Raw genomic sequence first — 50954 nt, 5'->3', positions numbered from 1 at the left:
ATCGAAAAGAGAAGGGGGTTGATAACATTGATTGGCTGCAGGAGTCAACCAATAGGATGTTCAGTGGATCGGACTTCAACATGTTTTGTTGCCAATTGCCCTTGAACTTGAATGTGATCATAAAAGTAAACAGGTGAAAGTTCTGTGGATACCTAAAGGATGATCTCTGCAGGGGTTCCTCTAAATTAAATAAATATAAACACAGCTTGCTGATTATAATTAGCCCAAGTGCTAATTATAATCATATCCACATTCATTACAGATGGAATGGGTGCACTCACAACACTGTAATCCAACCAATGATCATTTCAAACATGTTTTTCTCACTGGTCCGACTTGCAGCATCCTCCTGCCCAGTTCAGCTCCTAAGTGAAAGCCTGAGATAACCATAAAACATGAAGCTCCTCCAAAAAGGCCTCATCCCTCTGTCCCATCTGCTAAGTCTTTTGTAAACACTATCAAACAAAACAGAGGCCTACTGAGCACAAGGCTGTTGGTCCATCCTCCCCCAGTGCTATAGGATCTGTTCTGTGTTTTTGTATTTGAAAAGAGTCATGCATAAATACATTACTTTCCTTTTAGAAGTAAAATGTTATGAATAAAAAAAAAAAAATTACATTGCTTGTACTGTGTACTAACTTACAAACAACCCAGAAGTAACAGAATAAACTACAGAAAAAAATGTAAGGCCTTGCTTTTAATAAATACATACTATACTTGTACCTGTAAGTGAGTACTAGTTACTCGTGCTACATAATTATGGTCTGGAAAGGTCCAGTGCCCATTCGCTTCAACAGAGTGAGAAAAAGAAAAAAAAGAATCAGTCCTGTGATGGAACTGGCCGACCAGACCGCATAAAGATCATGTTTCACTCTTCCAAGTATTAGATTACACCAAAACAGCATCAAAGGGAAACTACTTATTACGTGTGTAACATAAACCATGACAACCGCAGCCCCAGACAGGCCGTGTCGTGTTTCATTTTTACACATTCAGCAGTACAGGAAAAACACCGCTTTTTATTTATTGAAATGTTATAATCAAATCGACAACTCAATCCCTTATTTTCAGGCATTGTACTGAAAATGGCTGCTGTGCTGTTGATACACAAAGCAGAAATGGTCAAAGCCTAATGCTAATTGTGCCATTAAGTGATTGAGGGTGCACCCTGTCAGAAAGAAGGAGCAACAGTGTTTGTTTCTTCTTTTAAGCGAAGGTACATTATCATTATGCATTATTTGAGTAATCTTCCACAGCTGCAGCAAGCACAGAAAAAGGGAAGTTCTGACAAATGCTTTTCATGCTGGGTAAGCTGCAATCTTTATCATCAAAATTTAAGTAAGACGCGCTATGGAAGGTCAAAACCAACACCAGGACAGTTGGCTTCCAACATGAAATCTATACACTTAGCTGGGTGTACCTGCTAACCTAAGTTATTAGGTATACCCAGCTCACAGATGCATTACAGCAGCCCTCCAATAGATCTACTTCAAATATATGTTGATTCAATTTCAAGCTAATTTGGCTGTTCCAGTCTATTGAGCTATTACTCTACTAATTATCTTTCTTTCTTCTTGAATCCTTAATTTTGAATCGCTGGATCTCTCTCTTAATTGAAGAGTTTGGTCAAGACCTTTATGGAAAGAGTCTTGAGATAGCGTGCTATGAATTGGTGCTATATAAATAAAGATTGACTGATTTATATAGCACTTTTCAAAACAACACTTCCAAAGTAACTACAGGCTCCAAAATGACCATGAGAGTAATTAAACACATCTCTAAAACAGTTTAACCAAGAACTGATCAGTCAAGAAAATTAGGTTCAATGAAGAGTTGTTATATTACACTGCACTGGTTTTAGCTAGTTAAAAATGTTCTAGGTTAGAAAATAGGGATGTGATAGACTAAACTTGAGTGTCAATGATTCAAAGACTGTATCCATTCATATAAAACGCCTGAAAACAGTTTTTGTATTAACCCACTTGAAAACTACTGAGGCTGTAGTTAACAGTGTTTTAAATGCGCCCCGCAGGCAGGTGGTTTGTCTGATGAGGTGGCAGCAGTGCTCACGAGCCTGGAAACATTTCTGTAACAGTTGACGAACTACCTTAAAAAAAACTAACATAATATATAAGCTAGATGCACGTCGCACATTTTTGGAGCATAAACTGCTTTTTTCAGGGATTAAACCTGACATATCATTAGAAATGTCACCAGCAGACACGGGCGCTCTGGTGCTACATGAGCGGAAATTGCGGAAATAAACAAACACAAACCAAAAACGGCATTTTAAATGCACCTGAATGTACTGTAATACTTGCCATCAGCAGAGGTACATTCACATAAACAGAGGAGCGGAATAGTAGACAGGAAAATAAATGAATGGAGACTGAGCTCAGTTAGCCGTTTTCCACTCAGTTAACCCTTAGCTAGCTTTGGTGTTATCGTTGGCTTTCACCGTTAGCTAACAGCAAACGGCGAAACGGCAACAGAGAAAGAGTCACTCATAACACTTTTAAGTCTTTAATGGAGAGTGGCCACGTTCATTTGTAAGGTAAAGAATAATTTTCCAATCCTGGGGGCATGTCTCTGCGACAGTTGAATGAACCCATCGTAGCTAAAATATGTTAGCCAGCTCACAGGCTAGCTAACGTTAGCCGACGATACAATCAGAAATATCACAGCGGCGAGCAAATGGGGAGAAATCACCCCGTCGCTAACTATTTACCTCTCGGTTACTTCAGCGCTGATGCTGCCGGTGAAGGAGGCTGTGGTGTCCTCAGTGAGTCCCCATGTTTTTGCCCGTGAAACTCCTCAAAAGCCTCCTGACGTGTCCGTGCCTGGACCACCGTGGCTGACTGGTGCGGCTGGAAACAGGCAGCTGGAGTTGATGGGACGGGGAGCCGCTCAGTGTCAATGGGGGCGGCGCAGTCACACAGCTGCTGTCATAGTTTGGTCCAGAATTAACATTGTTCTGGTTCACAATAAGCTTTTTTATTTAGTAGGACTTTGCCCTGAGCCGCTCAGGATGTTTATTGACATATATCATATAAGGATCATAAATGTGGGTGAGAGGTGAGATGCTTGTAACATAAAGTCATTCTGATGTTTGGGACTCTTATCTTCTCTTTCACGACCCGTTGTTGGGCCCAGGACCCCAGTTTGACAACTTATAATGAATGGCACCAGCAATGAAAGCAGGCAGGAAATCAGATGGCACCATTAGAGCTGCTGATTTCTAACAGACCATCATTGATCCTCCTTGTGCTTCTTGCTAATGAAATTATTTAACTTTACTCAATGAATTAAGTGAGTAACTCTCTCGAGCAAGTGCACTTTTATTGCAAAGAGTGCCTTGAAGGGAAAACAGGCTCATGTTTGACTTGTTACTACATACACAGCCTCAGACCAAATGCTGCAGGGCAGTGTATCCTGATGGTCTCCTTCCATTGTACCTGAAATACTGCATTCCCCTCATTACCAATACATTTCTCTGACAGCATCTAACGTTCGTGTGACTAGTTCTTCAGGAACACCTCCAAAAATATACCTGTTATGCCTGTACTAATTTGCATAAGGCATTCTAGGTTGTGAGAGACACCATGAATGAACCAGTTTTAACAATCGTGTGTTTACCTGCTCATCCTCTCTGACAAACTGTTGACATGAATGACACTTGCAGTTTGCAACCAGTACATCAAAGTTACACAACATACACGTCTACAGCACAATTTACAACATAATAGCTGCTTACAAATACACGCCAATAGCTATATATAGTGGAGCATGTGATATGTCCACTATTGTTTCTCAAAGCAAATAGTTGGTAGGAAGTTTATTTTATTATTACTTTATTTTATACATAAACCTCAGGCATGACTTGGTGTAAGAGGTCAAAGATTTTCTGAATGAAATACTGTAATATTATAAGAGAACAGTGTTTTGCTTTTGCTGGCCTTCATGCTGTTTTAAAAACAAAGACTAATGACAGGTCAAGCATGTCCAGTGATTATACATGACATTTTCTGCACATAGTGGCCCAGAGGAGACAAAAGACATGTCAAGCAACTACAAGCACACAATTATCACATTCTCTGTATCACATTCAGCGTTTGCTTCTTCGACAAGCAATGCCCAAAGCTCTTTAGCCCAGCACATGAAAGAGGCAGGAGGAAGCAGCTGTATTCATCATTTATTTAAACTGCTTTGGTGCACCGGCATGTGCCGGGGTAAAACGCTTTGGAGATAGCCCAGTCGATCATCTTTTCTGCTTTGTTTCATTTCACTGCACCATCCCTTAGCTTTTCTGCCCCTCCTTGGACTCGTCATCCTCGGGGTTGTAGACGCTGACGGTGAACTCGCCAGCCTCTGTGCCGTACTTGTTCTTGACCAAGAGGGCGTATTTGCCAGAGTCGGCCGTGGTGACGCTGGCGATTGTGATGCTGGCAAACTTGCCGTGCTCGAACTTGAGTTTGTAGCGGTCGTCACACACCAGCTCCTTTTCGTTCTTCACCCAGCTTACCTCAGGTACGGGCTCGCCCCACACGTTGCCAGTCAGGTTAAGGGACTGGAGAGAAAAAGAGGATTGCAGGGGTTGGATGTATGTGCGACCACACACACACACACACACACAACAGGAATCCACAGAGTTCAAAGGAAAGAGATGCTCCGTGGAATGAGACAATAAAAAAAGAACGACAAAGAGTTAAGAGACACTGAATATCTGATTTATTTACCTTGCCCTCTTGGATTGCAACCACATCTGGCAAGCCTCCGACAACACGAGCGCGGTCTAAATAAGAAAAACAAGAGTGTGCCAAGAAGGAAAAGTCAACCACCAGCCAGTCCGTCAACTTGCAGAGCATTTGCCTGTTGACATTATATTTACCCACACTGATTTTAAAACTGCTAAGTGAATCATCCTTCATGAAACATATTATAATCTCTTTAACTCTACATGAATGATATTTTAAATATATTTTGGGTTTCTTAAATCCCACAGTACAGAAATACAGCCATTTCATCTCCTGGAATGAATGAGATCTTGATATTATGATGACCCATAGACTTACACATCTTCAATTCCACTGAACCCAAGTTTAAAAATGTATTACAACCGAATAGCCTCTATGTCCAGGAAAATGTCACATCATTTCACAGAGCTATGTCTCAAGGAAGAAGCCTAAGAATAAATAACCACTTACTTCTCTCTGCGATTGCTGCCGCCCTACAGAAGGAAGTAGACATACATTGTCAGAGGCATCTTAAAATTGTATCACAGGCAGTACTGTTGCAACCTTTTTTTCCCCCCCTATGCTATACAATGCCAGGAAATGTATTTTGAGTGCTTCTAACCGGGCACACGAAGTACTTCAAGTCTATTTTAAGTTTGTGATGACTGTTACTATTTGTTCGCTTAAACATCCTCTTCAGACAGATATACAGATTTACACACCAGAGCCAGATGAGTTTGTTTACTTACTTGAGCCTTTGGAATTCTTCAAATGCCTCTTCCCATGCTAAACCAGGACAAAAGCAACTTATTATAATCCATAGTTACATAAGCACAAAAATAGCCAAAGTTAATGGGACCTTTTTTTTAAAGATCTGAAGCATCTTCCTTGTGTCACTTTAAAGGTTTCACTCACCCTGGCCAGACAGATCAAAGACTCTCTTTACACCGTCTTTGCCATCAAAGATGTCCATGGTGTATTTGCCCTTGTCCTTCTCAGTGGGCTCATTGATCTTAAGCCAAAGCTGCTCTCCTGTGACTCCAGACTTAACTCTCTCTGAGGCGGCAATCTTAGCATCTCTAATGGAGGAATGGGCAACACGGAGATTAATTAATGCCAGACTGCTTGCTGAAAGCATGCACCGATATCATCAAGTTCACTGTAAAGCAAGATTCACATAGGAAAGCAGTGGTTTCAGCTTCCCCTTAAAATATGCACAATCATCTACATATTATTACCAGAAGGAGAGATCTGATACAAGTGACCTCAGAGAGTTTGTCCCCATCTGAGGATTGTTTTCATATGATTCATGGATTTTACAGGGGAACAGAGTGACAGTTACACTCAAAATAGTCTAATTTAACGCTGTCTTACTGCACCACATTAGTCATCAGAAACAATTAAGTGGAAAAATTAGCTGTGAATGAAAAGATTCACCCACGCGTTAAATATTGTTTGACCAATTGCTCTTGAACACATAAAAGCACCCTGAAGTCTACTGACATACTGTGCAAGCTTTAAAGGTCTAACAAAAAGCCAAACAATCATCATCATTGGGACATTATGAAAATCTGAACTTTAAAGCTGATATAATTTGGTAACATATGCAGATATCTACTAGTTTTGGTATTGCTCCATCCATTTTGATCCAATTTATGAGGAAAACTACAAGTTGGTATGTCAATAGAGGTGACTTCCAAGCATCACACTACCCCAAAACACTACCCACTAATTAGAGATTTAAGAGAGACTTAATAACCTATGCTACTTTTGATAGAAAGCTAAAAATGGAGAAAGAACAATGCCAACATGATATTTCGTAAATTTTCATACTGCTCTGTCCCTCTGTGTCTACAGTATGTAGGGTGTTTGAAATCTGCATGCCACATGAGCAAAGGGTGGCTACTTTGAAGAAACTAGAATATAAGACATGTTTTCAGTTATTTCACACTTTTTTGTTAAGTACATAATTCCACATGTGTTCATTCATAGTTTTGATGCCTTCAGTGAGAATCTACAATGTAAATAGTCATGAAAATAAAGAAAACGCATTGAATGAGAAGGTGTGTCCAAACTTTTGGCCTGTACTGTATGTGTGTGTGTCAGTGATTTTCGTATGTCCTTCATACTTGCTTGTAAGAATGTTTTAGTCCACTGTGATATTTAGTCTTGTCTGTCGTTGCACAGTTATGACTTTGATTTGTGCTTTGAATGGGTCTGTTTTGTAATTATTTTCACCAAGTTTTGTTTTCATTGATGCTGTGTTCCTCTACTACGTGCGTGTGTTGTTGTTTTGTGTGTTTTTTGAATGTCTTGTTGTTTTATTTCTATGAATAACATCAACCTACCCCAGGAGTGCAGATGAAAATGAGCTTTTTGGCTAAACCTCACACATTTACATCATGCTGATAATTCATTTGTGTTGTCCCTCATAAATAAACGAATAAAGGTAAGCCAAGCAAAGCGAACATTATTTTCCATGAGCTAGATAGTGGCATGTGCCATTATCCATCACATGGACAAATTCATGATACAAGGTAACTTTTGCTTTTAGCAATCAGTTTAAAATGGTTGTGTTCATATTGGTTTTTGTTAATGTATTTCATGACAAGTACACACATGTATACCAGGCAGGAGATTAGAAAATGTTTAAGTGAATATGAGTGATTTTACATACTTGTGAAGCCAACCGACACGCACTTCTTCATGGTGATATGTGACCGTGGAGTAGAGGATGATGCCATGTTCAGTACTGGTAACTTGGATGTTAGAGGCGGAGTTGGCTGGAGGGAAAACAATGAGAGGAAGGTGTTAACATGCGTCCCATAGAAACCATATGGATTATTGGTATATTCTACTGCATAAATCATTCAGTCTAATAATTCACATAGTGGAAAAATACTGTAAATGAGCACATTCTGCTTCTCCCTTCGGTCAGCTTAAGTGTGTGGTCCATGTGTGGAGCTTCGTTACTGCTCGCTAAGTGTGAAGTTGAATGACTCACCAATAACTCTGAACAGCTCGTTCATTACAGCTTGGTACCCTGGGAAAATAAGATGAGAACAACAATTCATGCCATATTCACTGACATCACTTTTTTGTAAGACTAACAGCCCAGATTCCCACTTTATTTTTCACTCACTAATTTAATGAAATAGACTTTACCTGCGTCCGTCAGTTTGAAGATACTCTTATCTTTGCCTCTCTCGTCCCTCAGGAAGACCTCGTAAATACCTGCATCCATCTTTGAGATCTAGAGTTTAAAATAATAAAAGCAACTTTAATATCCTTGAGACAGCAAGGAATTCCCTTCTACCTCAAAAATAGGGGTACATAGTGTAATTCTTGGGACAGATAGACAGTAGAACAGCGAGACAGAGACCAACTAAACCCGAAAAGGCAAGCTTTTCTCGTGCCCAGGATGCTGCAGGCGTTAAAAGGAAAACATGAAAAGGGTAAGACGAGGATGACACATGGAGAAATTATAGGCGTCAACTTATGCCAGCAAAGATTATGTCCAGACTTTGGGTCTTGGCGGCGCGGGAACGTCCTCTGCAGGTTGCTTTTTTCCTTCTTTGTCTTTCTGTTTCTCTTGCTTAATAACGCACTGTGAATTAGACAGATGAGCCAGTTAATGCAAATGCGATAGACAGGAGTGGCGCTGAACAGGTCGCCCCTCCTGAGCTCATGCAATGACACCAACCCTCTCCTCATGAGTTGTCTTTATGAGGTTTCAATGTATAGGTATCCTGAAACATCAATATAACTTCACTGGCACCAACAATAATTGACAGACCAGATTCAAATCCTTCAAGTATGACGGCTTTTAAGATTTAAAATGTTTGAGTAAGGTGCACAGAGGAGTTAAATTGAATAGTGTTAGAAATGAAGAGTATGAATTAATCACACAGATAAACCATATACTGTATCTACAATATATGGTTATAAATGTTGAAAGGCACAACCTATAAGTCTGTGATAACAAAATTTACATTATTACAATAAGAATAAAACCTAAATGGTCCAAAATACAGTTGTACCCAATACGTCATTTCTTATTCCCAAGTAAGACATGCTGACGTGCGGACTCCAGCAGCACTCCAACAGGACATGGGAATGTGAATATTTTTAAAAGTGTTTCATCATTTATGCTTCTGTGTGTCAGAGAGGGATTGGTTGGCAGCGTAGCATCTAGTCTACGTCTACAATGGAAGCATAGCTGCATCAGAAGCTTCGCTTTTAACTCATAACCTCACGACTCCTTGCAAAGTATGGCCTAATGGGCTGACCTTTCCGATATTAAAGGTCAACTCGCCGTCCTTTCTCTCAATTTTCTTAGCTTCCTCGTCATCCTCTGCAATCTCGATGCTGTCCTTAGACCAGGTGATCTCAGTCTCTGGTTTAACATTTCCTATCTGTGAAGAGAAAGATAGCAAACGGGAAAAAGTTGTGTGACGTAAATTGCAACCATTTGTCATGCTCCATATTTTAAAACAACGTCAACAGCAGTACAAATATTAACAGTTACTTTTCTTACCTTGCATTTCAACAGCACATCACATTCTTGAGTAACAGCGAAGTCAAGGTACTCAACAAAGTGAGGACCTGTCAACAGTCAATGAAAATAATTCTTGAAACATATTGGTAGTACATATTAAGTGTTAAGCTTACGAAATGGAAAAGTAGGATTCCTTACCTTGTTTCCTGACCCATTCTGCCCTCTCAAATTCTGATTTCTTTTGAAGCTCCCTGAATTCTGAACAAAGAAAATGCATATATTACATACCCCATTCTAAATCCTCTTGTTGAAATTTTTTGCATTGCTAAAAGTCAGGCAGGCAGTGCATCAGAGAGTCAGCTGCAGCAACAATGATGAAGACGTGACAGTTAAGAAAAGGTTGTCCTCTGCTGCCCCTGAATGGACATAAACATTAACTGCAGCAAATGCCGTCCACCCAGCAGATCGAGGCTTGTCAGTGTGTGCCATTTATAGTGCTCTATAGGTGGGGATGCCTATTCCGTGTCCACATTTAACATTAATGCACTGAATGTACAACATCAGTGAAGAAGTTTTAAAAAAGCATCTGAGGTCTTACCATCTCCAATGAGCACCAGACTGGTTGTACCCTTAGCTTTGCCATCCACCAGGTTAAAGGTGAATGTTCCCTCATCAGTGACCTCCAGAGAGTCCATGAACATTTCAATGATGCCGGTGGACTTGTCGAAATTCATTGTGTATTTCTGGAAGCAAAAGATGAAGAGAAACCCCGATCAACCAGTTGTAAGGCTACGTTCAGTTTTTGGAAGATGATCCGAAATAAAAAACACAAACGCAACAAGAGACCTGTAAGGTTTTTTAGCATCATTCCTACCTTTCCCTGAGTCACAATGGCATCATTAAAGACGTACTCCACATCGCAGGCAGTAGTGCATTTCTCCACCTGAGTCCAGAATCGCACGCGACCCTTCTCAAGCAACTCCATGGCCATTTCACTCTTAAAGGGAATAACTGCAGAAAAAGGTGATAATGATGAATAGTGTAATTGCCAAACTATGTCTAAAGCAGTACGTAGTGATAAATAAGTGGAAAGAAATCATGGTATTAGGAGTATTTGTGATGTGGTGTGATATTCACCAGGGAACTTGTGTTCATGGCTGATGTCCAGAAGGCGCTTGAGACCTGTCAAGTAACAACGACAGCAGCAGCAAAGTGGGTGAATGTCTTGACCTCTGTAAAATGCGTAAGCATCAACTCTTCTACTACTACAATACTGTTACTGTCTTCTTCTTATTTGACAGTTTTTTAGAAAACCACACTATCAATGATGTCAAGGGCGACCTTGAATGTTACAAGAACCTTGACTGACATCCAGCACTGAATAATTTGAGACAACCTTCAAGACAAACACTCACACACACACCCCAGAGATTAACAGAAGTCAATCTGCTGCAGCTGTGGAAACAGGATAACAGACGGGAGTACACACAGTCCTTCAGGCTCTCCTCACACCTTTGGCACCGACGTCACCCAAACAAATAACAAGTGAATTGCGTTTCAGGCACAGAGGAGCTGAGATGCCAAGACAGTGGGCTGACTCACCCTCCTCAGTGAGTGTATAGCTGGAGGAGATCCCGTCAGTGTTGGTGACCACACAGGAGAAGGTGCCCAGGTCCTCCAGGGAGGGACTGTTGAAGATAGCTCTGGACCTGGAGATGATGAGGACACATGGGGACAACAACATATGAGGAAAGAGGAAGAATTTTGACTTTTTTTTTTGTTTTATTGCAGTGGAGACACTTGCCTTGAACGAGTAAATTTTTACCCCATGGGCTGTATGAGAAGTTGGCCACATCAAGGATACTTACTTGCCCTTTTCAGTGATGATAGTCAGGCGAGAGGTGTCTGTGATAGCCTGGTAATTCTTGGACCAAACAAACTCAGAGCCCTCATTCATCTCAGAGCACTCAAAGATCATAGAGATCACACCATCATCATCGACATCCACATAAATCTCTTTGGTGCCTGAGGGAGGGACGGCAAATGGTTACAGTTTGTGTGCATCACAAATATTACATATATCAGCTCTTCAACTCAAGATTGCAGTCATTACAGTAGCAAATAAAAGAATATTAGAAACTGCAGTCAGTTATGAGTCTATATAAAAACTGAAGTCATGTATCAGTACTAAGAAATAGCTGTTTTCCCTACTTTTCTAGACTTTCCAGACCTGCGTAGGAACACTATGCGTGTGTGAGTTACATAACAATCACACTCACCAGGGCGAGTCTGGGCCAGGATTGGACCTAAGATTGCTGAGGGCTTTCCAACTCCAGCAAGATTTTGAGCACGTACACGGAAGACGTAGGATGTACCAGCCTTCAGCCCAGTCACCTGAATCAGCACGTGAGTAGTCGAAAAGGAGAGACAGTTAAAAAGAACACTTCCATCATTATTTCACATGCATCAGATCTACAGATTACAGATTAACTACTTTTCAAGAAGACCCAATAAAAAGAGTGTTTTCATCTTGCCCCACCTTCACGTATTTCATCTTGTTGACCTTCTCATGAATACCCTTCCAGCCTCCCTCTCCAGCAGCGGCCTCCTTGATATCCAAGTAGTAGCCATTGACAGGAGTGCGGCCATTAAATGCAGGTGGCTCCCACAGTACCACGGCGGAAGTGTCACGAACCTCCAGCACGTGAAGACCAACAGGAGCACCTTGGAGGATAAATGAGATGAGTACGAATAATGTGGGGATCATTTTAGATTCTGCAAAGTGTAACTGACCAAAACAACAAATGCAACTCTAATGCATTTTAACATTTTCAATATATTTATTGAAATAGATTGCAGATTATATTAACATTTAAGTATATTACATATAAACACAAATACATTTTGACATTTTTGCTCAGTCTCTGTGATTCTTGTATTGCTGCAGCTAACACTTATTTTCATTATTGATTTTTGTCAATCAATGGTTTGGTATAAAATGTAAGTAAAAATAAAAAAGCCAGAGGTAATGTCAAAATGTCTTGTTTTGTCCAAAGCCCAAAGATATTCAGTTTATTTACATATAAGACAGGAGAAATAATCACCTTAATAACTGAAAAGCTAGAACCAGACAATGTTTGGCATTTATTTTTGGTTAGAAAATAGCTTAAATGATTAATTGATCATCAATAGTTGCCAATCGACTCTCTGTGGATTGGCTAGTAATCATCTAATAGTTTCATTTTGTTTTTCATACCTGGCACAGTAATTGTCCATTCTTTGCACTCCAGAGCTGCACTGGGCAAAGAGGCTTTACTCACACCTGCCATGTTCATAGCGCGCACCTGGAACTGGTAGAGCACGTTCTCCTTCAGGTTCTCAGCCTGGAAGAGACGGATCCAGATGATGAGAAATGATTAAAACACTCGTTACGGCTTTCAAATGTGAAATTAAATAACTCCGAGTGAAAGTTCACTTGTAATAATTACAAAATGGACAAACTCATTTGAACTTTATCATTTGCAAATAACATGACCTAAATGTAAGACTGTCTGAATGAAACTGGATATTGTGACTTGTAATAATTCATTCATTCATGAGAAGGCCAAAACTATTTCATTGAAAAATGAGTCCATGCGTGTTTGAAGTAAAAGAACTCACCTTATAGGAGGTGGTAGTCAATGCCTTGAGGTTCGTTTCGTGCCATTTCCCAACAACGTCTCCCTTCACTGTCCTGTAATCCACAAAATATCCCCTGACATCTCCTCCTCCATTTTCAGCAGGCTCACCCCAGGCCAGCACCATGTAGTCCCTGACAGCCTCCACCAGGGTCACACCAGTGGGCTTTGAAGGGACGGCTGTGAAGAAAGCAAATTAAGTGGTCAACAAGTGAAAAATTTGTTTAAAAAGATCATTTAAAGACATTCAGAACCTATTTCTTTCCATGAAAAATTCAGTGGTTACATTATCTCATACAGATGGCCTGGCATTAGTCAAATATTGCATAGATTTTAGTTGTCATTAGTGTTGAGCTGTCACAGTGATTACAAGTGCTACAGCTGAACATGCTACATGCTTTGGGCACACGAGCAACACACTTTTTAAAAAGGTCATTGTAATGGATAAAGTACTTACACTCGAGGCCAGAATCAGGGTAACTTTCACGCTACGAAAACCTCCGAAAGCCAGACGAGACTCTCATTAGGTTCATGCTCTTTAGAAAACAACAGTTTCAGCCTTTACCTTGGCCATGCACCAAGAGATGCCCCTGAAGAGTTATCAAATAGCAAAAGAGAACTCGAGCAAAGACACATTTATACAGACAAAAAAATCAATATCTACACACAGTAAAAGCATCATAAAACATGATCTGACTTGTTATTTGTCGGACATAATTGAAAGAAAGGAAAGGAAACAGCACAATGATAAAATCCAGTGTTAGTGATGAGCATGTCAGGCAAGCACATGCAAACACACCGACCAACAGAGGAAAATCTTAGAGGATACATATAAAGTAAGTGGGAATCATGATTAAAGATTTTTTGGATTTTTTTTAGGAAAAGGAAAACAAATGATGAAAAGTTACCAAGGTTCATGAACAAAGATGAGTTAAGATGCTCAGAGGCAAAAAGTGCTGCAGGTCATGAGTTTGAATGTGTCGAATTGCCTTAATTTAAAGCAGGTCTTTCTCTGCAATCATTCCCCGGATAATTGAATAAAAAATATAAAAAAATAAATAATAAATAAAAAATCGCTGAGAGGATGGAGCAGAGGGAGAGAGTATGGCTTGAATTGCTACAGGCAAAGTGGATAATGAGATGAGTGGTGAGGACACTCACAGATGGCAGCCTGCACAATCACAGCATCAGAATTGGAGGAGCTCTGGCTGTATCCAGCAGCGTTGACTGCCTTGACTCTGAACACGCAGTTTTCCCCGGTGGTCAGGCCGTGGCACACAAATCTGGAAACAATACAATGGTGAAAGGAGTCTTATATTATCAACACGCAGTGGGAAGAGTTAGTAAGAGCTTTAAGATTTGCAATTTTAACCCAAAAAGTCAAAAATATCAAAAGACAACCAAAAGACTGGACCTGGACAAAGCCCAGAGACTTTGCAGCCAGGACTTTGTACATTTTTAAAGATGAAATAACACATTTTTCCTCTTATAAATTAATAAGCACTGCTAAGTATAATGCACTTTAGGTGCTAGCTACAGCCTTCCTTGGTCTCGTATGAACAGTGGGTACGCTAGTTTAGCTAGTGCTAAACGACTAGGATGATAGGTGATGATATATATTTTAATGACTGGGGCAGCAATGAGAAACATCTGAAAAGATTCTGATTTGCTGAAAAAACCACAACTGCACACTGTAATTTATACTTAACTTTTCAATCTTTTGCAAATGGACAATACTTGTACAGTTTAGTCTAGTGCTGACTCTGCCATCAGGGCACCCAGCTGTGCTTCAGAATTTTGGGGTTAAGTGTCTTCGTCATGTGGTCCGGCGGAGCAGGAGCAACTGACCCACTGATCCTCTGATTATTGGTTGACCCGCTCCACCACTAAGCCACAGCTGTCGACTTGCTACTTGCTGCAAACTTGTGACTCATGAACCAAGAATTATCTTTAAGTGTACTTACCTCGTCTGCTTGACTGGTTTGTTGTTGCAGGGCATCCAGACATCGGTGCCCACCACGCTGCATTCAACGTAGTAGCCGACCAGGTGTTTGACATCCTTAGAGGCCCCCCAGGCAACCACCACTGAGGTGTTGGTGTTCCTGGTGGCCACTGGACTGCCTGGAGCTGAGGGCAGGTCTGGTGAGAAAGAGAGGAAGAAAGAAAGAGAGGAAGTATTATTGTGATTGAAGAGGGAATAATAGGTTGGGTTCAAACAACATAATGCAGGAAGGACCAGCAGTTTCAAAACTAACTAATGAAAGAATAAAGCTGGACAATAAACTCATTATGACAATATGATTTAAGTCATATTGTCCAGGCCTATGCAGGAATGTCCTGATAAACTGTCTAACCCAGTCTCACCCAGTTTATCTCCAACTGTGATCTCCTCTGTGGTTGCAGAGGGCTCACTCACACCAGCGGAGTTGCAGCAACGCACACGGAAGTTGTAGGATTTACCCTCGGCCAGGTCAAACAGGGCAAAGCGTGGAGACTTGACTGGCATACCAGTGTTCACCCTCTGCCAGGTGTCTGACCCTGAAATACACTGTGGTCGACGGACAGAAAGGAAAGGTAAGAGGGTGCTCAGGCCTCCATGTGATCTGCACATATCAGTAATAATAGAATACTGTAAAACAATAACCTACAAGGCTAGATACCAATGTGCTGATGTAATGTCTTTTATTTAATACATTTTTTATCTGATAAGCTAGTTTCTAAAACAATGTCACATCAAAGCAACTTACTACAACTTAGAGACAGCAACTAATGATTATTTTCATGATCAATTATTATTTCTCAATTAATTGATTAATTATTTCATTCATAAAATAAAGGATGAAGGTCAGTCCCAAAATCTTAAAGCCCAAATTTAATTAATAGATTATTTTCTGTCGATCAACTAGTCGAAACTAATCATCGACATGTTTCGGTTCTACAAGAGGCAGTCTCTCCTCACCTTCTCGATGTAATACATGACGCCTTCGTGACCCCTCTGGATTGGAGGCTTCCAAGCGAGCACCACATAGCTTTTGGTTGCCTCGGTAACCACAACATCAGTGGGATCTCCAGGGACAACGCCCACTGAGGAGGCAACAGGAAGCTCACATTATCTGGAGCAAAACCACTTTAACCAGGTGACTTTCACTCAAAGTCATTTGGGCTTGAAAATTTCAACACTGATACCAAACAAAACAATTTTTCAGTACCTCAGTTTGAGGAACATAATCATGTTTATGTAAGAAAATATGCCAAATTTCACAAATAAACAGTGTTTATTGTTCTCTGAGCAGAAGCAGCCACACAAGAACGTTGCCTGAATAAAACACAGATGAAAATTTGACATTTGATACCAGCTTTGGATGCTGTTTACACATGATACTAAAGACATATTATGGACAGCACACAAAAGGTTTGACAGCCTTAAATGCCAGTATAAAATGTTATGTCACCATTAACTCCTGACAAATAAGAGAGTTTGAAGTTGTCATACCGGTGGCATCCTCCTCTGTGAATTTGATCATCCCAGTCCACGGAGCAGAGGGGCCAGCTGTTGGGAAAATAGAAATACATTTGAAAAGTGCAGTTGTTGGCTTTGGTACGGTGTGTCAGGACGGCTCGGATGCGTCTCTCACCTCGGAGGCGGGCCCTATCGGAGGGATCCATGGCAACTACGACCTCGGAGACGCGGGATGCACGGCTGACTCCTGCCTTGTTCAAGGCGCGCACCCTGAAGACGTAAGAGCGCCCCTCCACCAGTCCTGTGACAGGGAAGCGGGCGTACTTCACTGGACTGTCATTACACTGAGCCCAGTGGTGAGCGCCTACCTCACACCTGCCAAGAAAACACATATTTGTGGACCATACTTTGTAATATCTCCCAATTGTATTCTATATTGGTTCTATTCTATACTTCCTCTACTCTAGATGTACATATTCTTTTATATCTCTTCCTGTCTGCTGTGACGTTGTAAATTTCCCCGTCGTGGGACTAATAAATGAATATCTTATCTAATCTTATTCATTCAATTTGTGAACACCAAAAGCAACACGGTAATTTAATTATCAAGATAAATCTTTCTACCGCAATAGCACCATCCTCTATGCTGTATTTATTTATCATGCACAGTAACTGAGTTAGTGATTGACAGCTACAGTGCACAGGTAGGAATATTTGCAGGTGTTGTAGTTATGTGGAGGGTAACATTTATCAGTGAAGATGGGAATCTGGCATAGTGCCACGTGCCTGCAGAGTATGTAAGATTGTATCATAGCCAAAGTAATCAGAAGAAACTGAAAAAAAGAGCTGACCAACCTGTCGATGTAGTATCCCATGATGGGGCTGCTGCCCTCCACCGCTGGCGGCTTCCAGGTTACCACCACATAGTCCTTGTTGGCATCATGACAGCGCACATCCAGGGGGGCCACGGGAACCCCCTCCACCTCCACTTCAGCATCTGGCATAGAAAGATGCACACGCACGCGCGCACGCACACACACACACACACACACACACACACACACACACACACACACACACACACACACACACACACACACACACACACACACACACACACACACACACACACACACACACACACACACACACACACACACACTTGTGAGTAGTGCTGTTTCTAAATCAGGCTGATCTCCATTACATTCTCAGTTTCCATCTTCTGACCTACTTACGCCTTACAGTACAGCATGTGTTGCAGCACTGTAGCTATGATAGATCGCTTTATATCTTGGTAACATGAAAGGAGATTCCAACGATTCCCTCTTATACATAAACCTGCTGTTTTTTTTTTTTTACATCAGATCACACTCTCTGTGTGACTTTTCTGACATGCAGACAGATATAGAAGCCACATTCCACAGAGGAAACCAAACACCTCTTGAGACAGCGTTGTGCCACTTAAAGACACAGCAGAATTAAATGGTTCCCTGCCACGTCTGTGTGTGTGTTGATCTGTAATATGTTGCTTTACTTTGCACTACTTACTTTACTTAAGGGTGAGTGGCTTCGAAGATTAATTACATTTTCAATGTAATACCAAACGAGAAAGCTATATTTCAAGAGTCCCTGTTTTTGTGATGAAATCAAAACCTTCATTTGAAATATCCATCAAGCACCTTACCTCTGACAAACACATAGGCAGAGTAGGTGTCAAAGCCAGATTTGGTGTTGACGCGCAGGGTGTACATGCCCTCATCTTCCTTGTTGAGGTGAACAAGGGTGAGTGTGGCACGTTCCCCAGACCAGTGGCTGTGTACCCACTTCGATGGCTTCAAGGGGACAGCTTATGGGAAACAAAGTCAAAAACAAAAGACGTGAGTACATACATATAGTGGATTAAATATAAAAGGTAACGTACAGTAGTTATGAAGTTTTATTTTTCTACTTACAGTTTCTGTACCACACGACTTCAGGCTGGTATTTCTTCACAGTGGGATAAACAATGACAGTGCAGCCCAGACTCATTGTCTCGCCTTCACTGCCAAAGGCCACTTCAAATTTGTCAATGATGGTTGTTTCAAAGGTAACGCCATGCTCGGAGCAGAAACCATCTGAGAAAAAAAAAAAAAAACATGAATGAAAACACTGAATTAAAACAGTAATTGGCCCTTTGAAGACTTGCTGGACTGCTGGATTGTGTCTGCTGGATGTGTTTACACGTTCATTTGGAGTGTTTCTGGCCATCTGATAAATTTAAGTTCAACTTTCACTCTTTTGGTCTCCACTAACTCCTGAGTAAAAATATCTTTAGCTAAAGGTGAACTGTGTTCACCTGATCATAGCTAACGTTGTAGCTACGAGCAAGTACACAGTTATTTTTTCCATTTCTAATATCAAGATTTTAAGCTTTAATGTCTATTTGTGTTATCTGAGAACTACGGTGAAATAGGAATTTAAATATACAAATCAAGTTGTCTGGCTTTATTTAAAAATCAAATGAAATTATTATTCTAAGTGACTCACGTGGTTTAGGGTAAAGCGGGCCTGCTTCCTCACCCTCCTGGAACCCTGCAGAGAAATATATAATTCAGTAACCTTGTTGTGTCAACAACAAGGAACTTCACACACTTGACAGTAATAAAATACGATGCACTGTGGGCACAAAAATCATTTTCCATTCGAGCCTAAGCTTCAGGACTTTCCTGCAGCCAAACATGTTCTACAAAAGCCAGGTCCTGACAGCTAGACACAACTGCGTCCCGTTTACAGCGGGGCCAATTTAAACCTCAGCTTTAAACTTTGACCTCTTACTGAGGGAGACAGGAGCCGCTGCAGTGCAGGATGCAAACAGTCTAATCTGTGAGGAAAAAACAGTTACCTACTCTTAACAACAACAGTAGCCACAGAAGAAGCTTCCCCTTTCACGTTGAGGGCAGAGGCGTGATACTGAGCGGTGTCCATGAAATCACAGCTGAAAATAAAACGTGCAGTCATGATGAATCACCGGCATTTGCATTTAGCACTATGCAGAATATTTTCAACATCAAAATATTCACTTTGGGGTGATGTGTACTTTGGGTCCATCTATGATCATTCTGAGGCCATGCAGTGTGAGCTCAGTGATTACCTACTTCTTGATCTCCAGGGAGTGCATGTTGTAATTGCTCTCGGCTGTGTACTTCTCGGGATGGGCCTTGGCATCAATGAGCACATTGTTTTTGTACCTTAGACAGCAGAGAGACAGCTGGTTTATTTTTAACCGTCGTCTTCAAAGTCTATGATTGCAGAGGAGTGTGTGTGTGTGTGTGTGTGTGTGTGTGTGTGTGTGTGTGCGTTCATGTTGCGTCTGTGGAAAACAGATTTGCTAATAACAAGCGCTTTGGATGCAAACTTCTCTATGACACACACGACCGACTGCGTGTCATCAGCCTCTTTTTCTTATCACTCAGGAAAGGTGGAGACCAGTGAATTTGGAGTGTGTCTTACCAGGCAATCCTGGGTTTAGGCCATCCAGCCACAGTGCAGTGCAGCTTGAGAGTCTTGCCCTCCCAGATGGTCTGTCCACGGGGCTTGACGATGAACTCTGGGCGATGTGTCAGGCTGTCTGGGTTCATTTTCTTACGGAACTCTGCCCACTCTTCCATCTATAGGAAGATTGTTTATACAAACTTGTGTGAGAGTTTCAATAATTTGAAAATGGACATTATCCTGTTATTGCAGATACAAAAAGGGATGAAGGGGATTTACCGTCTTGCTCAGCTCCATGCGTTCTGCAGATTCCCTGATATGTTTTGTTCTGGTTTTCTTCTCCACTTTAACCTGCATGGCCTCCCTGGACTCCCTGACAAACAGGTTCCTCATGGCCACATAGTTAATCCCCTCCTCCGTAACCTCCTCCTCCCGGGCCTCCATCAGGCCGCGAACAACATCATGACTGGTACACAACAAACCATCAGCATATGAGAGCAGTTTAGATTAACAATGAAACAGGAGAACATCTCATTTAGTGTCGTTAACTGTCTTCATCCATGTTGTAGATTTTGTGGTATTGACTCATCTGAATTCAGGAATATCAGTGAGCTGTGCTTTGCAGTGCTCTCACTCACTTGGCTCTAAATACGGGAATGACATAGCCGATTACTTCTTTGTCTGTGTCCATCGCCAGGTAGGTGCGTTTGGCTCTCTTGGGTAACGGGCTCAGTTTAACCACCTCCTGCCCCTTCTCTGTCTTCACAGAGGTCTTCAGGCTGAGAGGTAAGAGACAACAGTCACAAGCCTGCACTACAAGCACCAATATACATCATGTGGTAATCAAAAGCAGTTTATGGTGTACTTCATTCTACATAAAAGCCATTTTGTACCTTCATGGACCTTTTTTTAATTCCTGTTTAACTAACATTTGCTACAAACTACAGTTCCCAGCTGTTTTTTGTCCTTAAATATGACCATATATTTGTGACCCATTTTCAAAGATTTTTGCCATACACAGAAAAGGAAAGGAAGTATTGAGAGACTAACATATATATATATTTTTTTTAGCTTTGGTCATTTTGTTTTGTTGATATTTCTTGTCACTGGCAAAATACTGCCAGTGTGAATATACCCACCTGTTACTAATGGTAAAACTTTTTTACCTACAATATGAACCACATTTGTTTGTGAGCACAAGAAAAATTAGATAAAACATAGAAGGAATGAAACCTAAAAATGATGCCACCCGGCCTTTCTGCATTTATAAAACTTTAAATAAGTGTGCAAGTTACATAAAGACACATTCAGAATATTATACAGCGCAGTTCCTCAGAAACAGAAGATGTATTTCTGTCCGTCCTCTAGGATACTGACCCATATTACACTCTGACTCATTTGCCTCTCAGGCCTCCCTATTGTCAGCTGAGTTTATAAATGGAGCCAGAACTGGTGGATATGCAGCAAAGGTGGAAAGGTTTGTTTTAAGGTCCCGCTTCCACCCATAATACTCTGCCAAGTCTGCCCTAGCCTATCCATTTGGCCTAAAGGAGTAGCGGCATAAGATGGCTTTGATAAACTCTGTTACACACTGGTGAGGTGGGATCAAGTCGATGCAACAGAGAGACACACAGGTGGCGAGAGTCTCGAAAGATTTCTGCAAAGTAAATAACTTTTTTTCCACCGCTGACTCCCCAGGTGTACTGAAAGGAAGTCTCTGGTTCAGTGCATAAGTCAAAGGTGTAAAAAGTTTTACTGCTGATGAAAAACGTTTCATACCCCACAGCCTGAGAAGCAGTACTGCACATGTCAATCCTGAATAAGAAAACAGGAAACTCTTTTATGCAATCAATAATTTCTAACAGAAACAAGGCCTAGGGCTTGTTATAAACTTTAAGAAGAATAGCACTGAAAGAACTTAACTAGTAAATGTGGGTATTGACCTGAGAGTTATTAACTATTAAAGGCAGCCGGTGTAGAACCGTTTACAATTTCATGACTTCCATACAGTGTCTTTACAGTTGGCCTAATGGCACAGTCCCATGTCAGAAATAGCTTTGCTGTCCACGAATAAATCTGGCAGCCCTTCTCTACAGCTGAGATTCCTTCCCTGACCCCGCTTACATAGTCAGCATGAATCCAGCATGTGCACCAAGCCCTGCGGCTTGAAGGACAAAGAGCCTCTGAACATATTACATGTTGACACGTGTCAATGACACAGTGGAACATACAAACTGTTCACAAACTTGTTTTGATAGACAGTAGTTCACACAGAGGTGAAATTAAATGAAAATCTGACTAAAGATGAAGTAAGTGTTGCCAGCGCACCCCTGTATTATTAGAAATAACAGGTTTAATGCCTCTGTGATTTCTGATTACTTATCTTTGGGTTATTCCTGCAGCAGAACAGTGGTTTGAAGTTACAGCTGGAAATGATAAAGAACTCTTCATCTGTCTATAATAAATCTTATCATTATTGATTTATCAGCCAGTTATCGTCTCAATGAATCAATCAACTATTTAGTCTGTAATATATCATTAAAATTGAAAAATGCACAATGCAATTTTGCAAGTTGGCATCTTCTACTTTCTCAAATCAACAGTCCAAAAGCCAAGGATACTTAAATTGACATTGTTGAAAAACAGTCAGCAAATTGATGAATTCGTCATCAAAATTGTGCTTGTTAACACTGCGGATCAACTTTCTATTAATGACTAATTGTTTCAGCTCCATCGTCTATTATTGTAATTGTCTTCGTGTCATTGTATTCACTGGGATTTTTATAGTTGTATTTTAATATGCTGAGAGCTGGGGAGGCTATTCATAGGAAAAGAGAATATAGAATATAAACATAGTGGGCTCTTTCTGTCCTATACATAAGAACAACTGTATTGCTACATAGATGTTGCAACTGCACAGAGCTGGAGACTTAATTAAGTCTCCAGACTTAATTAATAGAAATGAGGACTTTGAGTCCGACTTACTTAATACTGACTTAAAACTTGATCACCTGAACTGAGGTGAAAACTGAAAGCAAAACTCTCAAGTTAAGTTTTGACCTGGTAAAATCCTGGAACAAATAATAAAAAATAACAAATATCACACAGAATATCAAATTATTAGGCCTTTGTCTCGATATGACTTGCTTACACGCTGGTGCTGGTCAGCATTCAGAGACCAGAGAGACTTACATGCTGACTTGTCGTTTGCATATAAACTTAAAAACGTATATAACAGTATGCGTTCTTATAAAAATACCAAATCTGTTATCATTAAAAGATGAACATCTGCGGGCAGATGAAGACCAGGAAACACACTCTGAGCTGCGTGTCTTTCCTCTCCTGCTGCTGAACACACCAGTCAGACCCAAAGTGCAGCGTTGAATATTTGAAAGAGGTCTGCTTGAATGCGTTCATCGCTTCCGAGGCTACAGAAGTGACAGGTTACATTAAAAGAAGCTCGTTTTTATTGCATAATAATTTGGACCTACCGACGGCTGCTGGCCTTGTAAGTGGAGAACAACTGCTGGCTAACAGACGACTTGGAGCTCAGGTAACAGCTGCTCTCATAGTGATGCTGCTGCTGTTCCTGCTGTTGAAGACGATGATGATGCTGCTGCTTCTGCGTCACTTGTAATGATGCTGACATCCTGAGGGCCACTCCGCCAACTTATAATATCAGACTTTCCTTTACTTTACCAGCTCTGTAAATCAATCTCATTGTTATTTTCACAGGCTGATTTCTGAGTTGGGGGTTAGTTTAGAGCAGGAGGTGGTGATGGCGATTAGGCATTAGGGATGGTGGTTTAGGGTGACCAGTAAATGTTAAAGTTGTTAAAATGGCATTATGATTTTTGTTTTGTGTGAGCAGTTAAAGCGTTAAGATCTAATTCTACTGTGTTACATGAAGAAGCAGCAGGTATTAAATAAATAGTGGTATTTCTTTACACCCTTCGTCTTGGTTATGTGTCTCCAAAAAAAATAAAAGCATTTAAATAACAATTTAAAAAGTGATGAACTGGGAAATAAAATGAGTGATGTAATCCAGTCACTGGTGGTAAAGTGTGATTGATTAAAATTGCGATTGAGAGTAGCTTAAGTTTTACGCAGGCTTTGGTCAATAAGGGTATTAATATACACGTAAGAAAAATAAAAGTAATAGATGTTACACTCTGTTATGTACATCTTTGTAATATTGATTATTTTGTTCTGTTGAAGCCTAAAGATATTCAGTTGTCAGCAGGAGCACAAGAATTTGTTTTATTTGCTTTAAAAAAAAATTACTTAACCGAATCGTTTCTAAAGATTGTTGCAGATTAATTCTCTGTCTGATCAATCAATGAATTATTTCTGCTGTGGTAGGTACTGCTCAGGTTAAACAGCCTGACAACATGAGCTCACCATCACGTAACCACAGATCAGTACAGTAATCATGCCGTACACTCTGCAGTTAATAAAAAGACCTCTGATGTTTTTTTATTATAATTTAATGTATTCATTTATGGCCTTGAGCTGCATCTTGGACAGGCAGTGTACTGTTTGCCTTTCTTTGTAAAGAGTGACAAACTGTAAACTGCACTGTAAGCCAAGAGGGGACAGAGTGCATACAGAGAAGATCATAAAAACGTGTTTTGAGGTAAAGCAAATGTTAAATGAATAGATTAGCTCCTCTTCTAGGATGAACGTTCACTTCAATGCAACATGCAGTCTAATCTAAATGGACACAATAGCAAAAGATTCACAAAGTTAATGTGAGTTCAAATATAACTATATAGGTCTACATAAAAATATCTGAATTAAGACACAATTAAACCAACAAATGAAAAAAGTGGTTAAAAGGAGGCCTTGGGCCTTATTGAGTCAGGATTTCAAAGGTAGAGCAAATGACATTAGCTTGAATAAGTTTCCCAGTATCTGAGACAGACTTATTAATAAAGAAAAATATATCACTCACCACAACTGTGAATTCACCCAATCCACAACAGTTGAAAATAAGAGACAGGGTGTGCTATTCCAAAAGTTGCTAAAAGCAAGTCAGATCCAGGCAAAGCAGCAGGGTGAGGGGCAGTGGACAGGACGGCAGTCCACAGAACAAAAATAATGCTGCCACTCGGCAGAATGCGCAAGACACCGTCAGGACCTTTTAAGGCTGGGTCAGCTTTAAATTTAGACCATGAGACCATGAGGAGGGCCAGGCCAGGCTGGCTGAGGAGCCTGTGCTGGGCCTGGCCCTCCACTGTGGGCCACACTTAAGGGGGGGGGGGGGGGGTTCTGGTGTGTAATCCACAGTGCAGTAAATGAGAAGAAGCGCTGCAGTAACATTACTTCAGTGGCTGCTACCTGTTGAATGGGATGGCTGGAAGTGTTCACACGATTTGACCTCAAACAAACTCCCACTAGAGCCTCTAATTCCCCGCCTGAGCCACAACCCGACCAAAATACTGGATCTTAGCAAAAGCGTGCTCTCTAATATATGACCCCAGATACATTTATATTCCTCTTATGGCTTCCCAACTCACTTTTTTGCGATGAATATGTTTAATTCTGTTGTGCAAAGTCATGTCCAAGTTGGTCAAAGCCAGGCATCAAAATAAACATTGTTGTAACGCTTTAGACGATTCACACAGGATCGCTAGTCGTTGCTGCCACCTGGTGGTGGAGAATATAAACTACGGCATTTGTCATTTGGATATAATATGAAGACATTGGCACAATGAGAGCTGTTCTCATGTATTTAGGAGTCACCACTCATCATTATTGAACTAACTCGTGTGGTTCAAAGTAAAAAATACAAATAAATAAACAGATAAACACAACAAACAAACAGGAAGTGACGCAGTCAGCCATGGTGGAACGTTCCAGGCTGTTGGCTCCTCCCCACTCGGCTCTGATTGGTCCGTCTGGGAAAGAGGAAATAAAACATTGATGGTTCCTCCTCATCAGCCTGTGGATGCTCCGGTTGCTCTTTGCACACACATTTGGCAAAAACGCTTATTTTCTCTAAGGTGGGTGATTTAATTTGCTGCGTCGTGTTTTGCCTTTGAGTCTTGTTCACATTACGGATGCTTGAAGGTCATGTTTTATTGTGAACTTATCGCTAAAGCCAGCCTGGTCAGTCAGTTATTCAGGTCAACACTGGGCTAGCTAAGTAATATTAGCTAATAAATTAAATGTTTAGTTAATCCAACCTGGGATATCATAGGTACTTTGGGTAGGGAAACATATGTTACAATCCAAACGTAAGAAATTATTTTGTCACATCAATATATTTTTAATTGCCATCTGTGTTTGTTTCATTTAATGTAGTCAGCTAATGTAGGGCAGGCTAATGCTAAAACCATTTGTTGTGCAAACCTTAAGACAGTTGGACAGTATGCTAAACAGTAAACTAGGCTTAATTTAATCTAATTGCGTTTTGCTTCGCTTTCCAAGTTAGATTTACTCCTTGCAGTCATGTATTCGGTCAGTAATTGATAACAGAGACAATAAAGCAAGAAACTATATAGAAAAAAACAGGCAATTACTCACACGTCACAGTTGAAAACAAGACAGCACAGTCATTCAGACTTCAAGTTGAACAGGAGCTCGTGCCAGAGAGACATCGACTTATGGTCAAGCTTGCAAAAGTGCAGGTTTATTCATAGTAAGATGGATCAGGAAACCTTTTCAAGGTGAACCCCCATACATGAAGTCCAAAATAGCTGGACAAGACTTAACACCAACATAATCATACCCTGAATTAATGAATCTATATTTGAAGAATGGGACCACAGTAATAAAGATGAATTTGATGATGGTGATCAAGATTTTCAAGCTCCATTTGACAGCCTTTGTGTCGTCTGTGTTCCAGGAGGGGGGGACCTACCGACCGCCAACATGTCGAGCAAAAGGGCCAAGGGAAAGAACACCAAGAAGCGTCCTCAGCGTGCCACCTCCAATGTGTTTGCCATGTTTGATCAATCTCAAATTCAGGAGTTCAAGGAGGCCTTTAACATGATCGACCAAAACAGAGACGGATTTATTGACAAAGAAGATCTTCATGACATGCTGGCCTCATTAGGTAAACTTAACAAGAACTTGGTGGTATAATATTAAGTAAATGTAGTTTATTCAAGTAACAAATGCTCCTTTTGAGTCATAATTTAGTAAAGCTCAGCGATGACGGTATTAAAGCTCAGTAGAAAAACAATATTAGCATGAGTGTCTCAAATCCTCCGTACTCTGACCATTTCCCAGGTAAGAACCCCACAGATGAGTACCTGGAGGTGATGATGAACGAAGCGCCAGGCCCAATCAACTTCACCATGTTTCTGACCATGTTTGGAGAGAAGCTGAACGGCACAGATCCCGAGGATGTGATCCGTAACGCTTTTGCCTGCTTTGATGAGGAGGGCACAGGTGAGTTGAAGAGTGTGTGCATGTGTGTGTGTGTGTGTGCGCGTGCCTCATGATGACATTTCTCAATATCTCTGGATCCAATGCTGTCAGGTCATGTTTTTATTAAAATAATTTTTTATCAGACCTGTTGAATCCTCATAGGCAAACAAATTAGAGGGATTTATTAAAACTGTAGCTGTTTTTCATTAATGCTTAATCTGACAATTTGTTTAATTACCCAATTAATTGTTCTGTCTGACAAATGAATGTCTTAATTTTGGGCGGATGGTGTGGGTAATTTGTCCTCAAGTGTTTAAAGGAATATTTGTATTACAGTTGTATTCTGACATTTGATATAGACATTCATTACAAAATGGTGAAATATGCCCATCACAAGATGTCAAAGAAGTAAATTACATTTTTATGCTAATTACTATCATACATCACACAGAAGATTGGCTAGTTCTTACATTTGAAAAACTAGCGACATGAATTCATAAAATTTGATGAGTAGAAGGAGTTAAAAGTGTCCTCTCTCACAGGTATGATCCAGGAGGAGTACCTGCGGGAGCTGCTCACCACGATGGGTGACAGGTTTACAGATGAAGAGGTGGACGAGCTCTTCCGAGAGGCACCCATTGACAAGAAAGGCAATTTCAACTATGTAGCATTCACACGCATACTAAAGCACGGCGCTAAGGACAAAGATGATTAGTGACAGAAGCAGACGAGGTTTAGTCTGTTTATTGTGTGTAACTTTAATGGGTCCCCACTTAGAAAAGCTATATCCTGTTATTTGGCTCATGACAAGCTTCACTGCGATATAGCTCACTGAAGGTCATTTGTTTAAGCTGCTTGTTGGACCCCCCCTCCGCCCCCAATGCTCATTTGCACATCTGTGAAAACACCACTAAAGGGTCTGTATTATCTAGTAAAGCTGTATGAAAAGACCTTCATGGATAAAGCTGGAAATAAACTGAAACACGTGGTCTGTTACTGTAACTGGTTTGGTTTTATTCAATCATTTGTGTTTTGTAGGAAATTAAAGTTAAATTGTGTTCTGACATGAATTACAAATGCTCTGTTTATTTTTCAAAAAGGTTTTATTTTAAAACAAATCATTGTGTAATGTGTCTCAGTCTTGGTGAAGGTGTAAAGCAATACTAATCCTACAGTTTACACTAACTTTAATGATATGATTGCACAGGATCGGACAAAAGGTGCTAGCTTAATGCTGACTCCCAGTGTAGAATAATTAATAAGACACTATATGGCCAAATGTATGTGGACAGCATTGTGCAAATCTCTGGCTATTTTTAGCACCGTGGGTTAGGGTTGCAACAAATACTTTCCCAATTTTGAGTACCTATAAAACGTCAGACAAAACTGAGAGATTCACTTCTCTGATGCTATCCAATTTATTTATGTCTGACCAACAGTCTAAAATCCCCAAATATTCAGTTTACTATCATAATGAAAAACAGGAAGTGCTTACAAGTACACGAGAACAAACTCTTAAATAGTTACCAAAATAGTTGTTGGTGAGTTTTCCTTAAATCAACTGTTTTCAGATTTAGTTTGGGGCTCCTTTAGTTTTTATACCATGCAGTGATATATTAGACATTGTGACCTTCAGGGTGAATTGAAAGACCAATTAAAGCCAGTGCTAATCACCCAAAATCAATGCCCGACATCACTGATGATCCCTGCTGCCACGTTGTAAAATCCAGTGAAAAGCCTTCCCAGAAGAGTGGATGCTGTTCTTCCAGCAATTGAATGTTGGTGTCCACATACTTTTGGCCATGTGTGTACAAACAGCCTTATAGAACAATCCAAGGTTCACAACAAGAAAAACAAAACACGTTTTCTCTATGCTATTGTATGGGTCGTGACACTGGTGATGAACTGGTGAATCTTACAGTTTTCTGACATCATCATGACTGATAATGACAGACATTTGGTCGTGGCTGTTCTACACAGTGCTAGATTGGAGGGGATTTACATAATTAGCCACAACTCAAAGCACCTCTGATCCTTTCACAGAGTGACTGTGGTTACAGTCTCTCTTCATATCTTCATATCTGTCTTAAGCCTGGAGAACATATCCCAGATGTACTCGGCGTCAATAGCCAGCCTCTGTCTGGAGTGGAACAGGATTCTCTGTGATGAGGACTCTTTCACACACATCACACCAATAATAAATAGACACTGAGCTGCTCCACTCTTAAAGTTTTCTGTACACTTTGCAGTTGCTCACAGAGCAATGTATAGCAGACAATATGGGTGCTCTACTCCGCCAGGGCAAGATTTTTCGACTGGATCTTTGATAGGTGGTCCGATATACAAGCCTCAATCTTGTCACACTGGGCCAGGAAATCCTATTGACAAAATAATCACACTTACTATTACTAGTCAGTATTCTTGGTGATTTAAAAAACAACAACATTTTCCTGACACTGAAAAAGGGTTTACCTGAATTGTCTTTACAAGTCCCTTTTTCTTCATTCTGCAGTCACTGAAATTATCTGGAACGGTCTGTTGAAAGAAGTGGTTTGTTATATGTGACCCATGGCATGCACAAGAAATAAACACCTGAGCCATAATAGATTACCATAGCATCGATCTGCTCAAGGATCTTCATGAACTGTTCAGCTGCTATTTTCACTCTATGGTCCAGTTTACCCAACGCCTCCGCCTGGAGGTCTTTGGCCAGGAAGCCCTGTAGGAAAAATGGGTGATAATCCAAGATGTTAACAGAAACTGCAGCACAAATATATTGGAGAAAAGAGGTGACCAAATCAAGAAAAATTTGTTTATTCATTTTGTATATTAAAGACCATATTTGATTGCTTACATTCTTGAGTCCGGTCAACTCGCCGTCTACCTTCTCCAGCTTTTTAGCCGTCTGCTCCACAGATTTCTCAATGTCTTTCAGTTTCTTCAGTTCAGTTTCCTCCTCAGGGCTGTTCTGTTTGTAGATTATTGTCAGTGTTTGATTACATACACTACTCACAAAAAGTGACTTTCAGGTGAAATATATGGAAAATGTAAAAAGTGAATGCTACAGTGATATTATATCATGAAAGTAGGGCATTTAAGTAGAAGCATGCAATGGTAATTTTATTCATCTTAAACAATATATTGAAAGAAAATCTAACAACAGTGGTGGGTATACCACAACAAAAAATTTTCAGTCTCAATAAATTGGGATGTGGCCAAAGGACGTCCACTCCTCTCCTTTCTGTGACTCTTCCAGTCTCTCTGTATCACTGTTACAACCTCCTGATGACACTCTGTGACCCTCTAAGCTCAGTGAACACCTCCGTCTGAGGACTTCCTGTTTGAAGTCTCCAGTGTCGAGGTGCTGCTGATCAATTGTTTTACTTGTCGTCTTGGTCTCATGATGTCAGAATGTGAACAGCAGGATGAGGAGGACTGTTTAAATACCAATTCTAACTGAAGCAGGAAATGTATTGGTCGATTCATGGATCAAACCTGTAGTGAATGTTGCTGTTAAGCTTCTTGTTAGAGAACAGCAACTTGTGCAAAAAGTACTGAAACACTGAACAGTTAGACATGTGCATTCAGAAGTTTAGAGAAGGTCACATTAAGTTCACCTGGAAAGTTTAGAATGCATTTTAGGTTCATCCTGAAATTTCACCTGAAAGCCGAATAACTTTTTGTGAGTAGTGTATATAGTCACACATCAGAGACATCAACCATGTAAGGGCCTTACCCGCTTTCCAATCATCATGAGTTTACAGCCTTCTTTTACTCCATAGCTGGACAGACTCTCCTCTACGTCTTTCAGCGATTTTCCTAGAATGCCCAGATGAATAAGGAAATATTAGAGCTGGATATCTACGTAACATTCAAGCTCACCTGGCTGTGAAAGAAAAGAGAGAACTGCAGTTTACCTTTAAAGATGAGTTTCTGAGAGGTTTGTGGGACTCCAGTGGCTTGAGTGAGAGCATCCGCCAGGTCTTTGACAGTGGGGCCTTTGTCATCATCCTGACCAGTTAATGTAATGTTGTGTTTTGTAGATCCTGGAGAGAGAGAACTAAGTTATAGCTGGAGCTCTGAAAATGTTATGTGTGGAATGTAAGCACTTCCCTGTTAATCTACTTTGTCAACGGTGGGAGTTGATTTTTCTGAAACAATGTAGATCACTAAACATGACCACTCAGATATAACATTACATATATTGTTAATGGTGTATTCACTGTATCTATATCATACTTCCAACTGTTTATTCTGTGTATCACTTATTTCCATTAGCATCACTTGCATTATTTGTTTTAAATCTATGCACTGGCTAATGTTATTGATGCACATGGACATACTGTATTCATTACACACTGTTCAACTGTCAGTACTGGTCATACTGCATATAACTTATTTATCTAGATATTACCACTTTACACATATTCTGGACTCTCCTGCTTTCTCTGCACTTTGCTTGAATACTAAACTGCATTTCGTTGTCTTGCTACTCTAACTAATAGTCTCTAAATAACTATTTTTAACTAAGTATGGTTGCACTGAATTACAATTTAATAAAACTCACTATAAAGATTTCTAAAGTTATAACAGCAAAGCAGTTAGCTCCGGATGATATCTGAATTTCCACGAAAAACAGTTTATAAATTAAATATGAACGCGGTATATTCATTCGAAAGAAATATTTCATTCAGTATTTTGAAGCGTATCAAAGGGCATAAAGTATATGCAAAGGAACTCAATTAAATCTACTAAAGTGAGTTCCTCGTTTGGTAAGAGTTAGCTACAACAGCTAATCATTTCCTAGCTCCTCAAGCGATGGTCGAAGGCTGGTAAACCACATTTTTATATCTACGTATCACCTGGTAATAATCATGTAACATCAATCAAAATCTTATTACCGTATGCAACTGTCACTGTTATCGTTTGCTCTGACATTTTGCTTTTTGGCGTCCTTTAATTACAACATGTGTCGCAAAGCTAACTAAGGCTGAGTGCTAACTACTTCCGGGTTAGACAGGAAACAGTTTCTTACGCGTTTCCGTTTTATTTATTTCTATTTTAATCAACGGAAAAGCTTCCGTAAAACTTATCGTACGTGCTCTATAGCCAGATTATTCACTAGATAATCGTATTAAATGAAAGAGCAATGGGTGTTTTTAGCACCTTTCTCGTATATAACCTACCTCATGTGTCATGTTCAACATGCTATCGGCAAGTATACAAAAGTAGTTTCGAAGGCACATTTTCCTGCAAAATACACAAGAAAAGTTTGATTTTTATCACGTGACAGCTCGGTCAGCTGGCTCTGTGGCGCAATGGATAGCGCATTGGACTTCTAGTCAAGTACTCGAGGAGTGATTCAAAGGTTGTGGGTTCGAGTCCCACCAGAGTCGGACTTTTGAAGCGAGGACTCATATAGCTGACTTGTCCTCCCTGCGAAATGTGAACTCAATAATATTTCCTGTACGTCTCATACAGGCAGACAATACAAGAGCTCACACTGTTCCTCTAATGTAAATAGGTTACAGTGAATTATCTTATAGATGTGTTTTGCAGCTATTTGGTCATAAACAGGGGTTCAAATGGGATTTGTCATGTGTGTGGAGGCTCTGGGTTATAAATTCCTTTGGTGCACCGTAAGAGCCTGCCACCCTGGCTGTGTGCTCCTGTGAAATATGTCAAAAATAAAATACTACTAATGTCAATTGTTGATTATTCGCACCTATTGTAAATCTAACACGCCCAATATCAACATTAATAGTCACAGCTGTGTTAACTGGCTCACTTAACACCAATGTCAGCCTGGTATGTTGTTACCATTCTACAGTTTTTAATCTTCAAAAGGTAACAAACTCACAAGAGTGTTCTGGTGTTAATTTGCAGTTTAATATTCAATGTGATACAGAACAAAAATAAGATTAGTTACCCTGTTCAAATCGAAAAAAGTAGGGGTGTGTCCCATGTGTGCGCACCTTAATAGGACCCAACTGCACAATTTGGGGCCACCGTGCTGAATGAACTGCACTGGATGTACCACAAAATGATGATAGTTGGCCACTTAATTCTTTGTTTTCTTGGCTAGCGTGGTAAATGCCAAGTAGAGTTCAATACACAACAGCTCAGTGGTACCAAAAAATAAAAGAATTAAAACCAACAGATAAGAAAAAGGCATAAAAAGTCACAAAGAAAGAACGCGACTGTCATCAAGGTTAAATTAAAACACGATTTATTTTTCACCTTTCAAATAACCTGCAGATGTCTGAACAGGCTCAGTGGGAATCATCTCCACGTTTGAGAACAGAATGGTAATGACTAAACAATGGACAAAGCTAGAAGGAAAATAAAACAAATACAAATAAATTATTACCAGGTAACACTGATAATGAACGCGAGACAGACGAGCGTTATACAGGAAGGAAGAGACAGAGAGAGAGAGACGGGAATATGTTTTTAAAAAAGGTTCGGTATGTTACAAGGCCACATGCTAGCACGGTCGTGGTAACGATACACAATCCAACACCAAGACAGCTTCAAAATCGTTGTGTTCTCAGGTCAAATGGTTTTGCATGTATAAATGTTACTCTACATAGAAAAGTGTTTTCAGTTGAAGTGCAGTTGTTTCCATCAATTCTTTGTTTATGAGGCTGGAATCTGCGGGAGGCCAAACTCATCCACCAAAACGCCATCCTGGAAACAAAAGAAGAAAACACTTAAATGGCTCCATCCACAAGCAAACAGACCCCCAAACACTCGCCTGTGTTTCAAGTACTGTTCTTTGTTTGTTAATTTGTTTGCCATCAGGTATGATCTCTGTTCCAGTGATCGCTGCGCACCACAGCGACATGGAGCGCTGTGTAATCTGTGTTACCTTGTTTGTCTTGCTGTCACTGGGGATTCCCTCGGGGATCGACGGAGCAGCCGAGGCCTCGTCCAGGTAGGAGCTGTCATCGTCTAGCAGCAGTTCATCGCCCAGTGCGTCCAGCTCTGAAATCATCAAATCACTGTAACACTGTAGACACCTAACTTACCAAAAAAAGGCAAGACAAAACGTTTTGGCCTGGTCCCATGTGCTTTTTTTAGGGAATAGTTTGTGTAATTTCACTGATTATGAATGATAATGTATAGTTAACAAATAAAATAGTTCATATTTAATAACAATTACAGTAGTGCAAAAATGACAGAGTTGTTTGACACCTGTGGTTTCACACCCAAACTAAGCGTCAGAAAAACAATGTGCTTATGTCAGACTTCTCAGATTTTAATTTAACTGACTAATGATGATTTAACATTGGCAAAGAAAGGCTGTCTCTGTTTGTTTGTCTTAACTGGTGAATAAACTTTATCACCAGGCTGATTAAGATCCATGAGTGTTACAAATGCAATATGGGTGGAAATGCTATTAATGTGACTGACTGTTATTCTTAATGCGTTTTCAAAATATTCAAAGTTATACTTATAAATGTAGATCTCGAACTTTACTACTGCTCACTGAGCTCACTGAGCCACCATGGGAACATAAAATCACTATACATGTGATTTTTATGGAAGCCATTTCATAAGAGAGCTTTATATTTGCACTAATTTCTGTTGATTCAAATGGTGATTATACTCATTTTAAGTTGCTCTATAGATGAGGGTGTGTGTCTAGAGAGTGAATGCAAAATAAACACGTGGGAGACAGCCAGGTATGTCAGGTATACCTGCTTCAAGATCATCCTCATCTATCTCTGGAGTGCCGTAGCTGCGGCTCAGGGCCTCTTGCACCTCATTGGCGTCCTCCATCATGTCCTCCAGCTGGTCCTGTAAGTCCTGTAAAGTTCAAATACATGTTTAATGCCCCGCAAGCCTGATACACATGATTAACAGATGTGACGTCATATGTCCTAGGAAGACCTAAAATGTTCCTTTTGACAGTGAAGAATTAAATAACGGATATCTCCAATACATATCAAGTGTATGGCAAGCAATTTTAAATAATATAACGGCTTGCCATAAATTTGCTCATGATGCCACTTTTAAACATATATGTAAGAATGTTTCATGTTTTTTTTATAATAAAGACTTCAGTCTCCTGATTACTTTACTTTTACTGATTGGTGAAGTCAGACCTCTTTTGATTGAAACAGTTTTAGAAATTTGCATTTCAGGAAGAATATACAATTAAGCCCGAAATTATTCATACCCCTGGCAAATTTTGACTTAAAGTTACTTTTATTCAACCAGCAAGTTTTTTCTTGATTGGAAATGACACAGGCGTCTCCCAGAAGATTATAAGACGATGTATAAGAGGCATCATTGTGGAAAAAAATATTTCTCAGCTTTTATTTACATTTGAACAAAAAGTGGCAAGTCCAAAATTATTCATACCCTTTGCAAACTGTCACAGTCAATGGGAAAATCCAAAGTTCTATACCATTCCGAATAGTCCAAGCTGTTCTAAAGCATCCTAATTACCCTGATTCATTGGGAACAGCAGCGGGAACAGTTTTAATCAACAGCAGCTCTCTGCAGTTGGTTTGTGGACAGTCATGGCTAAGACAAAGGAGCTCACTGAGGACCTGCGGCTGCGCATTGTGGCTGCTCACAAGTCAGGAAAGGGCTATAAGGCCATATCTAAATGTTTTCAAGTTCCAGTGGCTACAGTGCAAAGTATTATTAAAAAATACAAGACGTTCCGCACTGTGGAAAATCTCAGAGGACGTGATCCGAAACCAAAAGTGACACCTGTGCTGGCCAGGAGGATAGTGAGAGAGGTGAAAAAGAATCCCAGGATCACCACCAAGGCCATCCTGGTGAATCTGGGCTCTGCTGGTGGCAACGTCTCAAGGCAGACAGTCCAACGGACACTGCACACCGCTGGGTTCCACGGACGCAGACCAAGGAGGACGCCATTTCTCCAGATAAGGCACACAAAAGCCTGCTTGGCCTTTGCAAATGCTCATCTGGACAAAGAAGAAGACTTCTGGTCTTCTGTTTTATGGTCAGATGAAACAAAAATGTAATTGTTTGGCCACAATGATGTGTCCTTCATTTGGCGTAAAAAAGGAGAAGCCTTCAACCCTAAGAACACCATCCCCACTGTCAAACATGGTGGTGGGAACCTAATGCTTTGGGGGTGTTTTTCAGCCAATGGACCAGGGAACCTAATCACAGTAAACGGCACCATGAAAAAAGAGCAATACATCAAGATTCTCAACAACAACATCAAGCAGTCTGCAGAGAAACTTGGCCTTGGGCACCAGTGGACATTTCAGCACGACAATGACCCAAAACACACAGCAAAAGTGGTGAAGAAATGGTTAGCGGACAAAAACATTAACGTTTTGCAGTGGCCCAGCCAGAGTCCTGACTTGAATCCAATTGAGAATCTGTGGAGGGAGCTAAAGATCAGGGTGATGGCAAGGAGACCCTCCAACCTGAAAGAGTTGGAGCTCATCGCTAAAGATGAATGGGCAAAAATACCAGTGAGACATGCAAAAAGCTGGTCAGCAATTACAGGAAGCGTTTGATTGCTGTAATAGCCAATAAAGGCTTTTCTATTGATTATAGAGAAGGGTATGAATCATTTTGGACATGCCACTTTTTGTTCAAATGTAAATAAAAGCTGAGAAATATTTTTTTCCACAATGATGCCTCTTGTGCATCGTCTTACAATCTTCTGGGAGACGCCTGTGCCATTTCCAATCAAGAAAAAACTTGCTGGTTGAATAAAAGTAACTTTAAGTCAAAACTTGCCAGGGGTATGAATAATTTCGGGCTTAACTGTACATACAACACAAGGACAAACACAAGAAAGGCAAAAAATAATATACCTAATGGGGGTGATTCTAACATTGACTTGATAGAGTCCCCACTCACTGCGGTGAACGTTTTGACGTTTACTTAAAGTAATTCTGCTTGTACAACTAGAGAAAGAAATTCCCCTTTGTCAGTTAGTATTCATGTCTGGTGTAGCCCAAACCATCAATGTGTAGTTACTGAGTGACAACAGAAACATGGTAGTGATTTGTAACAAACATACGTCAATCTGATCAAGTTTGACATCCTTGTATGCTCTTTTCATTTCCTTTGCACCAATCTTCATGGCCTCCACCTTGAACAGAAAATAAGTAAAGGCATATTTAGTCAGAGGTAAGTAGGATTCTATCAGCATTGGCAAAACAGTCTGTCTGATGTGTTTCCAGGTACAAATGCTTTCCGGTAAAGGCACAAGCCAACAGGGATCACTCTGGTCTGAATTTAGAGAGCAGCTCTGTGATCAGATTTTAAGATTACTCTCAGCTTACTTTGTTTGTTGAATAGAAGGATATAAGACAGGGTGACGAGAATCTAGTCATGCATGTTCAGTAGTAAAAGCTTGCTGACTATAACTAGTCCCAACTATTTAATCATCTTATCAAATCTTACTGTTGTTTTAGTGTCCTTCAATGTCTGGATTGTGTAGTTTGCTTGCTCCATGTTAAAAGACTGCTGAGCCAGCTGCTCTCTTTGACCTTCATACCTGCGTAAAACAACACACAGTTGATTTTAACACATTTCTAATGTGCACATATTTTTTAATACTCAGTTCTCAGTGGAGCTCTGCCATTATTTGCCAATATTTGCCAATATATTGACTAATATTTGCAACATAATCAAATATTTGTTACAATTTTATTGATCATTAATTGTGACCACGACATGCACAAGTGAAAAATGAATCTGTGAGTGCTCTCTGATCAACAAGCTACTGAATAGTGACACAGTACACGGGCACTACTAAGCCAACAGACACTGATATAACTGTGATTAGCAAGAATTGGTCAATAGCATCAGCCATGTCACCACAGTAGTAAGGCTCCAGCTCTCATTTCTCTGATTCTACGTTAAAACACATCAAAGAGTAAAAATTTAACAATGTAGGACTCACATCCTCTTCTGCTTCAGGACTCTCATCGCCTTCTGTTTCACCATGTTCTGCGTTTTAATCAGGGAATAAATTAAAATAGAAGTTCCTATATTTAATAAACAATCATGTAACCTTCTTATAGGTCCTCATACTGACATGGTGTGTGTTACCTTTGAGGGACCATCTCTCATCTTCTTCAGCTGATCCTTGTACTTCACAAGCTCAGCATCTAGTCTGCCAATCTTCTTCTCTATGGACTCTGACCTGGCGTCCACCTGAGTGAGGAGGAGATCAGTTAATCTGGTGTGATGATTTCCAGCATCCTAGCGGGCCAAACACAGTGCTAAGATCCCATGACTGTGTGTGCTCTGTTTACATTAGAGGAAAACACAAGGGGAGACAGCTGGAGGGGATGAAAGCTTATTAGACAATTGACTATTGCGGTTAACAAACACATCTTTTTTTCGCAGTCAGTGTCTGTTTATTAGTGTGTCTTATAGTGGACAATGCTTTATAACTGTACCGTGTTAGCTAGCTAGCACGGTCGGCTAGTTTCACTGCTCTTTTGTGAGCGTGTTAGCATAGTAACGGTACCGCTAGGTCACATAACACAGACATAAACAACAATACACCCCGGCCTGACTGTACTCACATTGCCGATACAGTCCGACAGATTAGGAGGAGGCGCTTTAGGTTTTCCTCGTCCGAATATTCTGTTCATTTTCTAAATGTTTTGTGGCCACGTAGCGTTCGGCTAGCCTAAGAAAACACAAAAAGCAATCAAATGCAAAAGGTTTTCTTCATTGGCGACACCCGGAAGTGACAGCTCGGACGCAGCGCGCTCTCATTGGCTGGCGTAAACAGCTGTGGCCAATGAGAGTCGTGATGCACGTTTGCCCCCGTGTGGTGAGCGGAAGGACTGCAGCTGTAGTGAAAACCTATTGTCTTTGTTACACCTTCCTTTTTTATTATATCTTGACTTGACGTTCAGATTAATATTGAGCATGAAGTAAAATTCCTGCTTTCACATTCAAGATATTCAATTTATAAAGACCATCAAATCATTAAATTTGAGAAGCTGGAACCAGTGAATGTTTTCCCATTTTGTGCTTTAAAAAGGATAAAAACAATTTTTTTGATTATTGTGATAGTTGCATGTTAATTTTCTTTTGGATTAATTGACTAATTGCTGCAGCTGTAAATGAGATCAGGTGAGAAGTTGAGAGTGTTAAAAACACCTTTTGATTTAATAAAGTGGAGTACAAAGTACAATATTTCTCCCTTTTACGTCGTGAGGTAGAAATATAATGTAGGATAAAATAGAATTACGCAAGAAAAACTACAATTACCAAAAATTATAATTGAAAATGATACAGTAACATTTTTAGTATTTTTTATATGTTATAGCTTCTATAAATCTAGTGTTAATTAATCAGTCACTAATGATTTACAGGAAGCAGGACCACAGGTACCTTTGAGGACACCTTTCCTCAGTATTTGCAGTGTGGAAAATATCAGGCAGAAAAATGTACAGGAAAAAGTGAATGAACAGTTGTGTAATTCTTTGGAGGTTAAACCCAGGGGGATTGGAAATGAGTTCAGTGTCGCTAAGATCCTTGCTATGACAGTAGTTAAATTAAATTAATAAGTGTACATTTTAGGTTGCCATGTTGTGGGTAATCTGTCAGGCTGGCGTTTATCCCCTTCCTGCACAACACTTCCTTTATCTTTATAAGTTTTTAATTCATCGTTAAGATCTTCCAATGGATCATGAGACCAGTTACCTTCTGGGAAAGGTCTGCAGAGCATCTGGACCAAAATCTATTTATTAACATTCACTTCAGTTTAAGAACTGCAGACCTGGTGGCTTATTTGAACAGGAGAAATCTATTAGCGTGCTCTCATTAATATTATTTAGCTTTCTCTATAGTATCACATGCTGATTAAGTAATGAGTGACACTTTATTCTTTGAACAATGAAGCCTATTAGAGCTTTACTGGACACAAGGGCCTGTTACTGAACCTCATCATATGTAATGGCTTGTTGATGCACACTAACTTAGACAGAGATTGGAAAAGCATGCAGTGATCTCAGTCATCATGGCTGACAGGTTCATTACTGCACACAAGGACTGATTAATTTAATTTGCCTTTCAAATCCCCCTGTGCACCATTAGTCCTGTCAGCCGCTGTAAAGAGTGCCGCATCTTCCATCTTGTCAAGTCTCAGACAAACAATAGGAAGAACCTCTGTCCTTTGTAATATAATCCTAAATATGAATGAAATTAAAATAAAAGCATTGTCCACCACTGCAACATCATGGATTCAATTCTCCTTTGGTTGTGTGTTCAAAGTTGGCAGTAGTTGCAGTTGGGAAGCCTGTGAGGGATTATGACTTTGTCTCTGCACTTGTTATTTCTACTCAACAACTCCTTCATACCCATTTATATGAAGTAATGCTTTATAAGTACATGGTTTTATTACAATAATAATTTATCTGACTGTTTTGTGATCTGCCCCATTTGGTCAAACCAGCAATAACAGATTTTTTTTGAGTGCAGCAGAAATTTATTTGTGACACAACACTGATAAACTTTTTAAGCTGATGTGCCTAACTTGTTACCAGGTGCTTATCTACACACCTAATAGTTACTGAGCAACATTATTTGTGTTTTTCTTATGAGAGGGATTTTTTCCTGTTGGTTTGTAGGGGCGTCTTTGCAGTGGCACATGTGCATATTGGAGGATATTGCAGTGTCAAGATTTGAATTACAGAGACAATGGGATTGTCAGATATCTAGAAACTAATGTCAAATCACAGCTTTTTAAAACAAATTTTATGCACAACCTCTCAGCAAAAGTGACACCAGCAACTTACAACAACCTGCGCCCCTGCCTTTAAATGCTCAATGAAACTGTTAGATCCAAAACCAGAGAGGCATAGCAGCAACCTATCATAAAACTCCTCACACAGTGGCAGCCAGTGGCAATTCCTCTGCAAGGCCAAAAAAAAAAAAAAAAAAAACGCTTCATAATTAGTACAAGAACCCTTGAACCTCTGCTTTACAGTCAATGTGTTCTCCATGGAAACACTAACTTTGTGTTTGAGTTGAACAGAAATAATACAAGACTGAAAAAACCCAAAAAAAAACAGAATCACTGGGGATGTCATGTCGCGACTGTTTTGCGATACTATTTCATATTTTTCTTCATTGAACGCACCCAGATGTCATTAAGGACAGAAAGGAAACCCTTCTCATCGAGTTTGTCTGTATTTAAATGAGGCATGCTCACATTTTACAGCTTTATTGTGACTTAGTTGCACATGTTTGAAGCATGTTTCGACATTCAAAGCTTAAAGATACAGCAAAATATTCAACATATGATACGATGAATTTACAAGGCAGCAGCACGTACACATACTGGATGCTCAGACCTGGGCTGAATTCGTCCAGACATTTGTTTATGAATGCAATTGTGTCTATTGAATGAAATAGAGATAATGCTACAATTACTTGAAGCAGTAAGTTTATACCAGGATATACTTTCATACTCTCAAAGGAATAAAATCATCACAGAAACTGATGAGGCTGATTGCTGATCTGTTAGAGCAAGCAAAATAGCTATGGTCAGAGGCCAAAGATAAGGCACACAAAACAAGGCACAAAACACTTTTTCTGCTAGAACTACTGTATTATTATCAGATTTAGACAGATAAATACATTAATAGTTAATTTCTTATTAATTCTGGTTGATCTGGTGACTCCTATTAAAGATACAGTGATAAGACAGAAAATCACTCACATGAATTCAAACTCAAAAATGCATAGTTATCAAGCTGAAAAGATAAAATGTTGAGCCGAGGTTTACAGTATAAACATTAAATTGCCCTACCCACCAAAAGCTCTGTCATGTAAATATAATATGCCACTCAGCTGCTGCATTGGAGCCCTCCGCCCAGTTTTCAACATGTATTTCAAACGAGGCAACAGCATGGTTGACAACACAATGTACAATGTTCAACGTCTCCTTTATGAGGCGCAGCATCACAGCAGAGAATTAAAGGTGTGGAGTGGGCATGTTGGGGCAATAATAGCTTCTTCAAGCACAATTTTCAGCTTTAAAGAACAGTAGGAGTGGATGTTTTGACACTCCAGAGTCAACCATCTTGTCAAGGAGAAAGTACTTTGATTCAGTATCGCCGGGTGGTGAATTACATCCCTGAGAGGTTATTAAATATTCTACATGGGTTTTTTTATGCCAAAGTGAGATAGACTATTCACAAATATACAATACAGCAAAGCACCAAACCACAATTCACGTAAAACACAATCAGTTTAAAACAATGCTCTTAATGTAGTTTGTTCCCACAATAATCAGAGACAATTACTTACCAGGACTGGTTGATCTTTTTATGCATGTGAAAACTACATTTATCACATATATGTGAATGTCTATGAGCCAACTTTCAGGTCAGATAAACAAGATGTAATTAAGCTACATAATGAAATACTTTTGGTTTGTCTTGTCTGCACATCGTCATTATAGGAAGTATGTGCTTTTTAGTTAGATTTCAGCTTTTCAACACATCAAGCCTTAATTCCCATCGTGAAATACTGTACAGTGATTTAGTACCCAGCTGGTCTGTGGTCCCAGAGGCACCTTCGCACTTAGACAATTACTGTTTCATAAGGTTTTAATCTAAACTTCATATCAAAGCATGAGTCTGGTGTTACTCTCTATTTTTCTAAATGTCAACAAAACCCATCAAAAAAGACCAAAAACAGCAGTGTGTTGTACCTCATGACTCCTCTACCCTATCTGTGACACTTTTGGTCTCACTAACTTTTTAAAAACAGGTCAGAATTTCACTTTTATTTGAAGTTGTCTTTAAACAACTGGGCACTTTTTGACAAGAGTGTATTATGTATTTGTTGGGGACTATTTTCAGCTGGGGATTGATACACATTTGGTGGTCTAGTGAGTATTAACATCTGTAGACGAGATGTGGGATGAACTCAAAATAAACTATAAAATAGTGTTTGGACAGCACTGAAGGAATAACCTGTATCATGGTTTGGCTGCACAGGCTAGTAGGAATCAGTTCTTCGATGGTTTTGGTCTTTTTATGGGATTTGTTGACAATCAGAAAAATGTAGAATATCCCTTGATTATCCTTTAAGTGAAGATGCTTTTAGATTGTCTGACCAACATGCTAGATAGATAGATACATAAACAACTATCCTCTGTGTAGCCTCTCCCTCAGATGGCAGTGGTGATTTGAGTCAATCCCAGATCATTGGAGTCCTCCCAGCCCTGGCAGGGTGTAGAGGACATGTCCAGGGCTAGTCATACAGGCCTGGCCTGCCTCGCATCTCCCCTGGCTTCTGTGGGACATGAGTGGTCCCGCAGGGTGCTCTTCACCCGGCTCACCCCCTGACAGTCTCTGTGCCCTCGAGCACCGGGGCAGCAAAAGTCCCTGAAGCACCTCTTGAAGTTCTCATCCAGGAAGGCGTAGAGAATGGGGTTAAGGCTGCTGTTGGTGTAGCCCAGCGCCACGCAGAAGAAGTAGGCGGCCATGACGGCAGTGGTCTCAGGCACGTTGCCTGACAGCGCCTTGACTAAGATGAAGATGTGAATGGGCGTCCAGCACACCACGAAGACGGCAACCACCACCAGCACCAGACGAGTGATCCGACGGAGGTTGCGGTCCTTCTCGCGCGAGCCTGACAGCAGACGTACGCTCTTCAGCCGCAGGACCATCAGCGTGTAGCAGACGGTGATGATGATGACGGGTGCAACAAAGCCAAAGATGAAGACACAGATCTTCATCAAGGTGTCCCAGTAGCTGTAGGGTTCGGGGAACTGCAAGGCACATTCTGTTGTCCCTATTAGAGACAGAACAACAAAGAACAGGTTTGAAAAGTGAAACACAAAAACACATTTTATACATTCAGTTCAGGGGAAATCCAACAAGTCTACAACCATGTTAGTGGCTCTGTGAGGCTGTACTTAGACATGCTGTACTTAGATTAGCGGCATGCTAATGTCGGCATGCTAACATGTGTAGTAGGTATAATGTTTATAATGCTCATGCTCAGACGGAAACTGATGTGTGATTCAAATTTCATGGCAATCCATCCAATCAACTGAAGTAAACCTCATGGTGGCACGTGAGGAAAGTCAGGGTCACAAACGTTGTCACTGAGGTGAAGGCCTGATTCATCAGCTAGTCTAATGTAATATCTCTGAGCAAAGTGCACTGTGCTTTATCTAATGGAGCTTCATTGTGAATCTGAACATTTATTGGACTGTCACTGAAAGAAAAAAAAAAATCTTTCTCAACATAGGAGGACTCATTATGTCCGTCATAACTTCATCTTGTCAAGTAGCTGTTAGATAGGCTCTCCTAACTACATCCTCTTCATGGAATATCAAGAATGCTTCCTGCAGCCAATTGAGATAATTCAAGGCGAGGATGCAGAAATGCAGCGGGGCTTTGACTTTGAAATTATTTCTAAGGGTGCATTTGCACTTAATAAGGTCTTTTGTCTCTATAGCTGAACCAGAAATGGAATAAACCAGAGAAATATGAGTAGAAAGACAAAGCCCACGCTCAAGGTACCATTATTTGTCTTCGTGCTGCCAAGTATCATGGCAGGGATCCCAGCAGCAGAGGACAGCACCCAGATGATCACATTGATGATCTTGGCCTTTACGGGTGTGCGGAAGTCCAGGGCCTTGATGGGGTGGCACACGGCCACGTAGCGGTCCACGCTCATCATGGTCAAGGTGAAGATGCTGGTGAACATGTTGTAGTAATCAATAGAGATGAAGACTTTGCACGCCACCTCGCCAAACGGCCAGGAGCTGAGCAGGTAGTCGGTGCTCTGGAAGGGCATGGTGGTGGTGACCAGAGCGTCCGCCACGGCCAGGTTGAAGATGTAGATGTTGGTGGCTGTTTTCATTTTGGTGTATCTGTTGTGGAGGGAAGGAGGAAACATGAAGGGGGAAATGATTGTCTTTTGTCTTGCTTTTTTTTTTTTGTTATTTAAGCCCCTTAAAAGAGGAAGAAGGTTAATTAAATCAAAATTAAAAGTTATTAAGCAGCTCAGCTACTTTTACCGAATAAACAGATTAAGGTTAGCATCCAAAATACTTTACACACACAAGGGGAAGGAAAGGAAAAAACAACCCACTTTTTCCTCACTTTCATCATCTCTTTCCTAATTCAGTGCTTTAAAATGTAATCTATCGAAGCGGATCTCACAACCACTGCTTCAAATGAAAAGGCATTCATGTGGCTTGAAACAGACCCTCAAATGAAATGCAACAGATGAGCTTTGAGAGGACATATTGTCATGACAATCACTGCAACCATTGTTACAGTCTATAACGGATTGTCGTCAGTGATGAGGAAAAAATAGCTCAGGATTCAGCAGTCAGTTTACCGATGAAGAAACCCTTTAAATACACGCACATGCACGAAAAACAATCAACGAAACCTCAAATAACACACACCTAAACACATTTAATTACACTTTTAAGCTTCCCCTCTCCGCCTCATCGTGGATTATTTCCATCCATGGCCCTGCAGGAACCTGGATGCAGGTGATCGTAAACTCAAAACATTCATGACAGCAGCTGAACAAACACTTGCGTACAGCAATTTAACTGCCATTAACTTCTATTGTTTAAAAGCTGATGCGCACTGCATTTCCTCTTGCTTTTATGAGGCACGTGCATGCACACACGCACGCTGATTCTCATTCAGTGAGATGCCCGGTGTTTTTTTTTTATTTTTATTTTTTTGACAAAGCTGAAAACTCACCTAATGATGACATACATCACCAAACAATTGCCCGCCAAGCCCACCACAAACACCACGGAGTACACCGCGACTATGATGGGGATGATGGGCGACATGGGCTCGGGTTCAGCGTCCCAGGTTCCGTTGGGTGTGTAGTTGAAGACGTCCGATAAGCCGGGTTGCCAGGTGAAGTTTGGGATGCACTCCTCCGGCTGTCCCGAGGGACAGCGGTCCTCCTTGTAGATGTGCACCACGCTGCTCTCCATGGTGCTGAGCGCTGCCTGCACCGGCCGGACTGCTGCTGCTGCTGCTGCTGCTGGGCGTCAACTGACCGCTCAACTTACACAGATATCCGTGAAGACAGCCGATCGTCCGACGACTGCTAGAAAAAAAAAACACACACGAACAGCAGATTTCTCCACCAGCACTGAGTATAGCTCCAGTGGGGGGAAAAAACAAACAAAAAACAATAAGAGCGCAACAGCCCGCACTCAAGGACATCATTAGACAAGTGCAACACCACCTCACCTGCTTTTCTGCCCTCAGAAAGTTCATTCAAATACAAAGACACCGGTGAAGAGTTTGTTAAAAGACGCTCAGATCAGATCAGATTAAGATCCGGATGCTGGGAATGAGGCAGAAACTAAAGGTTTCTGGGTAGTTGTGGACGAGCTGAAAATCCACTGCCTGTGCCACCGCTGCGTCCCCGAAGGTGCGCACTGGAAGCCCGCACTGCTCATTCAGTGACATCAGAGGCTGAGCCAACAGATAGACAGTATCCAGCCAGCAGAAAGGCTCTGAGCATATGCATCTCTGTCAGCTGGAAATACATTTACCACTCACATTTGAAGCTTTATTTAAGTTTGGTTAATTTCTGTATTATCTCTCACCACTTATGATCCTTCACACTCAGAGCTCTGGCCATTAAAACATCTGCTTCAGCAATATTAACCTTTAAAATTGTATTTATTTTTTTATGTTTGGTGAGTTCATAAGTTGCCTGCAAGAGAAACACGAGTACAGTAGTGCTACAACATCATGTGCACATCTTTCTTGAAAATCCTTAAATTCCCATCAATGCTGCCACAACATGTTTCCTAGCAACTCCTGGGAGACGTACCGCTGCAATGCAAACATGCAGAGTCCTATCAGATGTTGAAGAGGCACAAAGTAAGAAGGACACTCAGCAGAGACCTTCAGATGATTGCAGCTGCACCTGCCAGCAGAACCACATTGTGAGAAATGTGTAAAATAACACAGGAAGGACTGAGCGCTATTATAGAGAGGCCTTCACATAAAAACTGCTCATTACCTCACTGGCATGTTTTTTTTTTTTTTTAGTCTCCATTTTGGTCCAAATTACTTTTGCTGCAAGAAGAGTGTTATTTTCATCATTTCCTTTCAGCTGTATCTGACACCTTTCTCACATGCATTTTGTCTGTTTTATCAACTCACCATTTAGCCATAAAACATGAATCTGATGATCATCCTAAAAAGTAGCAGCACTAAGAGCTCAAGATGAGAAGCAAATGCAGTTCTAAACAAAGAAAACATGGGCTCGTCCTCCCTAACCAGTGCCTACCCACCCACCCCCTCCTGCCCAAATGGATAGGAGACAGATTTCAACCAGCACGTAATTAAGCAGGCCCAGTTTCCTTTCCTTCCTTTCAAGCACTAACACTCGTTGCTTAGAGACCCATCATGGCCAGGTGTTGCTTGAGTGACAAAGTCTTTTTGTACGTGTGTTGCTATTGTAAAGGGGCTGTACGGGCTTGAGTGTGTGAGACGGCTCTGTTTCGTAGTACGTCTATTTGTCACAACTTCACTAGGGTCCTCCTTCAACTTTGCACGGGCAGTAATTAACGGGTGAATCACATCTTTTCTCATATGACAGCTGCAGCGGAGAAACAAAAGACAGTTACAGTATTTAACCTCAACCATAACAACACAGTACCAAAGGTCTGTTTGCACACAGATACAATCTGCTACTCTTCCTGTGGCACTTGAGACAGGCTGGTTTATTTGAGTTCCAGAGGAGGAGAGGAAATGTTCGTTACGTAACCTCCACCAGATGAGGTCGAGAATAAATTCCTTTTTGGGATTTTACTGCCTTTTGCAGAACGACCGGAGGCGCCCTCTTTTCAGTAAATTGCTTAAATGAATGGTTTCATGAAGACAGGTGTTCAGCACTAAGACATTACAGCTTGCTCAATTCATTTCATACTCAGGAAAAACATGTTGAAATTCAGTTTCATTTTTTTTGTTTTTCCTAATGATTACGCAAAAATCCAGGGTTTTTTTCCGAGTTGGCTTCACCAGCTGATCGCATTTTGGTGTTTCATTTATCCTTCTCAATTTGAAAGCCCTCAAGGCCCTGCAGGTGCATTGTTAGCTTCCTGTGGACTCCCCTGAATATTCGTCTCCATATTACATCAACGAGAGGAAGAGTCGCCTCGGTTTCTGTGCAGCTTTTTGAGATAAAAGAAGCTCTTTCCCACAGTAGCAAAATGTGGATTTCACACACAGAGACCCCTCACCGTCTGCAGTGCAATACTCCTTTGATCCCACCACTAAATCATTGATTAAACTTCAAAATATCTGCCTCCCCTCCCACACTCAGCCTGACCTGTTACACAAGGAGGAAATGCTGCTCTCTGACTGCAAGTGTGCACAATTTGCACCTGATTTAAGGCAGCATGTCATCACCTTCTTAGAGACAGTTCATTTAAATGTACATAAACCGGTTTCTAGGTGAGAAACTGATAAAAAAAAAAAAAAAAAAGAATTAACAGCAGAAAGCTTGGCTGTGAAAAGCCATCTGTGAAACAATAAATGAAACAAGAGGAAGAAAGGGACAAGATTATTTTTCTGTGGGTTGTGGGATCAGTTTGACTATTGCCCATAACGCTACCACGTCAGCGCTGCATGAAATGTTTGGTCATCATATTTTTTTGTTGAAAACAGCAGACATGAGGTTGATGAGAGCAATAAGAGTGAACCAGAACAGTAAAGCTGCAGGTTGTAAAACAAAAACAATGAGCAGAGAGACACTAAAATGCTCTTTAAAGGTGAGGTGATGATTCTCTGGAGGTCCATAACTACAAGACGGCGCTTTTCACATTACACACAGTCATTTAATCCATTGTTGATATACAAATATTGACTGGTGCAGCTTTAAAGGGACAAAGTGACACTTTAACACTTCTATCCTTCATGTTTTATGTTGACTGACTTTGTGATGCTGAGGAACGTCCAAATCCTCGATCCATTCGAGCCGACTTTCTGCAGACTCCCAGAGGGTTTGTTTTGGGTGCAGTCTTAATCAGACTTTGCTTTAAAGATTATCCACAGCTCACTGCGGCATGGATGTGACAACGGACAAGAAATGAATATAAACTACTACGACTACTACTAGTTTACAGATGTAAAGAAGCGTATTTGACTTATACTAAATTGATCATAGTCTGGTCAGCAGTGTTTATTGTAACAGCAGTTATTTGCCTTTTTCCAGAAAAAATCCCATAATTCTTTCTGAAAAATATTCACACACCCATTGCTCTCTCCACACCCTGGAGCAACGGTCTGAGCATGGGGGTGGGAGTGTCAGTGGTTATGGGGTAACCGTAGGGGTGGAGGGTGGTGGTGGTGTGTTTGAGGGCTTGAATGCATTTTCAAATGAATGAAGGGAATGTTTTCAGGTTTAAATGATGTATTACATTACCTCTTAAAGAGAATACTCATCACAGCGTACATTCATTGAAAAACTAAATGTAATGTATAGCAGTTTATTTTTTCATTTTTCCAAAGGGTATGCCTAATTATTAAAGAGGTGTTTTTTTGTAGGTTCAAACCATTCTCCTTTGCACTGATACTTGGCTTCAGCAGTCTCTTCCTATTGATGAGAAGTGGGGTAATTTCTCGAGTCCTGTAACTACAAATTACACCCATCAAAATCCATATGCTGTAATGGCCGAGCTCATAATAATGTCTCATTAAAGCAAGATTCATAATCTTCATAGCGCTTTGTTTGAAACCACCTGAGAGGGAAAAAGGAAGAAAAGTGAATTGTTCGTCACTGTCCAATGAATACTCCACAAAACGTAGATTTTTCATAAATCAGGAAAAAAGGCTTCTTTTAGGCTTCGTGAGAGTGCATTTGTCAGATAATCCAATGAACTATAAAAAGGTTTAATTTGTCAAAACATTTTTCTTTAAATTATCTTTTAATTTCCATAATTTTGAGATACATGAAGACACAAATAGTCAGCAAACTGCCTATATTTTCATTAACTTTTTTCACTAACTTTAGTTAGTCTGGTTTTGCCTTTTTTTTTTTTTTAATGTGCTTTAACTAAAAATGCCTTTAAAATATTTTTTTTGAGAGGTGAGATCATATCTTTATAACTGTTAAAGAAAGAACAGGAGAAAAAGACAGAGGGAGGACTGGGCAAATTAAAACAAAAAATGAAAGAAGAAATTAATAGGCTTAGTTATTAACAACGTTGAGGTTGGCATCCATCCATGGCCCTGCGGGCGGACCACGACCCTGGCGTGGTTCAGCAGGGCCGCACTTGCTAGTCACTCTTTTGTTCTGTGAAAGCAGCTTTGTATGCAGGCGCTGTTCTTCCTCACAAAGATCATCACCTTCATATACAGATATCCAGATGGTGTGGTCACTACAGGAGAGCGTGTGTCTGCTCTGGATGAAAATGACTTGGTTTGTGAAGATGTGATCAGCGTGTGGCACTGACATTGTATTTCTGCACAAAGGATTTGGAGCAAAATACTCTTTTCTTTTGGCTGTACTTGTACATGCAGTAGTTCAGCATTGAGGACCATAAAATGTTGTCTTTCAGTTAGTGAAAGAGCAATACATAGATGCACATATCCATTCAGATACTCTTGTAGGCCAGCTTGACACCCAACACCCATCCGCAGGAAACACTTTTCACACCTATCGGCCATTATTGCTTGTCAGATGCTGACAAAACGTACAGACCAGAGACCATTTACAGAAGCAGGCAGTAGGATTGAGAA

The 50954-nt window shown here is 40.5% G+C and overlaps 5 protein-coding genes and 1 non-coding gene across 7 annotated transcripts; 2 read left to right on the top strand and 4 right to left on the bottom strand.

The window, feature by feature from the left end:
• Window positions 1–4179: 4179 nt before the first annotated feature.
• Window positions 4180–24930, bottom strand: myom1a (myomesin 1a (skelemin)). Of its 2 annotated transcripts, XM_070844749.1 has the most exons (37): window positions 24794–24930; window positions 23331–23543; window positions 20478–20618; window positions 20119–20305; window positions 19858–20015; window positions 19503–19595; window positions 19254–19342; window positions 18895–18939; window positions 18321–18482; window positions 18053–18214; window positions 17224–17365; window positions 16544–16743; window positions 16402–16458; window positions 15868–15992; window positions 15273–15456; window positions 14873–15047; window positions 14070–14191; window positions 12892–13088; window positions 12488–12614; window positions 11771–11955; window positions 11511–11625; window positions 11100–11256; window positions 10834–10940; window positions 10369–10413; window positions 10106–10242; window positions 9830–9974; window positions 9430–9489; window positions 9271–9338; window positions 9023–9148; window positions 7899–7986; window positions 7738–7776; window positions 7411–7516; window positions 5649–5812; window positions 5483–5519; window positions 5205–5227; window positions 4737–4792; window positions 4180–4567 (listed from the first exon to the last, which is right to left on the bottom strand). In XM_070844749.1, the coding sequence occupies exons 2-37, from the start codon at window positions 23486–23488 to the stop codon at window positions 4298–4300; spliced, it is 4452 nt and encodes a 1483-aa protein (XP_070700850.1). In that variant the 5' UTR covers window positions 23489–23543; window positions 24794–24930; the 3' UTR covers window positions 4180–4297. The 2 variants fall into 2 exon arrangements, with proteins under 2 accessions (XP_070700850.1, XP_070700851.1); XM_070844750.1 differs by lacking the exon at window positions 23331–23543 and having other exon boundaries at window positions 24794–24925.
• An 825-nt stretch (window positions 24931–25755) lies between these two features.
• myl12.2 (myosin, light chain 12, genome duplicate 2) lies at window positions 25756–28218 on the top strand. Its single transcript, XM_070844504.1, has 4 exons — window positions 25756–25844; window positions 26690–26899; window positions 27076–27237; window positions 27759–28218. The coding sequence occupies exons 2-4, from the start codon at window positions 26716–26718 to the stop codon at window positions 27929–27931; spliced, it is 519 nt and encodes a 172-aa protein (XP_070700605.1). The 5' UTR covers window positions 25756–25844; window positions 26690–26715; the 3' UTR covers window positions 27932–28218.
• An 82-nt stretch (window positions 28219–28300) lies between these two features.
• On the bottom strand, window positions 28301–32222 carry bag1 (BCL2 associated athanogene 1). Its single transcript, XM_070844503.1, has 7 exons — window positions 32118–32222; window positions 31134–31262; window positions 30953–31035; window positions 30071–30184; window positions 29828–29935; window positions 29689–29751; window positions 28301–29594 (listed from the first exon to the last, which is right to left on the bottom strand). The coding sequence occupies exons 1-7, from the start codon at window positions 32152–32154 to the stop codon at window positions 29505–29507; spliced, it is 624 nt and encodes a 207-aa protein (XP_070700604.1). The 5' UTR covers window positions 32155–32222; the 3' UTR covers window positions 28301–29504.
• A 298-nt stretch (window positions 32223–32520) lies between these two features.
• trnar-ucu (transfer RNA arginine (anticodon UCU)) lies at window positions 32521–32612 on the top strand. The gene is given in 2 exon segments: window positions 32521–32557; window positions 32577–32612. It is a non-coding gene; the product is annotated as a tRNA-Arg (tRNA).
• An 816-nt stretch (window positions 32613–33428) lies between these two features.
• On the bottom strand, window positions 33429–38921 carry chmp5a (charged multivesicular body protein 5a). Its single transcript, XM_070845128.1, has 8 exons — window positions 38760–38921; window positions 38278–38382; window positions 38129–38175; window positions 37627–37720; window positions 37241–37312; window positions 34920–35028; window positions 34088–34203; window positions 33429–33906 (listed from the first exon to the last, which is right to left on the bottom strand). Exons 1-8 carry the CDS (start codon window positions 38826–38828, stop codon window positions 33856–33858), a joined length of 663 nt encoding a protein of 220 aa, XP_070701229.1. The 5' UTR covers window positions 38829–38921; the 3' UTR covers window positions 33429–33855.
• A 4535-nt stretch (window positions 38922–43456) lies between these two features.
• oprk1 (opioid receptor, kappa 1) lies at window positions 43457–46183 on the bottom strand. Its single transcript, XM_070844699.1, has 3 exons — window positions 45939–46183; window positions 44733–45085; window positions 43457–43995 (listed from the first exon to the last, which is right to left on the bottom strand). The coding sequence occupies exons 1-3, from the start codon at window positions 46181–46183 to the stop codon at window positions 43457–43459; spliced, it is 1137 nt and encodes a 378-aa protein (XP_070700800.1).
• Window positions 46184–50954: the final 4771 nt, after the last annotated feature.

This window comes from Pempheris klunzingeri, chromosome 15 (genome assembly GCF_042242105.1).
Source record: "Pempheris klunzingeri isolate RE-2024b chromosome 15, fPemKlu1.hap1, whole genome shotgun sequence".
NCBI lineage: Eukaryota > Metazoa > Chordata > Actinopteri > Acropomatiformes > Pempheridae > Pempheris > Pempheris klunzingeri.
The sequence above is the reverse complement of the archived record's forward strand: the minus strand, read 5'-3'. Positions and strand labels throughout refer to the sequence as shown.

Bases quoted from the DNA above. Each gene is read 5' to 3' on its own strand.
- myom1a (XM_070844749.1), bottom strand. From the start codon at position 23,488: ATGTCAGCATCATTACAAGTGACGCAGAAGCAGCAGCATCATCATCGT. The intron at 20,306-20,477 runs GTGAGTGAGAGC...GTTGTGTACCAG, and splicing joins ATTCCCGTATTTAGAGCCAA to TCATGATGTTGTTCGCGGCC. The intron at 11,257-11,510 runs GTGAGTGTGATT...TCCCTCCCTCAG, and splicing joins CCTGGCCCAGACTCGCCCTG to GCACCAAAGAGATTTATGTG.
- myl12.2 (XM_070844504.1), top strand. From the start codon at position 26,716: ATGTCGAGCAAAAGGGCCAAGGGAAAGAACACCAAGAAGCGTCCTCAG. The intron at 26,900-27,075 runs GTAAACTTAACA...ACCATTTCCCAG, and splicing joins TGACATGCTGGCCTCATTAG to GTAAGAACCCCACAGATGAG. The intron at 27,238-27,758 runs GTGAGTTGAAGA...CCTCTCTCACAG, and splicing joins CTTTGATGAGGAGGGCACAG to GTATGATCCAGGAGGAGTAC.
- bag1 (XM_070844503.1), bottom strand. From the start codon at position 32,154: ATGTCAGAGCAAACGATAACAGTGACAGTTGCATACG. The intron at 30,185-30,952 runs GTAAGGCCCTTA...ATCTACAAACAG, and splicing joins TCATGATGATTGGAAAGCGG to AACAGCCCTGAGGAGGAAAC. The intron at 29,595-29,688 runs GTAAACCCTTTT...TTTTGTCAATAG, and splicing joins GACTTGTAAAGACAATTCAG to GATTTCCTGGCCCAGTGTGA.
- chmp5a (XM_070845128.1), bottom strand. From the start codon at position 38,828: ATGAACAGAATATTCGGACGAGGAAAACCTAAAGCGCCTCCTCCTAAT. The intron at 37,721-38,128 runs GTGAGTCCTACA...TGTTTTACGCAG, and splicing joins GTCCTGAAGCAGAAGAGGAT to GTATGAAGGTCAAAGAGAGC. The intron at 34,204-34,919 runs GTATACCTGACA...TGATGATTTCAG, and splicing joins TGAGGATGATCTTGAAGCAG to AGCTGGACGCACTGGGCGAT.
- oprk1 (XM_070844699.1), bottom strand. From the start codon at position 46,183: ATGGAGAGCAGCGTGGTGCACATCTACAAGGAGGACCGCTGTCCCTCG. The intron at 45,086-45,938 runs GTGAGTTTTCAG...CCTCCACAACAG, and splicing joins GTGATGTATGTCATCATTAG to ATACACCAAAATGAAAACAG. The intron at 43,996-44,732 runs GTACCTTGAGCG...TGTCTCTAATAG, and splicing joins CAGCACGAAGACAAATAATG to GGACAACAGAATGTGCCTTG.